This window comes from Gossypium arboreum, chromosome 2, assembly GCF_025698485.1.
Source record: "Gossypium arboreum isolate Shixiya-1 chromosome 2, ASM2569848v2, whole genome shotgun sequence".
Lineage (NCBI taxonomy): Eukaryota > Viridiplantae > Streptophyta > Magnoliopsida > Malvales > Malvaceae > Gossypium > Gossypium arboreum.
This window is the reverse complement of record NC_069071.1, coordinates 106548595-106620683: the sequence shown is the minus strand read 5'-3', so window position 1 is coordinate 106620683 and position 72089 is coordinate 106548595. Positions and strand designations below refer to the sequence as shown.

The 72089-nt window shown below is 34.3% G+C and overlaps 3 protein-coding genes across 3 annotated transcripts; 1 reads left to right on the top strand and 2 right to left on the bottom strand.

Annotated features, from left to right (window-relative positions):
* The first annotated feature begins 17682 nt into the window (after positions 1-17682).
* LOC108466224 (uncharacterized) lies at positions 17683-19023 on the top strand. Its single transcript, XM_017766569.1, has 2 exons — positions 17683-18130; positions 18293-19023. Exons 1-2 carry the CDS (start codon positions 17683-17685, stop codon positions 19021-19023), a joined length of 1179 nt encoding a protein of 392 aa, XP_017622058.1.
* Positions 19024-50297: 31274 nt separating this feature from the next.
* LOC108466223 (uncharacterized) lies at positions 50298-51056 on the bottom strand. The gene has a single exon (XM_017766568.1). It carries the CDS (start codon positions 51054-51056, stop codon positions 50298-50300), a length of 759 nt encoding a protein of 252 aa, XP_017622057.1.
* A 6124-nt stretch (positions 51057-57180) lies between these two features.
* On the bottom strand, positions 57181-58535 carry LOC108466222 (uncharacterized). The gene is made up of 2 exons (XM_053022638.1): positions 57804-58535; positions 57181-57735 (listed from the first exon to the last, which is right to left on the bottom strand). Exons 1-2 carry the CDS (start codon positions 58533-58535, stop codon positions 57181-57183), a joined length of 1287 nt encoding a protein of 428 aa, XP_052878598.1.
* Between the last annotated feature and the right edge of the window lie 13554 nt (positions 58536-72089).

The following is a 72089-nucleotide window of genomic DNA, read 5'->3' as shown; positions in this document are numbered from 1 at the left end:
GGATATTTGTTTAATCATAAATACAACTTTGGATTTAGATGGTAAATTCAGGGTAAGTTTTTCTATTTGATTATGAATACATGTATATGCGTGAATTGCTTTGGTGTTTTTATCCATGCCAAAATTATGAATACATGTGCTTGTTAATTATTTGGTGTCGAGACCATTTTCAAATCGAGTTTTGGAAAATGGGAATCGATTTTAAAAAACGAAAACGGGAGTCTCCACCAATCTTTTTAGGTGTGATTGGATCACCTTTAAAACATTTTGTTTTAAAATCATTAGTTTTGGTCCACGAAATAAAAGAATGGATTCGGGAGTCGGTTACGTACGAGGAAGGATTAGCACCCTCGTAACGCCCAAAAATTGGTACCTAATTGATTATCAAATGTCTTTAATGTCGGAAATTTAAAAAATTTTAAGATATAATCCTCTTTAAAATACTTTGATTTTGAAAATTTGGGTTCACTCGTATCAAAACATTGACACTAAGTTAACCTTTTGGAAATCCCTATCTCGAAACGACAAATCGCCACATCCAATAAGTTAGGACACAACGCTTTGAAATTCCAAGACAGTTGCTCGTATTTTGAAAATCTTAAAAACTTAGAAGGGTACTTGACTATTAGAACTCAACGAGAAAAGTTGCAACCTAATAAGTTAGGGCACTACTTTTCTCGAAGCTTTCAAATACTAAGCATTGCCTTTTTTATTTTTATAAAACTTTTAAATATTGTTTTAAATGACCTTTTAGAGTGACAATTCTATATTACGAAACATAGATATTCAAATAGCGTATATTATAAAGTATTATAACACTTTATATAAATGCAATCACTATATACAGGTAAAATAGAATAATAAAAATAATCATGCTAAGCAAATAGGAATATACCAAAAGAAAGCATAATAAATGCACTAATTATATACAATATATCATAAATAAAACATTAAATAATATAAAAAACATGGTAAATATTAATGTGTAAAATATGTATGAGTAAAATAGATGACATGCATAGCAAATGGATAAATAGAATCTACATAAAATATAAAATATACAATCCAATAATTTAATGTATGCATGAATGGATTAATAAATGAAATGATGCATTTAATACAATATATCAATGTATATAAAAATATGCATTTGAAAGTAAATTATAAAAGTCAAAGATATTACATAACATATGAAATACATGACATAACAATAATACATTAATTCCAAAGTAAAAACAAATATTGTATAATAATAAAAAACATAAGTTTTAAAAATATATGTATAATATAAACAATTGATAAATAGATTGAGCATATAAAAAATGTGATATTTAATAATAAATTTAAAATATAATAAAAATATATTTATAAGAATAATAATTATATAAAAAAATATAAAATATATTGGTTTAGAAAAATAATGTATAAAATATCAAATGTGTAAAATAATTTATATTTATAATGAAATGATTATATAATATATATATATATATGCATAGAAAATATATATTTGAAAATAAACTATATAAAAGGTTAAATATTATGATATATAAAATACATAATCAAATGTACAAAAGATAGGAAAAATATACATATTTGAAAAATGAAGAAATTAAAATAAAAAGAGTTGAAAAACTAAGATAGACGAAGAATAAAATAAGAACAAACCACAGAGAGTAAGAACGCAAGAGGGAGAGAAATTTGAGTGAATGCTCTTCAAGAATTCTTATTGCTTCCCAAAACTCAAGTCCTTTACAATGAAGGGAGAGACCTCTATTTATAGTTGAGCCTCCCCAAATCCAACGGTACAGATCAATTACATCAACGGTTAAGATTAAAGGATATCTACAAATTAAGTCTCCAAGATTACAAAATAATATCTTCTAAGATTGTATATCATATCTAAGATTGCAATCATATCTAAGATTGTATATCATATCTAAGATTGCAATCATATCTAAGATTGTATCATATCTAAGATTGCAATCATATTTAAGATTGTATCATATCTAAGATTGCATATCATTGAAGATTATATTTCCATATGAGTCAAGCTTGTAGATGGACCTTAAATCTTTTCAAGTAATGGGCCATTCCGATCGGGCCAAATTATATTTGTAATTCTGGACTGAACTTGGACTTCGTTTTTTTTTGGGGGTTTATTATTTTAAATACTGAAATCGGCCAGGCAAAATTGAGTGTCTACATTTGGCTTTGAACCACTACATTATTTCTCTTTGGTTTTGATATATATGGTTTTGGAACAAAAAAGAAATAGTTTAAGGTTTTTAGTTTTTTATTGCATTATTAAGATAACCTTATTTGGGGTTATTTCGGAGTTTATAAAGCAATAAAAAAATAGTTTTGACATTTGACTATTCGGAAAATTTTAAATTTGAATATTGATATGTTTATATATATTTTAAAATAACTTAATTGAAGCAAAAAGTCACCAAAATGATTTTTTTGTATAAATTATTTTGTTTTAAAATATAAAAGGTTGTGTGCATGTAACTTAAGTTATGTTAATCTTGATTGATCCAAATGAAAGTTAATTATATTATATGTGCAACTATGGTAATAAACATGTGACAATTATTCAAATTTATATGTGAGCAATAAATTGACCCAAAGGAAGATTTATGGATCGACACATTCTTATTGTCAATGTTTGATTATTACACTAATATATCACTTACAAGTTAATATTTTGTCCAAAGATGAAATATTAATGGAGTGTCCGATATCTTGAGATGAGGTTTACCTTTATTCAAATTATTTTTGTTTAAATTTGAAGTCTTATATGAAGTTGTTTATGGTTTATGATTTATTCAACTATTGTTATATTTGCCAACATTATTGTATGTTGTTTTGGGATAAATATACATATATATACACATTATTATCTTTTAATTTGATTGAAAGATGAAATTAAGAGAAATATTTTGAAACAAATAAATTCAGATTTTAGCTTTAGGTTTTAATTAAGGATGTCTAATATTTTAAATAGATTAGTTGAAACAAAATGCTGCCAAAGTTACCTTTTTTGTGTAGATTAGTTTATTTGAAATATTAAGATGATTATATGTTTTTGTGATTCATGCGTTATTAACTAACCCAAATGTAAGTTAATATTTGGCAGAATTTCAACGACATCTGTGGTGATAAATGTGTGACAATTATAAGGTATTTTATGTGAGCAATAAGTTAGTCTAAAGATTAATTAATTGTTTGACATAATTTGTTGTCAATGTTTGATTGATACAACAAGAGTATCGCTTATTGTTAATATTACTGTCCAAAGACTTGATATTAATATTGTGTTTGATATCTTGAGATGAGATTAGCCATTATCTTGAATTTATTGTTTACTTATGAATATTGATGCGAGCTTATTTTTATTTATTTTTTGTTCTATATTCAGCTAATTCATCTTCTACTGCCACAATATCTGCTAATATAAATTCTATACCAATGCTTAATGGGACTAAATGAATGGAAAAGACACTTACTTATAGTGCTTGGCTGTATGAACATAGACCTTTCACTAAGGGAAGAACAACTTGCACCTCTCACTGCGAAAGCACCCCTATGTTAAAAGGGATTTTGAGAGGTGGGATCGTTCAAATTGCAAGAGTCTAATGATCATGAAACACATCATTTCAGAAGCCTTTAGGGGCACAGAATCTGAAAGATTACTCAGGCCAAGGTTTCTTTGACAAAATTGAGAAACGTTTTGCTAAAAACAATAAGGTTGAAATGACCACTTCTGACTTCTTTGATGTCTATAGAGTTAAGGGTTAAGGCCCTAAGAATGCCCTAAGAATGATTTTGAGATTACAAAAATGCATAAGATTTTTTTACATTTTAGTAGTGGGAAGTCTAATGTATGTTCAGGTTTGTATACATTGGAATACTGTGTACACTGTTTGGATGTTAGGCGGATATTTTAAACAACCCTGGTTTGGACCATTGGATAGCATCCAAGAGGGTTATAATATATTTTCAGAGAACAAAAGATTACATGCTCACATATCGGAGGTCTAATCAGTTAGAGATCATTAGGTAGACAAACTCCGATTTTGATGGAATATGGATACAAGATTTTGTCACTAAGGTGTAAATTGTAAAAACAAATTGCAGTCTTTTATTCTAATAGCAACAGGAGCACATCAAAGTTAAAACACATAGACTTTAAGTTCCTGGTTGTTAAAGTAAAAGTTTAGAGTTGTTAGGTGTCTATAAAGCATATTAGGAAAAACTCCATGATTACGGATCTGCTTACTAAGGGACTACACCCAAGGTTTGTCATGAGCACATTGCTCATATGAGTGTAATATCATTTAAGGATATTCGGTTTTAGTGAGAGTTTGTACTTTTAAATGCTTTTATGTTATAGACACATTTTCAGTTATTTCAGTTTACAGATATTAAGTTTATTTTCTGCATAAATAATTTTTTTTTTTTGGTTTATTCACATTTTGGTTTTGGTAAGATTTGATCTCACTAAGGTTTAAGGAGGACTAGTTGGAAATAGACATGTTTAGATCATATTGCATGTAATTTCGATGTTACACATCCATACTTGATCTATGTCATTTGGTTGTGTTAATATACGTGATCAAGGATGGATTTAGTTACGATATATGTAACGAAAGTCGCCTTGGTTCTATGTTAACATAATTAATAGACGAGATTGTTCGAAATATCTTTTGGATATGATAGTAAAATTTTGAGCTTATAAGGTCATATAATGACATGTAATTATAGAGTAATTAGTATATATATGTGGTCCAAGTGGGAGATTGTTGGAAAATATGGACATCACATATATAATAAAGGTAATTACATGTTATTATTTACTATCATGATAGCTTAGCCTAAATTAAAAGTGATCTAATTTGGTTAAAATTTTATTGGGCTTTAATTATTAAATAAACTATAGGTCAAATATGTGTAGATACTCTAGTAATTGAGTTCTAATCAAATTCTAATTAATGATGGGCAAATTAGGAATTAGAACTAAATGCCAATGTTATAAATATTAGGGTTATGGTCCCCAAATTACAATATATCTTTTCTAATATTCCATCCTTAGCAAAGAGAGAGCAAATATTCTCTGAATTTCTTGTGTGCTAATTTGGAATATCAAATCCCCAAGATCCGTAGATTTTAAGGAATTCATGGATTCAAGTATGCTTCCGCATCTAGTTTTGATCTTAATTTATTCTTGATGATTTGACATGATAAATCCTGGTTTATTAAGTTTTTTTCAGATTTATTTTACAAATCTAACATTTAGGGGTTATAACTTACAATTAATGGCTTAACTGATTGTAAACGAGTTTCATCATTTATTTTGAGGAATGAGGGAAGTAGTTAGCCGTCAGCCTCTGACGTAATGATGAAAGGTGAGCACTAGACTTCATCATGGGTCGTGTTGATCTAAAAAGTTTAGACCCATTTTTAGGTTTTGGTCTGACCGAAAAGATAGGTCTAAAATTCTGCTCAAGGTTGGCTCAAAATGCTAAACCTGAGCTTGACTCAGTCCACCCGTGTTATTAGTTTTAGATTATTTTTATATAAAAATAATTTTTTTAAAAATATAATACATCAAATTAATACACTAAAAATATCAAAATAAATATTTTCCAACAAATTGAAAATATATTAAAAAAATCTTTATACTTAAATAACACTAAAATAATTGCAACTTAGCAAGCAAATTCTCTAAAATAATAATAAAATTAATAATAACAACAAAATAGTAATAATATAATAATGAAATGATAGCAAAACAGTAGCAAAACAACTTATTCGAAAAATTTGGGTTCAAAGCTAAAAATTCTACTCAATGCTTGGCCCATTTAGAAAACATGCTTTATTTTTTTTCAAATCTATTTTTCGAGTCTATATTTTTGCTCAAATATTTCATTTTTTTAAGTGAACCTAAACGAATAAGATCAGGTCTACTGAGCACTAACCTGTCCACCTGCAGGAGTGTTATACATCCTCTGACCGTTGAATGCAAATGGAGATATGAGGTCCCCAGATGCCATTTGAGTCTCTCCTGAAAACTTTCTACTTCTAAATTTCATCTTCATATTTTATGAAAGTTTACAAGTTAATTATTAATAGATACTTAAACTTTATCTAATAAATTTTCTTAAATTTTTATATATAAATTACAAAGTTACTTATTTTATTAATTTATTAGATATAAATTATTGATTTTCCATTCAACAATTTAACGGAACTTATTTATTTATGTTTACCTAATTGAATTAACTTCTCAATCATAAAGTAGAAGATGAAATTTAAACATAAATTTCAAGTGACTTGACAAGGAATGGTATAGGATCAATACTATTGGGCAGAAAATTTGAATGGTACTGTTAACTATAATGAATCATCTCCAAATATCCCCAAAAAAGAGATTAATGCTAACAAAAGTATACAACATTAACTCACGAGAATATGCATGACTGTTATGTGATGAATTGCATAAAATATACCATTTGAATCCAAATTAAACATATACCAGTCTAAGCAACCCGTCATGCTGTGTAGCTCTCTTAACATCCTATCATGGTTTCCACAATGGACATCGGTACCAAAGTCAAATCCAAATTTATTTCTTCCGCGTGTGGAGCCAAGTTCAAGCTATGCCTTTGGGTACCACTTTTGCAACATGCTTCACTGGTGCCAATGCCATAGGCCGGGCCAATGAAATTTCTTTCTTTCTCTTCTTTGATCATACAGTATGATGAGTGGTGTGGTGGTTCATCACCCATGCACATGGTAATGCCACTAGACTTCATTTCAGTCTTGAATTGAGCTTCGCTACTCCCTTCCTCACTCAATTCGATACCAAATACCCAGCACGGTGGTTTGGAAACAACGTGACTAGAGAAAGGGACTGGCGCAGTATCATAAGCTGACTCCAGGAGAGGAGCTCCCTCCTCTTCGATTGGTGCATCGGCGTCCTTAAACAATAGCTTTTTCTCACATTCGAAGTTGGGGACCTTCGTGGGGTATGTGCCACTGCCAGTGGTTCCATTATCAACTCGATGATTCAGAGAAATATCCCTAGATGGCTTGGCTGGTTTCTCCGCTTCAACCTTATAGTAACAAGAGCCCGCTTCATCAATATCATTCACTTTGTACAGCGTGAGTTTTATCTCCAACCCTGAAATTGTTGCAAATAACAAGTTTTCTCCATCCACCGGAGAAAACCCGTTTCTTGTACCCATTTTTGCGGACAAAGCAGACAATCGGCCACGCCTTTGTCCCATACATAAGGTGAAGTTTCATCGCATAGCTTCCATTAAAATCTGGCAAGGCAGGCAAGATTTTTGCCAGGACCGCCAGCCTTTTCTGGTATCAGTGTCAAGGTCTGTTTGGCAATACTTTTGAAAAGTGCTGTGAAAAAGTATTCTTGAGAAGTGCTTTTGAAAATTTGAGTGTTTGGTATTGCTGTCAAAAAGTGCTTTTGAGAAATAAAATGTCCATTTTATACATGATATTATAAAGTAACAAATATGTATTTAAATAATGTTCAAATTAGTTAATATTATGATATTTTAACAATAATATAAAAATAATTTATTATAACTTATTCTTAATATTTTAATATATGATATTAATTTTAAATATTTCTAAGTAATTAATATTAATTATTTATTAAATTTAACTAAAATATATAAACTAAATTTAAATATTTAAATATAATAATTAAATATTTATAATTAGATATTGACCCAATTATATTATTTTAAAAATAATTTTTTCATTTTTAATTAATATTTTTAACACATTTGTATTATTTTATTTTTAAAATATACTTTGAATATATAACTCATATTAAATATTAATATAACATAAAAATATAAACTTAACAAATTAAAATATTACATATATTTGGATTAAAGTTCAAACAAAAGAAAAAAAAAGAGGAAAATGTATTCTAACGTTAGAAAAAATGGGAAAAAAAGAAAAAGAACAAATAAGGCTAAAAAAGTAATATAGCCTTAAAAGTACTTTTGGGCTGAAAAAAGCACTAAAATTTCTTCTTTTTATCTAAGAAAAATGACTTTTATTAAGTTGAAAAGTTTCTACTTTTTACCTCTATTCTTTATTGCTTTTTGTGTAAAAGTATTTTTTTTTAAAAAAATTCATCCCAAAAGCAATGAATAACAAGGTCTTGAACTTGGAGAAGAGTTTTATTGCTTCAGCCATGGTGTGTGAAAATTCCAGTACTTAATATATAGTGGGACGAGATTGTCTGCTCAAGGTCTTGAACTTCCTGGTACAATCAGCTTATATATATACAAGGGGTTCACGAGCTCGAGCCGATAAATCAACAATCAAGGAGATAACGCCAAGTGTACTTCATCCACCAGCCTCCAGTGTCTAGCCCACCGATTCTTAAAGCTCGCCAGGTGTGAATGTGTGTATATGTGGACTTTAAACTTTTTCTAATGTTTTTGGTACGTCATGAGACCATTGGGGATTGGTTGGTGGAGCCAAGGATCGGAGTACGTTCTCATTGGACGTTAAGAAAATGAAGGTAATCCATAAACAGTTCGCCATAAAAATATGCTTTCTATTGCCCATATAAGAATATAACACAAAATCTTACCTTACATTCATTCTTTTCTTCATTTTGCATCTCGTATGAATGATTCTGATTAAGTATTAATTTTTATGCCACCAACTAACAATTAACTCATTAAATCACATACATAACATCAACATATATAATTATATATTAAAATTTATTATTAATGTATCAGAATATATAGTATTTGATATACTTTTATTCAAACCTTCTCACTTTTTGGACAGACCTTTGGGCAGGGCCAAGTGACCCGACCCATGAATAGGTCTAGTTCCACTCAGCTGGCCTGATCTATTTTAGGACTGGACTTGGCTTAAGCTTTTAATGTTAGGTTGCTTTAGACTTACCTATTTTACTATTTAAAATTAATAAAAGATGTAAAAATATATAAAAAAATTATATTAATATTTAAATATTTATAATTAAATTTGAATAAAAATATTTTTAATAATTTTTAAACAATAAAACATATCGGTGGGCTAGACCAACCCAAGCTCGATTCCAATTTTAATTCTTTTTTGAAATTAGATTTCGATCCGATTCATAAATATACTAATAATATCTTAAATAATTTTTCATATACATAATGTAAAATTAATTTAATATAAAACACTTTAACAATTTAAGGATGAGTATCCTACTCTCCCTATTTGATCTTTATATGAATTAGAAATTAGAGGGTTCAATCAGAGCATTTTAGAAATTAAATCATCATGAAAAGAAGTGTTAAGAATGGTAAGGATTAAGATAGGGGTGAGCATTGTAATGGCCTAAATTAAAGGTTATCGGAATAGTAGTTTCGTAACCACAAATCCGATTTAAAGAGAAATTTATTTCAATATTTTTGCATGAAAATTGATATAATAGGAAAATCGTATGAAAATATTAATAAAAAAATTTTACCGATTTAGTGGTTAGTTAGAAAAAGAAATTATTGAAGAAATTGGGTAAAATAAGGTATCGAAACCTCTATCTCGTAAGACCGAATCGAAAATAATTTTATAAATATTTATGAAATGTTAGTAATGTCGTATTAAAATTTCGTTAGGAAATTTTAATGTTTGGATAGTTAATTAAATGAAAAGGACTAAATTGTAAAAGGTGTAAAAGTGGATGAGATGATTAAATAGCTTAAGTGTCTAATGAGAGAGGATTTAAAAGGAAATTAGACCCAAAATTTATTTGGGTTGGACGGCAAGGGCATGAAATCAGCAAGAAAATTGATAATTAAATTTATTTATTTAGATCTAGAAGATTCAAATACGAAGCTAGATCGAGGAAAGGAAAAAGTTCAGGATTAGTAGATTTTTGTACACGAACAAGTATCAATATAAGTTCGTGTAACTTGAATTATATTCTTAAATGCTTGAAATGTATGTTTTTGATATGAATATGATTTGAATGTTCATTATATGAAAATTTATGAAACATTGACATATTTGATAAAAGGGGAAGAAATCCTGGTTGAATGAAAGGAAAATTCGATGGATCTCTAAAAAATAATTGACGGTAAAAAGGATCTAGCCCGGACATGTGATCCTATCCTGATATAGCCCTCCCGAAGAATATGTGGAAAATGGATTTAGTCCAGACGGGTAATCCGAATTAGGGTCTGAATTTAGCCTGGATGGTAATTGATTCAAGCTCATTAGAGTAATTGTCGTTACAAGGATTTAGCTTTGAATCGATAATCCCGAAAATACTCTATGAGTTTATATTATAGGGATTTAGCTTTGGTGGTAATCCCATTTGTAAGGATGAGGTTCATGGATGTGCTCTCTGAAATGGAAATGTGCGCACATGAATATGAATTGACGGACCCGGAAATGCACACTAAAAGTGTACCTCTGAAAATCCATCGAAAATTCCAAAAAATTCAACGGGACAAATATGAAAAAAAAAATAAGGAAATGGAAATCATGGTTGTAATAGCCCAAATCTGCCCGGGCCTTAAAACCAAATAAATAAATAAATAAATAAATAAATGTTTATTTATTTAAACAGTCCATATACAGAGCCTAAATACCTAAACCCACTACCCGTTTACATTTGACCTAACTGCCTACACCCGGTTTTAGCTTAAGCCCAGCAGACCCATTACATTCAGGGCCCAAGAGGCCCAAATGTGTTAACAGATGAGGGGAGACCTAGGGTTTTTTTGGAACCCTAGGCACCGTAAACAGAAAATTCCAGAAGCCAAACCAAACGTCACGCTCCTTCGATTTCTGTCTTTCCAGCTACCCTCCATCAAAGCCACGATTCCAGGCTCCAGGTCACGCCATGATCAATGCCATCGGCAGATCTGCATCCAGCACGATCATCGTCGGATTTTCCTTGCGAATATCTACAAAAGAGAAAGAAACAGTAGCAAACAAACAAAAATGGGAAGAAATAAAAGATTTCTTCCCAAAATATATTGTAAACAGTGGCTATAAAAGCCTGAATCAAATACGATGTAAGGGACCGATTTTTTTTTAGAAAATAAAAACAGTAGAAATACGAATACATTCAGGATTGCAAACAGTTTCTTAAGGTGATTTATATTTCATATTTTGTTAATTATTTTCTGACTGGCATACGAAGCATTTTTTTTAAAAAATAAACTACGGAAATATTAAGAAGAAGAGAGTTACCTGTAATTCGCTTGAAAGGAGGAGGGTTTTTAACCCTTCGATCACTGTGCGTGGTGGTGCTCGCGGTGGCGTGTGGGCGTAGGCGCCTGAGGATAGGGGCCCGACGAGGTTCTGAGGCCGACCCCGAATCCTCCTGCAGAGGATTTCTTTAAGTTTTTTTTTCTAACCGGTGTAAAAATAATTTTCAAGCTTAAAATATGACTTATATAGTCTAAAAGAAACGGTGCCGTTTTGGCTTAAGTCAATAAGCAAAAAAACGACCTCGTTTTAAAACTTGAGGACCCGCGTGTTGACCCGATTACCCGGGAAGAATCTGCGTGTTTTTTATAAAATGGGTTAATTGCCCAATTGGTCCTCTTGCATTTTTTATATTTTTAATTTCATTTTATTTATTTTTTAATTTAGCTTTAATGTTTTAATTCTGTTTCAATTTGGCCCTCACAGTGATTTAAAACCGTATTAGGGGAAACGGTGTCGTTTTGGGATTAGGGCAAATAGCCCAGTGAGTCCCTCTTTTTTAATTCGCATTTCAATCAGGCCCAGAATTTTTATTATTTCGCGAATTAACCACCAAATTTCTTAATTGAATCCAATTTTAGTCCTTTATTTAATAAAAAACGTTAGTTATATTTAATAAAATATTGTTTTATTTGTATTATTTTTAACATTATATATACATTCATAAATTTCATTATATGTTGTATTTTTATTTTATTATTTATTTGTTACATTATTACTATTATTATATATATACCATATTATATTTCATTATAATTATTTATATTTTATTACATACTATATCTTATTATATAACATTCCTTATAATATTTATTTTTCTTATATATTCTTTTATATATATTTTATTATGTATATATATCTTTTTTACTAATTATGCTACCATACTTTTATATGCAAAATACTTATTATATTATTATTATTTTATATTTCCTTATTTTATTATTATATTATTATACATAACTTATTTTAAGCATTTTTTAATTTATATTTTAGGTATATTTTATCAATAATTACTTACCTTATATTACATTTTAATATACATTAATTCTTTCACATATGTTGAACATATCATTTATATATTAAGTCTTGTTTTGTGATTATTATTAAAGGTCATATTTTAGAATTGACATGTATGTTGATATTATTTTAGGAATGTTTATGTTAAGTTGTATGCCATGCATCATCTTTTGTTTAGTAATTTATTAAAATGTATATAGAGTTATTCCAGTATGTTTATATGTTCACTTATGCATTTTTAATGTATGTCATATATTTTTGTATGTATGTTTTACATGTTTTAAATTTGCCATGTTTGTTGTTTAAAATTTGTTTAAATTCATACTTTTACTTACCTATCATGATAATATGCTATCTTGTATGTTATTCTATGATGTTAACATGATTCTTCATGCATTAATCAAAAGGAGATTCCAAAGTTTTCAAATAAAAGGCAATGCTTGGTATTTGGAAGCTTGAGAAAAGTAGTGCCCTAACTTCTTTGGGTTGCAACTTTTCTCGTTGAGTTCAATAGTCAAGCACCCTTCTAAGTTTTTTAAGATTTTCAAAATACGAGCAACTGTCTTGGAATTTCAAAGCGTTGTGTCCTAACTTACTGGATATGGCGTTTTGTTGTTTCGAGATAAAGATTTTCAAAAAGGTTAGCTTAGCTTCAAATGTCTTAAAAATATTGCGTCCTAACTTACTGGATGTGATATTTTGATTCATTTGATACAAGTGAACCCTAATCAAAATATTCTAAAGGGGATTGCACCTTAAAATTTTTAAAATTTCCGACATTAAAGACACTTGATAATCAATTAGGTACCAATTTTTGGGTGTTACAAGGGTGCTAACCCTTCCTCATACGTAACCGACTCCCGAATCCATTTTCTCGACTTTTGTAGACCAAAATTAATGTTTTAAAACAAAACATTTTATAAGGTGATCCAATCACACCTAAAAAGATTAGTGGCGACTCCCGTTTTCGTTTTTCTTAAAGTCGATTTCTATTTTCCAAAACTCGATTTAATAATGGTCTCGATAGCTTGGCGACTCCACTGGGGAAAAATAAGATAGTCAAGCCGTATAATTGATTACCTTTTGTCTTAATGTCGAAAATTTGAAAAATTTTAAAATTCAATCCTCTTTGCATTAAATGTGTTTGTATTATTGCATATGTTATATATTCTGGTACGCATTGCATTTGCATGACCGTTGTGGTCACACCCTTAAGTGGGAGTGAGAAACTACGCCTTCGTGAGGTTTTCGCCTCCGTGCAAGATAGTGGATTACTTTCAGGATACATCCGTACCTATGGTTTCATGAGATTTTCATCTCCGTGTAGCCATAGGGAAATGTATTCCACTGAACTGAACTCGATTCAAATGAGCCTATAATGGGTGAGGATCGAGGAATCTGCTGGTTCGGGTACCTTAAACTTTAGAACTAAAACCTCATATAGAAAAACCGTAAGAGCTCAATTTGGATAGTGGTACTCTAGATTATTACCCTTATAAGTTATTTATCATATGACACTGACAATTTGTTTTTCTTTGTTTTGTTGCATGTCATATTACATCTAAAAGGTATCGATTCACGGTCGGTTTCTAAGTTAAGAAATTTTATTATGGAAAATGGACTTCTTGATAGAGTGGAGGGCAACGCTAACGTCCATAGCTGGTCTGAGCAAACTCAGCTAGGAAAAAAGGGATAGCATAACTGTGGGATATATGTATGAGCTGTCAGACTACACTCGCATCAGTGTCACACAGAATAATCAGCTTAAGGCGATTTGGGATCAGTGGGGCAATGAGATCAAGCAATCATTCTACGGTAAGTACGGAGATTTGCCCTATTTGTTTGATATTCAGGTTGATGAGAACTTGTTTCGAGCTCTCGCTCAGTTCTAGAACCCAGCATACAGTTGTTTTACTTTTGGGGAGGTAGATTTAGTGCCTACTGTGGAGAAGTACATAGCCCTGTTTCGGTGTCCTAGATTTCAGTGTGATAGGATTTATTCTCGAGCTGCTTGTGTCCCAACCTTTGGTAAGAAGCTGATGACCATTACCGGGATGAGCGAGCAGTGGATCATGGCTAGAATTAAGGATAATGGTGAGAGTAAGTGCATTCCGTGGGGAGCTTTGAAAGATCTGATCCAGACACATCCAGACGAGGCGAAGAGGATAGACATTTTTGCTTTAAGCATATACAGATTGATAGTTTTCTCCAGGGCCTTAGGATATGTAGATGAGACGACCATGGATCCCTTCCTCGACTTAGCAAACGGGTCACTTCTGTTCCTGCGATTTTGGTAGAGACATTCAGGTCCCTGAATGCATGTAGGAGGGCCAGTGCAGGCAGGTTTGTTGGTTGTGCTCAGTTACTTTTAGCTTGGTTCTACAGTCACTTCTGATTGATAGATAGGGTGGTTTGTCGGGTCTTCTTTGAGGATTACTCCCCGTTGAAGGACATAGCAGCTTCAACTAGGAGAGTTGATGTTCCAGAAGAGAATTGGATAGCGCTACTTCAGAACCTTCAGTCGAAAGATGTTGAGTGGAGGGCTCCGTGGATAATTTCTGGTGAGATTCTTTACCGATGTGGCAGTTTTGATTGGGTTCCTCTGTTGGGAATTTGAGGTGCCATCGGTTATGCCCCTTTGCTGGTGTTGAGGCAGCATTAATTGAGGCAGTTCGTACCAGCAACTTATGGACTGGCTCAAAGTGAGTTCTTGTATAGAAGAGTTGATTACAAGAAGAAGGTTAGTGAGATCTCTAGTGCTTGGAACCAGATTTGTAGATTGAAAGGAGTAGCCATTAACCCTGCTACGACCCCTGAGTACATTGAGTGGAAGAGTAGAAGGATTAATGACAATATCCCTAGGCCAAGCATGGAAGGAGCTCGACCGATGGAGGAATATTTGCAAGTGATGCCCTCAGAATTAGAGATCATGAAGCAAGAGTTCGAGAGAAAGAACTTGGAGTTCGAGAAAAGGATAGCAAAGCTTGAAAAAGAAAAGATGTACTTGAGCTAGATGTCGACGTTCAAAAGATGGAGGTCGAAAAAGAGAGGAAAGAAAAAAGGAAGATCGAGGAAGACCGAGACGATTTAAAAAAGCACTACAAAAGGGCACAAGTAGCTTTGAAAAGAACAGGGCTAGGAAGGTTTTCAGATCAGGGACAGAAAGAGGTCCAAGAGGAAAAAGCTAAGGCCGAATATTGGGAGAAGAAGTTCCAAGAGATGCAATCACGGAATTTGACCTTAGAAAAATAAAATCAGGGTTTAAAGACTAAAGTAACTGAGCTCGGGCGATCCCTTCATCTGCATCGAAGTCGTGATTCTACGGTAGAAGTAAAGAAATTAAAAGACAAGGTTGAGGAGTTGGAATCAGCATTGCAGGATAGCAGGCTCCTAATCAAGCAGCTTGGGGTACGAGAAGATCACTTGAAGGGGGAGCTTCATCAATCTAGAGGACAGGTCAGAAAAAGGGATCATCTCATTGGAGAAGCTGTAGCCCAGATTCGATAGGTCGCTGAGCACGTGCAAGACTTGGCAATACGAGTTGATGTATTGAGTTTGATGTATGAGTCATCATCGAATAAAGGACGAGAGTTAGCCTTTTTATTAGATAGAGTTAAAACTTTGGGCATTAGGGCGAAAGCGTATTTGTAATCCTCTTATATGTAAGGATATTCTTTTTCTAAATAAAGTTTTCTAAATGAGATTGAATCAGAATCGATGTCTTTTTTTCATTCATGCATTTGCATCTCATAGCATGTCGTCGCATCCTTTACATTCAAAGTTATAAAGAGACCCTAATTAGTTAAAATTACCACAGAAGTAGAAAAGAAAATCTGGAAACCACGCATCAGTACAGAACTCGTGCAAAATCTAGGAATATGGATCAAAGGTTTGAACAGTTACAAAAGGACATGCAAGACCAATTGCAAGAGCAATTGACCAAGATGCAAAATGACATGAGGGAGCAGATGCTAGAGGCTCAGAGGAATATGATGACTGAGATGGCTCAGTTGTTGAGGGCCACTAATAAGGGGAAAGCCCCTATGGTAATCACTAGTGAGGAGGAAGAGGATCATCATCCAGGCTTTACTCCACCTCACGGGCCTACACAAACCGAGGCACTTCCTAGGAGGCCGTCTGTCACTATAAGACCTTAACATGGACCGGTTGATGCTGGGATTCATATGAATTACCCAGCTAGCTCGGGATTTAATTTGGGTGACAACCCTACTAATCCTCTTATTCCTGACTTGGATGTGGCTGAAAAGGAGGATTTGAGAGCCGAAGCAGCAAAACAGTTGGAAGAACGTTGCAGATGGATGGAGGAGAAGTTTAAGGCTTTAGAGAGTGCTGATGGGCATCATAGAGTTGATGCCAAGAATTTGAGTTTGGTCCCAGACTTGGTGCTTCCCCATAAGTTCAAAATGCCGGAGTTTGAAAAGTATAACGGGACTATTTGCCCAGAAGCCCACATTACGATATTCTGTAGGAGAATGATCTCCCGAGTATTGGGTAGCTGTCGTTAAACCGGGCAGAATACTTTATGAAATGAGCGGAGTAGCCGAAAATATAGCCAGAAAGGCTATTTCAATAGCGGCATCAAAAATGCCTATAAAAACTCAATTCATTATTTCAGGATAGGAATATAGAACCAAAGGAAAGAAGTCTTGTCTTGGGAATAAAAAAACAATTGCGAGTTTACCGGATATGTGAACAATGATCAATTTTTGATTCATTGTTTCCAAGATAGCTTAGTGGGAGTAGCAGCCAGGTGGTACAATCAGTTGAGCCGGGCCAGAATAAATTCATGGAGGGATCTTGCACAAGCCTTCATGCAACAGTACAATCATGTGACTGACATGACGCCGGATAGGATCACGGTGCAAAACATGGAGAAAAAGCCTAATGAGAATTTTAGGCAATATGCTCAAAAATGGAGAGAGGTTGCTATGCAAGTTCAGCCACCATTGTTAGGGAAGGAGATCACCATGTTGTTTATCAACACTCTGAAGGCTCCATTCATTACTCACATGATTGGAAGCACCACCAAAAGTTTTGTGGACATAGTCATGGCGGGAGAGATGATTGAGAACGCCATAAGAGGAGGCAAAATTGAGGGGGAGGCGGCCAAAAGATCAGCCTCAAGGAGAAAAGACAATGAGGTAAACAACACGAGTAGCTTCAACTCAAAGGCGATCACAGTTAGTCAACCCAAAGTAGCTATGGATGGGCAACAGGGTTCTCAAAGGCAGGAATGAGGCACAAGGCACGAAAAGATGCAATTCACACCTATCCCTGTAACGTATCGTGAGCTTTATCAAAGTTTATACGATGCACATGCTATTGCTCCTTTCCACTTGAAACCATTACAGCCTCCATATCCTAAATGATATGATGCAAACGTCAGATGCGGAGTACTATGCTGGAATAGCGGGGCATTCAATTGAAAATTGTACTAGATTTAAGAAGGCCGTAGAGAGGTTGATCAAGATGGGGGTTGTGAAATTTGATAGTACCCCAAATACTGAAAACCCTTTGCCAAATCATGACAATCAAGGAGTGAATGCCATTGGCGAAGCTAGTGAAAGAATGATAAAGGAAAATATTGCTGAGGTGGGGATGCCTACGAAGGTGATTTGGGAAAAAATGATGAAGAGAGGGATGATAACTTCTAAGAAAGAAAGAGAGAAAACGGGGAACTACTATGAGTTCCATGGAGAAGAGGGTCATGAGGCCCAAAATTGTGAAGAATTCAGAGCCTTGGTGCAAGGCTTTATAGATAATAAAGAGCTACAAATTTTTGAAGGTAGCTCTTATAAAAGAGAAATAAGTGTGCTGGAAGGTGAACAAAAAGGAACCAGCCGGCCAAGGATCATTATCTCCCTGCCAGGGAATAACAAAGTGGGGATACCAGTAGTGCCCAAGGTCATTATCCATAAACCTACTCCTTTCCCTTACAAGGATAGCAAGAGAGTACCATAGAATTATGATTGTAGTGTGACAGGGCCGGAGGTAGAGAATATAGCCAGCGCATCTAAAGATATTCAAGCGGAAGGTTCTCACACGCGGAGTGGGAAGCATTATGATACGGGGGACGTCAGAGTAGAGCCCACAAAAACAAAAGGTGTTGAGGTGGAGAAGGAGACCGAAGTACCCATCAATGAGCCAGTAAGGGAGGAGGAGGCTAATGAATTTCTAAAGTTCCTTAAGCATAGTGAGTATAGCATGGTCAAGCAGTTGCGTAAGCAGCTAGCTCGCATATCAGTATTGGCTCTACTTTTGAGTTCTGAGGCGCATAGGAAAGCATTGATGAAGGTGCTTAACGAAACATATGTCACTCATGACATATCCATTAATAAGCTAGACCGATTGGTGAACAACATTAGCGCGGATAATTTCATCTACTTAAATGATGATGAAATCCCACCGGGGGGCAGAGGGTCAACTAAGGCCTTGCATATTACTACTCGATGCAAGGGGTACACACTCTCAAGTGTGCTCGTTGATAATGGATCGACTTTGAATGTTCTACCATTGTCTACATTAAACAGATTACCCATCGACGATTCTCACATGAAGGCATGTCAGAATGTGGTAAGAGCCTTCGACGGCACAGAAAGGAAGGTAATGGGAAGAATTGACATTCCCTTGGAAATCGGGCTGAACATGTATGAAGTAGATTTCTTGGTAATGGATATCAAGCTTTCCTATAATTACTTATTAGGCAGGCCATAGATACACTCAACAGGAGCAGTGCCCTCGTCGTTACACTAGAAATTGAAATTAATGACCGATGAACGGTTAATAACCATCAATGTGGAGGAGGACATTATAGCCGCTGTCACTAGTAAGGCCCTTTATGTCAAGACAAACGAAGAATCTATTGAGTGTTCTTTTCGCTCTTCAGAATTCGTAAATACGACTTTCATTTCGGAAGGGAGTGAGCTACCGGTGCCAAGGATAGCAAGAACTACGAGGATGGCTCTACAAATGATGATAGGAAAGGGAGCCTTACCAGGAAGAGGTTTAGGAAAGTATCTGCAAGGAGGGACTCAGATCCCAAAGTTGATTGAGAAGAAAGACCGCTTTGGTTTGGGCTTCAAGCCAGACTATAAGCAAAGAAATAAAGACATCGAGAAGCGCCAATAAAGGAAAAGGGCGCGTTTAGATGGAAGAGAAGTGGGGTGGGAATCAATGACGTTCCTTCTTATATCTAAAACCTTCATATCAAGAGGATTACTTGTAGAAGAGAGTTATCAGATTAATGCTGCATACAATGAAGGATTGGAGCAAAGGAACCTTGAGGGCATTCGCCTTTATGAATCGGGAAGCTCTTTGAATAATTGGACTGTGGAGGAACTTCCTGTAGTCTTTAGGAATTCTTCAGAGTAATTCTCAAAACATTGTTGTTACTCTAGAGCCTAGGAGTAATAGGATTACATTTGTGAAAATGGGCTTACGTTCATTTATTATTATTTAAATAAAACATAACTTTTATAATTTCAACGAGTATTGTTTCATTTTTATTAACTTTTGTTCATAGTACATAAATAATCATTCTTCAATTCATTCATTCTTTGTATATTTTTTATACCTTACAGGTCCCTAGATATCAATGACATGAACATTGATATTACAAATCCTGATTTCTCTCGCGAGCAAGACATGTGTTTAGAGGAATCTCAGGATTTTGAAGATGTCCAAGGTTGTGATGTGTCTCCAGATCTGTTGAGAATGGTAAAACAGGAGGAGAAACAAATTATGCCCCATGAAAAAAAGGCAATAGAAAATGTAACCCTTGAGGAAGGGAAAGAGGTGAAAATTGGGACACTTATTGCCAAGGACACAAGGCAAAAACTGATTGAGTTGCTACGTGAATTCAAGGATATCTTAGCATGGTCTTATCAGGATATGCCAGGATTAAATACCGATATTGTGGTGCATCATCTTTCAATATGACAGGATTCTAAGCAAGTCCAACAGAAGTTGCGGAGAATGAGGCCAGATATTGTTCTGAAAATAAAGGACGAAGTTAAGAAGCAGTTCGATGCGGGTTTCTTACAAGAGGTAAAGTACTTAGAATGGGTAGCTAACATTGTGTCTGTTCCTAAGAAGGATGAGAAGGTACAAATGTGCGTTGACTACAGAGATTTGAACAAAGCTAGCCCAAAAGACAATTTTCCTTTGCCACACATTGACACTCTAGTAGACAACACGACAGGATATTCGTTGTTCTCTTTCATGGATGGTTTCTCAAGGTACAATCAGATAAAGATGCATCCAGAGGACATGGACAAAACTACCTTTATAACCTTGTGAGGTACCTTTTGCTACAAAGTGATGCCGTTTGGGTTGAAGAATGTGGGGGCAATATACCAACGGGTCATGGTGAACTTGTTCCACGACATGATGCATAAGGATATTGAGATGTATGTTGATGCCAAGTTGCGAACAGAAAAATAGCACATTGAGGTCTTGAGAAGATTGTTCTTGAGATTGAGAAAGTTTCAATTGAAGCTCAATCCAGTAAAGTGTACCTTTGGAGTTAGATCGGGGAAGTTATTAGGCTTCGTAGTCAGTGAAAAGGGAATTGAAGTTGACTCAGACAAGGTCAGAGCCATACGAGAATTACCTCTCCCATAAACTCAGAAGGAAGTTCGAGGATTTCTAGGAAGACTGAATTACATTGCTCGGTTTATTTCACAACTAACTGAGAAGTATGATCCCATCTTTCGTCTCCTTAGAAAGCACAATCAGGGTACTTGGGATGAGGAATGCCAGAATGCTTTTGAAAAGGTCAAACAGTACTTGTTGAATGCTCCGGTGTTATCTCCGCCCAGTCCAGATAGACCACTAATACTGTATTTATCAGTATTCAGTAATTCCATGGTATGTGTGCTTGGCCAACATGATGAGTCAGGAAGAAAGAAGAAGGCGATATATTACCTCAGTAAAAAATTCACCGAATGTGAAATGAGATACTCGCCTATTGAAAAATTGTGTTGCGCTCTGATTTGGACAACTAGGAGGTTAAGGCAGTACATGCTATATCATACTACTTGGCTTATTTCGAAATTTGACCCTTTGAAGTATATGATGGAGTCAACGGCGTTGAATGGGAGAATGGCGAGATGACAAATACTACTTTCAAAATTTGATATAGTCTATGTGAGTCAAAAGGCTATAAAATAAAGCGCGATAGCAGAATTCCTCGCTAGCAGAGCACTAGAAGACTACGAGCCATTGAATTTTGAGTTCCTAAATGAGGAGTTGATGTGTGTAACAACTACAGAGGATCATCCTTGGAAGTTGAGCTTTTATGGGGCATCTAATGCAGTGGGAAATAGAATTGGGGCAGTCCTGGAATCCCCGAATGGTGATTGTTATCCATTCACATGCAAGCTAGATTTTGATTGCACAAATAATATGGCTAAGTATGAAGCATGCATCATGGGACTCCGAGCGGCTATAGAACGAGGAATAAGAACCATGGAAGTATATGGAGACTCTGCATTGGTGATTTACCAGCTTAGAGAAGAATAAGAGACAAGGGGTCCTAAATTGATTAATTATCAAAAGGTAGTTCTAGGGTTACTTGAGGAGTTTGATGACATCACTTTCAACTATATCCCACGAGATGAAAACCAAATGGCAGATGCTCTAGCAACTTTGGCTTCAATGATTAAAGTCAATAAAGAGGAAGAAATGATACCCATTCAAATGAGTATTTTTGAGGTTCCAGCTCGCTGTTGTAACATTGAGGAAGAAGAAAAGAATGATAATCCTTGGTATCAGGATATATTGCAATATGTGAGAGATCGTAAATACCCAGCACAAGCAACTGAAAATGATAAATGAACTTTAAGGAGATTAGCTTGCGATTATGTTTTGGACGGGGGCATCTTGTACAAAAGAAGAAAGGACCAAGTACTGTTGAGATGCGTTGACACCGTGGAAGCTAAGTTAATCTTGGAAGAAGTTCACGAGGGTGTTTGTGGGACACACGCTAATGGTTTCACGATGGCTAGACAAATCATGAGGTTTGGATATTATTGGTCGACCATGGAAAGGGATTGTATCAACTACGCTAAGAAATGCCATAAATGTCAGATTTATGGAGACAAGATACATGTACCACATTCACCTCTACATGCTATGACTTCTCCATGGCCCTTTTCCATGTGAGGCATGGATGTCATTGGGCCAATATCACCGAAAGCTTCGAATGTACATCGGTTTATCTTTTTGGTCCTTGACTATTTCACAAAATGGGTAGAGGCCGCTTCTTATGCAAATGTTACTAAGTCGGCTGTGAGTCGATTCTTGAACAAAGAGATCATTTATAGATATGGGATGCCTGAGCATTAAACTTGAACAATAGAACGATAGCAGAAGTTTGTAGTCAGTTCAAAATTAAGCATCATAACTCTTCTCCGTATCGCCCAAAAATGAATGGGGCAGTAGAAGCAGCCAACAAGAACATTAAGAGGATAGTGGGGAAGATGACTGAGACTTATAGAGATTGGCATAAGAAATTACCATTTGCACCCTTAGCTTATCGAACGTCTGTTAGAACTTCTACAGGGGTAACTCCCTTCTCATTGGTTTATGAGATGGAAGCAGTGTTAGTAATTGAAGTAGAGATATCGTCTCTCCAAGTCTTGTCAGAAATAAAGTTAGATGAGGCTGAATGGATACAATCGCGATATGATCAGTTGAACTTGATCGAAGAAAATAAGCTAAGGGCCATTCGTCATGGTCAGATGTATCAGAAGCGAATGATGCGGGCTTATGACAAGAAAGTGCAACCAAGAGAATTTCGTAAGGGGAATCTTGTGTTGAAAAAGATCCTTCCCATTCAGAAGGACTTTAGAGGAAAATGGATGCCGAATTGGGAAGGGTCGTATGTTGTGAAAAAAGCTTTCTCTGGGGGTGCATTGATCTTAGCAGAAATGGATGGGAAGAGTTTGCCCAATTCAGTGAAATTCAGACTCAGTCAAAAATTACTTTGTCTAAAGGAGAATAATTCAGGGTGAAAACCCGCAAAAGGCACTTTGAGTTTTTGAAAAAAAAAAGATGGAGAGGCCAAGGTGAAAACCCGCAAAGGGCGCATTGTGACCAAAGGGGTTTTGAGTTGAAAACCCGAAAGGGCAGCTCAAACTTTGAAGAACACACGGTAATCTTGTTATATCTGATTCAACGAAGAGTGAAACGCATTGCATATCGGGGCATCAACAAAGTACTTTGGATCTTTTAAGCATATGTTGAATTCAAGAAGGACTTTATGGAGCTGGTATATAGACGTTCAGGCGGCGATATCTTGGTCATCTAACATTTGTCCTGTTTGCTATCTTTAGATTCTATTTCTTCTCAAAGATAGGCTTTCAGATTAATTTCTCTTGTATTTTTGACAAATTCATTCAAATTTAGTTATTCTCAAGATTAATTCATTTTCCATTATTCTTAAAGTATGTTGCATTGAAATAATGATAGATGAACTAAATAATTTTCACAAATGAAGTTTTGCGCATTACTCTGAAAATTTCTAGATGATACAAGAAACTAAAACATGACAATTGTTAGAGAAATTCACGTAAGTGAGGGTTGAAAGAACTTGAGGAATTTCTTTCTTCCAGTCCGAAATGATGATTGGACAAATCAAACGATTCGATTTTAAAAAAAATCATCTTATAGATATTCTCAGTGGGTTGTAGCATTTAAAGAATGATACAAGCCTACAGGCTGAGCAGGAATAATACTTTGAGAGAAGTAAAGATAAACGAAGGAATGAGTGGTGACGTCTGGAATAGAAGTCATATTCATAACATTTTGCATCACAACATGTCTAATTAGGAGCATTTGACTCACTTCGATTATAGTATCCTAATCATCAGGCATGAGCACATATGCATTCTACAGGTTATGTAGATCAAAGATGATGCGCCTTAACCCCTAAGCGAAGAGGGTAATGCATCAAAGCATAGCAGATCTGGCCTTCACGTGTTTACACTGAAGCAGATCCAAGATAACAAGATTTGGCTTCTCTATCTTCGACAGAAAGAAAATCAAAGACCATAGCAGATCTGACTTTCGGATGTTCTCACATCAAAGTAGATCCAAGATAACAGATCTGGCATCTTCATTTTGACAGAGAGCAGATACATAGCAGATCTAACCTTCAAATGTTTATACTGAAGCAGATCAAAGATGATTTGGCATTCTTGTGTTTACAAGGAACAAATCGAAGACATAGCAGATTTGACTTTCGGATGTTCTCACACCAAAGCAGATCCAAGATAACAGATCTGGCATCTCCATTTCGACGGAAAGCAGATACATAGCAGATCTAACCTTCATATGTTTATACTGAAGCAGATCCAAGATGATTTGGCATTCTTGTGTTTACAAGGAACAAATCGAAGACATAGCAGATTTGACTTTCGGATGTTCTCACACCAAAGTAGATCCAAGATAACAGATCTGGCATCTCTATTTCGACGAAGAGTAGATACATAGCAGATCTAACCTTCAGATGTTTATACTGAAGCAGATCCAAGATGATTTGGCATTCTTGTGTTTATAAGGAACAAATCGAAGACATAGCAGATTTGACTTTCGGATGTTCTCACACTAAAGCAGATCCAAGATAACAGATCTAGCATCTCCATTTTGACGGAGAGCAGATACATAACATATCTAACCTTCAGATGTTTATACTGAAGCAGATCCAAGATGATTTGGCATTCTTGTGTTTACAAGGAGCAAATCGAAGACATAGCAGATTTGACTTTCGGATGTTCTCACACCAAAGCAGATCCAAGATAACAGATCTGGCATCTCCATTTCGATGGGGAGCAGATACATAGCAGATCTAACCTTCAGATATTTATACTGAAGCAGATCCAAGATGATTTGGCATTCTTGTGTTTACAAGGAACAAATCGAATACATAGCAGATCTAACCTTCAGATGATTTTACTGAAGCAGATCCAAAATGATTTGGCATCCTTGTGTTCACAAGGAGCAAATCGAAAACACAGCAGATTTGGGTTTCACGTGTTTATGCTGAAGCAAATCTAAGATGGTTTGGCATCTTTGCATTGTCAAAGAACAAATCGAAGAAGTGGATTTGGCATCTCTGTGTTCGACGGAGAGTAGATCGAAGAAATCAGCATGACAGTTTTGAGTTTGCAATGAGCAGATTGAAGGCCATGATTCGATAAGGCCGGGCAAATTTGGTCCTTTTATAGTCTTTGCTCGATTTCTATTATATAGCAATGAGCAAAGAGGGGCAGCTGTAATAGCTCAAATCTGTCCGGGCCTTAAAACCAAAAAAAAATAAATAAATAAATAAATGTTTATTTATTTAAACAGTCCATATACACAGCCCAAATACCTAAACCCACTACCCGTTTACATTTGACCTAACTGCCTACACCCGGTTTTAGCTTAAGCCCAGCAGACCCATTACATTCGGGGCCCAAGAGGCCCAAATGTGTTAACAGATGAGGGGAGACCTAGGTTTTTTTTGGAACCCTAGGCGCCGTAAATAGAAAATTCCAGAAGCCAAACCAAACGTCACGCTCCTTCGATTACTGTCTTTCCAGCTACCCTCCATTAAAGCCACGATTCTAGGCTCCAGGTCACGCCGTGATCAACGCCACCGGCAGATCTGTGTCCAGCACGATCATCGTCTGATTTTCCTCACTAATATCTGCAAAAGAGAAAGAAACAGTAGCAAACAAACAAAAATGGGAAGAAATAAAAGATTTCTTCCCAAAATCTATTGTAAACAGTGGCTATAAAAGCCTGAATCAAATACGATGTAAGGGACCGATTTTTTTTTTAGAAAATAAAAACAGCAGACATACAAATATATTCAGGATTGCAAACAGTTTCTTAAGGTGATTTATATTTCATATTTTGTTAATTATTTTCTGACTGGTATACGAAGCATTTTTTTTAAAAAAATAAACTACGAAAATATTAAGAAGAAGAGAGTTACCTGTAATTCGCTTGAAAGGAGGAGGGTTTTTAACCCTTCGATCACCGTTCGTGGTGGTCCGCGCGGTGGCGTGTGGGCATAGGCGCCTGAGGACAGGGGCCCGACGAGGTTCTGAAGCCGACCCCGAATCCTCCTGCAGAGGATTTCTTTAAGTTTTTTTTTTTCTAACCGGTGTAAAAATGATTTCAAGCTTAAAATTTGGCTTATATAGTCTAAAAGAAACGGTGCCGTTTTGGCTTAAGTCAATAAGCAAAAAATGACCTCGTTTTAAAACTTGAGGACCCGCGTGTTGACCCGATTACCCGGGAAGGATCCGCGTGCTTTTTATAAAATGGGTTAATTGCCTAATTGGTCTTCTTGCATTTTTTATATTTTTAATTTCATTTTATTTATTTTTTAATTTAGCTTTAATGTTTTAATTATGTTTCAATTTGGCCCTCACAGTGATTTAAAACCGTATTAGGGGAAACGGTGTCGTTTTGGGATTAGGGCAAATAGCCCAGTGAGTCCCTCTTTTTTAATGCGCATTTCAATCAGGCCCAAAATTTTTATTATTTCGCGAATTAACCACCAAATTTCTTAATTGAATCCAATTTTAGTCCTTTTTAAATAAAAACGTTAGTTATATTTAATAAAATATTGTTTTATTTGTATTATTTTTAACATTATATGTACATTCATAAATTTCATTATATGTTGTATTTTTTATTTTATTATTTATTTGTTACATTATTACTATTATTATATATATACCATATTATATTTCATTATAATTATTTATATTTTGTTACATACTATATCTTATTATATAACATTCCTTATAATATTTATTTTTCTTATATATTCTTTTATATATATTTTATTATGTATATATCCTTTTTACTAATTATGCTACCATACTTTTATATGCAAAATACTTATTATATTATTATTATTATTTTATATTTCCTTATTTTATTCATATTATATAATTATACATAACTTATTTTAAGCATTTTTTAATTTATATTTTAGGTATATTTTATCAATAATTACTTACCTTATATTACATTTTAATATACATTAATTCTTTCACATATATTGAACATATCATTTATATATTAAATATTGTTTTGTGATTATTATTAAAGGTCATATTTTAGAATTGACATGTATGTTGATATTATTTTAGGAATGTTTATGTTAAGTTGTATGCCATGCATCATCTTTTGTCGATTAATTTATTAAAATGTATATAGAGTTATACCGTATATGTTTATATGTTCACTTATGCATTTTAATGTATGTCATATATTTTTGTATATATGTTTTACATGTTTTAAATTTGCCATGTTTGTTGTTTAAAATTTGTTTAAATTCATACTTTTACTTACCTATCATGATAATATGCTATCTTGTATATTATTCTATGATGTTAACATGATTCTTCATGCATTAATCAAAAAGGAGATTCCAAAGTTTTCAAATAAAAGGGAATGCTTGGTATTTGGAAGCTTCGAGAAAAGTAGTGCCCTAACTTACTGGGTTGCAACTTTTCTCGTTGAGTTCGAATAGTCAAGCACCCTTCTAAGTTTTTTTAAGATTTTCAAAATACGAGCAACTGTCTTGGAATTTCAAAGCGTTGTGTCCTAACTTACTGGATATGGCATTTTGTTGTTTTGATATAGAGATTTTCAAAAAGGTTTCCTTAGCTTCGAATGTCTTAAAAATATTGCGTCTTAACTTACTGGATGTGATATTTTGATTCATTTGATACAAGTGAAACCTAATCAAAATATTCTAAAGGGGATTGCACCTTAAAATTTTTAAAATTTCCGACATTAAAGACACTTGATAATCAATTAGGTAGCAATTTTTGGGCGTTATGAGGGTGCTAACCCTTCCTCGTACGTAACCGACTCCCGAATCCATTTTCTCGACTTTTGTAGACCAAAATTAATGTTTTAAAACAAAACATTTTATAAGGTGATCCAATCACACCTAAAAAGATTGGTGGCGACTCCCTTTTTGGTTTTTCTTAAAGTCGATTCCCATTTTCCAAAACTTGATTTAATAATGGTCTCGACAGCGGTATTGATGAGCTCATCAATCATAGTATATATTATTGGTACATAGAAATTATTGTACTAACTTGAATGTTGAGTTTGTGCATGTTAGGGTAATAATGCATTGAATGGATATATGGATGTTTATTGTATTGTATTGAAAATATTAGGTAAGTATAATTCTTGTTACATGAGCTTACTAAGCACAAAGTGCTTACCCTGTTTCCTTTTCCCCTGTTTTGTAGTGTTAAGAGCTCGGAGGTCGGATTTGGTCAGAGACACATCACAATATCAACCTCAGGATTTCGGTATATAAAGAAATTTTATTTTGGAAATCAATGGCATGTATAAGCTAATAAAGTAAATGTTAATGTGAAATGAATGTAAAGTAAGCCATTAGTATGGTTAACAAACCTGGTTATGGGTATGTGATGATGTTATCTTATAAATATGCATGAATTTATCTTGAAAATATGTTGAATTGGTTTGGTTGATGTGGATTGGTCTCGATTTAATATTGCAGGGAAGGTTAGATATTTATAAAGGGGCTATATTGAATATAAAAAAAATCGTAAACTCCGGTAATACCTCGTACCCTATTCCGGCAATGAATACGGGTAGTAGGTATTACATTTGGTGGTATCAGAGCTACGGTTTAACCGGTTCTAGGACCGATGTAGCAAATACGGGATTAGCTATACATGCCATTTAAATTATTATTGATAGTGTGATATCTCCTGACCATTTAAATGTGTTTTTCTTATAGTAAATGTCTACCCACCGAGCTCAATCCGAAGAAGCCGGGAGTCATGCTCCGGCTCCAGAACGGGCACAGAGGGAAGCCGAAGTTATTAGTAGTACAAGGCCCGTATCTGAGGGTCAAGAGGAGGAGGCAAAACGAGCCTTCTTTCAAATGATGAATGAATGGTTTAATCAATACTTAAGAACTAACCCTGTAGTGCAGTAAGTTCAAGCTCCCCCTCCTGCTCCTCCATCGGTTCCCGAGATCCCACAGGGTACAGGTACTGAATCTTTCAGAAAAGGAAAAGCTCTAGTAGATAAAATTCAAAAAATATGGGGCCGAAGAATTTCGAGCAGCAGTTGATGATGATTCCGAACGGGTTGAATTCTGGTTAGAAAACACTACTCAGGTTTTGGAGGAATTATCTTTTACATCAGAAGAATGTTTGAAATGTGCCGTCTCATTGCTAAAAGACATAGCTTACCATTGGTGGAATACTAAAGCTTCAGTTGTTTCAAAAGAAGAAATTACATAGGAATTCTTTCAGACCGAGTTCAGAAAGAAATATATTAGCTAGAGGTTTCTTGATCAGAAGAGAAAAGAATTTCTTGAGCTGAAACAGGGTAACAGATCAGTATCTGAGTATGAAAGAGAATTTGTTCGATTGAGTAAATATGCTCGAGAATGGGTACAGTTAGAAGCTGAAATGTGCAAACGATTTGAAGAAGGGTTGAATGAAGACATTAAGCTACTGATCGGAATTCTTGAAACTCGAGAGTTTGCTACATTGGCAGAGAGAGCTTAAAAACCAGAAGAATTGAGCAAAGAAAAGAAACAGGTTGAGAGAGAAGCTCGAATTTTTAGTAAAAGACTGATGGAAAAATCCCAGTTTTCTGCTCCAAAGAAATTGAAGAAGTACCAGGATCATTCTACCTCAGCCACTGGGTATTCGGGTAGAGAGCGAGATTCTCAAAACATTAATCTAAGACCTTCTATTCCATTAGTTACCAGTGTTAGCAGTGTTGGTATCCCTAAGCCGAGATGTCAGTACTATAATAAAATCTATTTTGGTGAATGCCGATTTAAGAGTGGGGTTTGTTACCGATGTGGTTCTTTCGACCATTTCCTTAGAGATTGTCCAAAAAGAGGTGAAAAAGAAGTTGAGCAGATATCAAAGCTAAGTAATCCAGTTTCGAGGGGCAGACCACCTTGACCATCTGGTAATGTCAGTGGTAGCCGAGGAGATACGAAAGATATTGCAGGCAGGTCTAAAGCACGAGCACCTGCTAGGACATATGCCATCAGTGCCAGAGAAGATGCCTGAGCACCCGATGTTATTACTGGTACATTTCTTTACTTGATACTGATATTACTACATCGATTGATCCTGGTTCTGCGCATTCATATATATGTGTTAAACTTGCAATTGTTAAAAATTTATCTGTTGAACTTACTGAATTTGTGGTTAAAGTCTTGAACCCCCTGGGTTAATCTGTTTTTGTGGATAAAATTTGTAAAAATTGTCCACTGATGGTAAAAGGTTATTGTTTCCCGGCTGATTTGATGTTATTACCATTTGATAAATTTGACGTGATATTGTGCATGGATTGGTTAACCCAGCATGATGCAGTAGTAAATTGTAGACAGAAATATATTGTGCTAAAATGTCAGAATGGTGAGTTGCTCCGAGTTAAATCGATCGACGGAGGGTTATCGATGTGATTTCGAGAATGACATGAGGTATATCAAAAAAGGGTATGATGCTTGCTTGACTTATGTACTCGAAACCAAGGTATCTGAGTCAAGGATACAGGCAGTGCCAATAGTATGTGAATTTTCTTATGTGTTTCCAGAGGAATTACCAGGGTTGCCACCAGAAAGAGAAGTGGAATTTTCTATAGATTTGATTCCGGGAACTACTCCAATCTTCATAGCTCTGTACCGGATGGCTCCTACAGAATTAAAGGAGTTAAAGACACAGTTGCAAGAACTTGTTAACAGAGGTTTTGTCCGACTGAGTCATTCACCTTGGGGTGCTCCAGTTCTGTTTGTGAAAAAGAAAGACGGGTCTTTGAGATTGTGTATCGACTACCGGCAGCTTAATAAAGTAACCATAAAGAAAAAGTACTCGTTACCCCAGATTGATGATTTATTTGATCAGCTAAAAGGTGCTACTATATTTTCAAAGATTGATCTTCGATCAGGTTATTATCAGTTACGGGTAAAGGAGTCAGACGTGCCAAAAACAACCTTCAGAACTAGGTACGGGCATTATGAGTTTTTGGTTATGCCATTTGGCCTAACTAATGCACCTACAGTATTCATGAATTTGATGAACCAGATATTCAGACCGTACTTAGGCAGATTTGTAGTAGTATTCATTGATGATATTTTGGTTTATTCTCGGGATGAAGAAGAACATGCAGAACATTTGAGAATTGTGTTGCAAATTCTGCGAGAGAAGCAGTTATATCCTAAATTCAGTAAATGTGAATTTTAGCTTCGAGAAGTGGGTTTTCTAGGACATATTATATCTGCCGAAGGCATCAGGGTAGATCCAAGTAAAATCTCAGCTATTGTTAATTGGAGTCCACAGAAAAATGTATCCGAAGTTAGAAGTTTCTTGGGTTTAGCTGGTTATTATCGGAGATTTGTACAGGGATTCTCTATGATAGCTTCTCCAATAACTCGATTATTGCAGAAAGATGTAAAGTTCAAGTGGGCTGATGATAGTCAGCAAAGTTTCAACCGATTGAAAGATCTACTAACGAAAGCACCTGTATTAGTGCAGCCTGAACCGTGTAAGGAATTTGTTATTTATAGTGATGCCTCATTAAATGGTTTAGGTTGTTTCTTGATGCAAGAAGTTAAAGTAATAGCCTATGCTTCGAGACAACTTAAACCACATGAAAGAAATTACCCAGTACATGATCTTGAATTAGCTGCTATTGTATTTGCACTGAAGATATGGCGGCATTACTTGTACAATGAGAAATGTCATATTTATACTGATCATAAAAGCTTGAAATATTTGATGACACAGAAAGATTTGAATTTGAGACAGCGCAGGTGGCTTGAACTGATAAAGGACTATGATTTGATTATTGATTACCATTCGGGTAAAGTTAATGTTGTAGCTGATGCTTTGAGCCGGAAATATCTGTTTGTTTTACGAGCTATGAATACCCGGTTGTCACTGACTGATGATGGTTCAATCATAGCTGAATTGAGAGCTAAACTGACATTTTTATAGCAAATATGTGAAACTCAGAAGAATGATGAGAAGTTACAGGTTAAACAGGCACAGTGTGAGTTAGATAATGATTCTGAATTTCAGATTGATTCTGATGGTTGTTTATTATTCAAAGGTAGGGTATGTGTACCTCAGAATTCAGAGCTCATACAGAAGATTCTACGTGAGGTTCACAGCGGTACTATGTTTGTAAATCCGGGGAGTAATAAAATGTATAATGATCTGAAAAAGATGTACTGGTGGTCGGGAATGAAACATGATATCTCTGAGTTTGTATCAAGGTGTTTAATATGTCAGCAACTTAAAGCTAAACATCAGGTACCTTCGGGGTTACTTCAGCCAATTACTATACCGGAATAGAAACGGGAAAGAATCACTATAGATTTTGTATCGGGGTTACCTTTGTCTCCGAGGAAAAAAGATGCTATTTGGGTGATTGTTGACCGATTGACAAAGTTAGCGCACTTTATTCCGGTACGTATGGATTATTCTTTAGATAAACTAGCTGAACTATATATATCTGAGATTGTCAGGCTACATGGAATGCCTGTCCCCATTATATCAGATAGAGTTCCCCGATTTATGTCTCATTTCTAGGACAAATTGCAAGAAGCTTTAGGTACTCAGTAGTATTTCAGCACTGCATTTCATCCTCATACAGATCTGAGCGTGTAATTCAAGTATTGGAAGATATGCTTCGATGTTGTATACTAGAGTTTGAAGGTAATAGGGAGAGGTATCTACCTTTGATTGAATTTGCTTACAATAATAGTTATCAGTCCAGCATTAAAATGACTCCGTATGAAGCTTTGTATGGTAGAAAATATAGAACACCACTATATTGGACAGAACTCGGTGAAAGAAAGATACATGGGGTTGATTTGATCCGGGAAACAGAAAAAAAAGTAAAGGTTATTTGGGATAGTCTAAAAGCAGCTTTCGATCTTCAAAAATCATATGCCGACCTTAAACGAAAAAAGATTGAATTTCAAGTAGGTGACAAGGTATTCCTGAAAGTGTCTCCTTGGAAGAAAGTTCTTCGATTCGGTCGAAAGGGTAAACTGAGTCCAAGATTTATCGGGCCATATGAAATCATAGAAAGAATTGGACCGTTCGCTTATCGATTGGCATTACCATCGGAACTTGGTAGAATCCATAATGTTTTTCATGTATCTATGTTACGACGATATCGATCAGATCCTTCACATGTTATTTCTCCGACAGAAGTGGAGATTCAACCGGATATGACTTACAGTGAAGAACTGGTCAAGATATTGGCACGGGAGACAAAAGAGCTTAGAAATAAAAAGATAAATTTGGTGAAAGTATTGTGGAAAAAGCACGGGATTGAGGAAGCGACATGGGAACCGGAGGAGCCAATGAGGAAATAATACCCAAACCTCTTTACTGGTAAGATTTTCGATGACGAAAATCCTAAAAGGGGGGAGAGTTGTAATGCCTAAATTCAATGTTATTGGAATAGTGGTTTCGTAACCACAAATTCGATTTAAAGAGAAATTTATTTCAATATTTTTGCATGAAAATTGATATGATAGGAAAATCGTATGAAAATATTGATAAAAAAATTTTACCGATTTAGTGGTTAGTTAGAAAAAGAAATTATTGAAGAAATTGGGTAAAATAAGGTATCGGGACCTCTATCTCGTAAGACCAAGTCAAAAATAATTTTATAAATATTTATGAAATGTTAGTAATGTGGTATTAAAATTTCGTTATGAAATTTTAATGTTTGGATAGTTAATTAAATAAAAAGGACTAAATTGTAAAAGGTGTAAAAGTGGATGGATGATTAAATAGCTTAAGTGTCTAATGAGAGAGGATTTAAAAGGGAATTAGACCCAAAATTTATTTGGGCTGGACGGCAATGGCATGAAATTAGCAAGAAAATTGATAAATTAAGGGTAAAATTAGAATATTGTAAAATTAACTAAATAAAGCTAGGACTAAATAGGAAATATCTAGATTTCTCTTCATTTCTCTTCAATTCCAGTAGCTAAAAATGCCATAAGAGGGTTTTCTAAGCTGGTATTCCATAATTTTGGCACCAAGTGAGTTAATCCTTGCCTTTTTCTTGTAATTTTTGTGTTTCTAAGACTTTTACAACTAGGTCCTACTATTAAATTCATTAGTTTTTAATTTCATGGATGAAATTGAAAGTCACCATGGTTGAGTCCTGTAAGCTTATGATGAAATAGAATGAAATTAAAGCTTTAATTTGTTTATGATATGATTTTATTAGGTAATTTCAATAGAAATTTATTTTTAGGACCTAATTATGAAAATGTTTGGAATTAAATCCTATTGCTGAAATTTTGATTCCTAAAGGTTGTAAACTAGTTTAAGGTGATAGAATAAAGTGTTCATTGAGAAAAATCAGCTCAATTGAGAGGCTAATTAAGTAGGGACGAAATTGTTATTTATTAAAAGCTTAAGGGAAAAATGGTAATAAACAGTTTGCACTAAAACAATATTGGATAGTAGCAATAGACTAAATATGAAAAATCACCATAAATTGTAGGAATCGAATTAGAAGATGAAAAAAATATAAAATTAAAGCTTATTGAGTCTAGTTCTCATAGAAGAAACAGGGTAAGAAATGGATTTGTAAATCATGAGATATAATGAATTTTGTGAGACAAGGTCAGAATAAATTCGAGTTCCCCTGTTCTGACTTTGAAAAATCATAAAAAATTGAATAAAAATAATTATGGAATTAAATTTATATGTATAGAATTATGAATGAGTCTATTTTCAAGAGAAACAAACGGACACATCATTCGAATTCTGTATGAATAGATAATTAATTTTTAGTAAAGAAGGGTCAGAACTGTAAGACAGAAGAACAGGGGTGACTTTAAAGAATAAAATGTACTTATTGGCTAAACCAAGAATTCTGCAAATTTTATGGTAAGAAGATATACGAGTCTAGTTTTAGGGAAAATTAACGGATCTTAATTTGAAGTTCCGTAGCTTGAGTTATAAATAATTTAGTGACTATGACTCAAATAGACAACTTTGAATAAACTATAAATAATAATAATGAAATTATAGAAATTGTTGCATATGAACATGAAATGTATTAAATTGATAATTAAATTTATTTATTTAGATCCAGAAGATTCAAATACGAAGCTAAATCGAGGAAAGGAAAAAGTTCAAGATTAGTAGATTTTTGTACACGAACAAGTATCAAGGTAAGTTCGTGTAACTTGAATTATATTCTTAAATGCTTGAAATGTATGTTTTTGATATGAATATGATTTGAATGTTCATTATATGAAAATTTATGAAACATTGACATATTTGATAAAAGGGAAGAAATCCGGTTGAATGAAAGGAAAATTCGATGGATCTCGAAAAGGAATTGACGGTAAAAGGATCTAGCTTGACGGTGATCCTATCCGATATAGCCCTCCGAAGAATATGTGGAAAATGGATTTAGCCTGGACGGATAATCCGAATTAGGGTCTGAATTTAGCCTGGACTGGTAATTCAGATCAAAGCTCATTAGAGTAATTGTCGTTGCAGGGGATTTAGCCTGGACTGGTAATCCCGACAATACTCTATGAGTTTATATTACAGGGGATTTAGCATGGACTGGTAATCCCGCTGTAAGGATGAGGTTCGCGGGAGTGTGCTCTCTGAAATGGAAATGTGTGCACATGAATATGAATTGACGGACCCGGAAATGTACACTAAAAGTGTACCTCTGAAAATCCATCAAAAATTTCAAGAAATTCAACGGGACAAATATGAAAAAAAAATATAAGGAAATGGAAATCATGGTATTGATAAGCTCATCAATCATAGTATATATTATTGGTACATGGAAATTATTGTACTAACTTGAATGTTGAGTTTGTGCATGTTAGGGTAATAATGCATTGAATGGATATATGAATGTTTATTGTATTGTATTGAAAATATTAGGTAAGTATAATTCTTGTTACATGAGCTTACTAAGCACAAAGTGCTTACCCTGTTTCCTTTTCCCCTGTTTTGTAGTGTTAAGAGCTCGGAGGTCGGATTTGGTTGGACACACATCACACTATCAAACTCAGGATTTCGGTATATAAAGAAACTTTATTTTGGAAATCAATGGCATGTATAAGCTAATAAAGTAAATGTTAACGTGAAATGAATGTAAAGTTAGCCATTAGTATGGTTAACAAACCTGGTTATGGGTATGTGATGACGTTATCTTATAAATATGCATGAAATTATCTTGAAAATATGTTGAATTGGTTTGGTTGATGTGGATTGGTCTCGATTTAATATTGCAGGGAAGGTTAGATATTTATAAAGGGGCTATATTGAATATAAAAAAAATCGTAAACTCCGGTAATACCTCGTACCCTATTCCTGCAATGAATACGGGTAGGGGGTATTACAAGTATTCGATCAAATCAAATGAAATTTTTTTGAGTTAATTAAGTTGACGAATCTGATTTTATAATTCTAACTTGATTTGAAATTTTCTCAAATTGAGTTGAGTGAGATGGAATTCGAATCGAATATATTTGTTCGAGTTAAATTTAAAAAAATTACTTTGGGTCCTTATAACCACTGTCACCCACCATAATCAAATTTGCCCATTGTAATCAAATTTGCTATTAATTTTCATCGCCTCATAATTTATTTATTAATTTTTTATATATGGGTCAGCTTTTTTGTTTGCTTAGTTGCTTCAATTATCTTTTGATTTTTGTCACTATGTATTTTGAAATTAAAAATAAATTAAATGAAACAAAATGTGATTTTTAATAAAAGTTATTTTAAAATAAAATGTGAAATTGATACCAACATAAAATTTTAACATGATATTTTATGACATCATCAATAATTCAATTTTAACAGAAATTTATAAATATTCAATAGGATTAAAACAATTCAATAATATAAATAGTACAAAATGTGAAATTAAATTTAATACTATAAATAGTAATAAATAAAATTATTATTATTTGGGTTTAGGGATTTTCTTTGGAATGATTTTTATTTTTGATTTGGGGTAAAGGGTGAGAAGTAAAAGTTTAGGGGGAAAATAAAATTTTTTTGGGATTTTGGGAGAGTAAAATTTTGGTAAGAAAGTAAATGGAGGAGTAAAATTTTAGGGAGAAAATATTCAAAAAAATTGAGGGGAAAATGAATTTAGAGTAGATTTGAGGAAAAGTGGGAAGAAGTAAAAGTTTTGGAAGAAAGTAAAAATGTTTCAGCATTTGAGGTAAAAATGTAAAATATTATAATTTGATATTAAGTTTATTCGAGTTATTCGAATTCAAAAACTCAATTCAATTCAAACTCGAAATTCGAAAAATTCAAGTTGGCTTGAATAACTCAATTAGTTTAACTTAAAAATTAAATTTTTTCTAATTTTTTTGAATCGAATCAAATTTTGTTTACCGTAAATTAAGATAAGATGTTAATCCTTAACGAGCATAAACTTAAAAAGGAGATAATAATAAGTAAATAGTTCTACTAAATATGACTACATATAGAAATAGTCCTCTAAAACAAAAGAAGAAGTAAACTAAAGAAAAGATTGATACGTTTTTATGTATTGTAGATTTTTCAAAAAATATTTTTCCAAAATCATAAAAAGCAAATATTTTTAAAGAGTAACTTTATTCTTGATTTTTATAATAAAAAAACAAAATGTTCATTATTTCTAAGGATGACAAAAAAATCGATAAATTCTAATCTACTAAACTACCTAAAGATGATATTTAAAAATTAAAATAAATTAAATTTCAGTATAAGTCGATTTTTTATAAAAATTTGAGTTAAATTAAGTAAATTTAAGTCTTATCTAACCTATCCCTTCTTTTTTCTTCCTAATTTGAAAATTATATTTCATAATTTTATGATTATGTAAATATATTTAATAAAATTTAAAAATGAATAAAATAGATCAGAAAATCAATTTCAATATCGGAGGTAAAAGTCAAGTGGTAATGTATAAGATAAGATTAGAGACAGGTGGGCGGCAAAATAATAGTAACAATAAAATTAAATATTATGATAAAATTATAATATAAAATAAAAAATAAAATAAACGCATTGTATCCCACTTAATTGTCCACTCAAATATCACCTCATATACCGATTAAAAATAGAGAAGAAAAAAATCGGAAAAAAAAAGTGGGTTGATTATGTTAGTAACATATAGATATTACAGATATAAAAAATTTATGTATGATGAAACCGAATTTTCTTCTAATCTCTTTTTTCTCCATTGATTTAACAATTCTCTTCACCACCCTAAGCTTTGATGCCATCTCCTTCATTATTACCCTTTTCCCTGAATACTCAATCACTGATCTTAGAGTTAATGCTAGTTCCACGCTTTTAGCTTTCACAAGCCTCCACCTTCTCCTCATCATCAATGAACGTATTGCACCTGATATTTTCTTTTTATATGATTTCCAATAACCCTGGAGTTGGATATTTACTCTCCCTCACAATACATTCGCTCTCTAACTTTAACTTCAAACCTCGTACCAAATCGACAACTGCTTTACCCTGTTCTGTAATAAACCGTTTAATGCCTCACGAGTTTTCTAATTCTTGGTGCTTGTCTGCTTTGTTGGATTGTAGTTTGCATATGGCCTGGGACACCAATTGTTTTAACTCAGGGTGTTGGGCCATGACTGTCGGAGCTGTTGTTTGAAGAGCTGTCAATGCTCCTTTTATCAAAACATTGCTATTGCTGTCGTGGTTTGCAAGATAGCAGATGAGAGTTAATCTATGGCACTGTTAACTTTTTATCACCATCGTAAAGTAATAGCTTGATTAACAATGGTACGCCGTTCGATTCAATTATAGACTTCGAATGCTCGCAAAAGAGAATAATCTAAAAATACTAACACGGATGGACTGAGTCAAGCTCGGGTTTAGCATTTTAATTTGAGCCAAACTTGAACAAAATTTTAGATCTATTTTTTGGGCCAGACCAAAATCTAAAAATGGGTCTAAACTTTTTAGATCAACACAACCCATGATGAAATTTAGTTCTCACCTTTCATCATTATGTCAGAGGCTAACGGCTAACTACTTCCCTCATTCCTCAAAATCAATGATGAAACTCATTTACAATCAGTTAAGCCATTAATTATAAGTTATAACTCTAAAGCCCTACATAAGTTAATTAATAAACAACGGAATTCACATTCAAAATGCAATTGATAACCCCATCAACCAACATATATAGTTAATTTAAATATTGGTTGCCCAAGCTCAAATTCAAATTAACATCACTCTCATATATAGATTGACTGAGATTCAAATGCTCATGTACTATGGCAGCTCTCTTTTCTTTATCCCAATCACTTCTAATGCTAGCTTGATCGTTACTATCAACAAGTCTGCCATTGCCGCCGTCAGATAAGTCAAAGTGCTTGAAATACTTATGGTCTCCTGTATGATGATCAATAGCAACAATGGCACCAAACTGCTTATTCAATACTTGTCTCTCTCGTTCCTTACTATATTTTGATTTACTTTTGCAAGGAGTAGTGCTCGTGGATTACAGTGCCATAGATTAACTCTCATCTGCTATCTTGCAAACCATGACAGCAATAGCAATATATTGATAAAAGGAGGAGCATTGGCAGCTCTTCAAACAACAGCTCCGACAGTCATACTACGCACGCAGGGAAGAAATTTTTTTAAAATGAACCTGTAAATTGCTGAATAACCATTACATGAGTTTACCACTGAATAACCATTTAATGTTTTCAACGAATAGAAAGGGAATGAAGATTACGTATCCTATGGGATGATTTGAACCAAACAATGGAATGGTGGTCCCGCAATAATTTGGATGAACCAAACAGTGTAAATTGGTAACTCGATAGAGAGTGACACTAACTCAATAAAATACTTATAATATTATAATTCATATATATATATATATATATATATATATAAGTATAGATTTACAACTGATGAAGTTAATAGAGTGCATAATAAATAAAAAAAATGTATAAAAATATTAAAGTAATGCTTTAGTTGAGTGGTAAATTAAAGATTTTACTAATGCAATCGATGTGGTTTTTATTGTTTTTCTTTTAAATGAAAAATACTTGATGGGCGTCGAAACCACCAAAAATAATTCCTACAAAATAACTTTAATTAGTAGTAAGAGTGGTAGTAGGGTCGAGTCCACGGGGATTGGATGCTTTAGTCAACTTCCGTGTATAGCTTATGATCAGAGTGTTTGTCGTATTGAAGGTCGTGGCAACAGTCGTGCCCACGATGCCAATTGTACCTGCAGAAAATAAAAATAAAAGTAAATTGGGGGATTTCGAAATGTCTAGAAATTAAATAATTGAAAAAACATAAATAACTAATTAAATAAATTAGAAAATAAATTCAAAATTTTTGCAATCAGATAAAATAAGCCTTAGCCTTAGACTCGGTAATTTCGTATCAAGAATCGATCCTCGAAAATTAATCTTCTCCTCCAATCGATAAGCTGGTTATAGCAGCTAAGAACATCCTAACCACCAATTCTTCCTCTCATAGTTGGTTCTGGTACGACCTGCAAACCAACCCTTACCAATTATCTAACCGGGATACACGTGTTCCCAATTCAAGATTCCGGCAGCCTTGCATTTTGAAGAACCCAATTCGAATTAACGGCCTCAACCGCGTGGGTCGTTTAAATCCAATCACTTCTTTCTCGATTTGTTCTCGGAGATCCGAATACAACACGACCGGCTCATTTCTTCAACTATCAGCTAACACGACTCCAACACAACGTGCACTTTTTGACTTGTAATCGAGTTAACTATAGGAATGGTATAGGATCAATACTATTGGGCAGAAAATTGGAATGGTACTGTTAACTATAATGAATCATCTCCAAATATCCCCAAAAAAGAGATTAATGCTAACAAAAGTATACAACATTAACTCAGGAGTATATGCATGACAGTTATGTGATGAATTGCATAAAATATACCATTTGAATCCAAATTAAAACTCCAAAAGAGATTCAAGTACCTGAAATTGAATATTAAAATAATGAAAATAAGAAATCTTGATAAGTTATCGAGAAAATGTCGAACCGATAATAAAAGTGGTCGACAATGGTTTTGCATGCAATATTATTGTTGAAATAATGAAATAAAAGGAGAACCTTAAATAAATCTATTGAGAAAAATAGATATGGAATACAATGTTCAAAATAGAAAGATACAACTCACGTGCAATTAAATTTGTGGAGTGTTTGGATCAGTAGTCCAAATATCTAAAGGTATAAAGCTAGTAGAGATGCAAATAAAGTAATTTTGCAAAGGCGGAATAAAATATGAAGTCATTCGTTAAGCCCTGACATTGATTATGAATTTTTTTTTTTGTGGATATAGTAACCTTTAAATATATAATTAAACTGACAGTTCATAAAAAAATTAACTTGCGTCTAATGGTTATCGTTACAACTTTTTATGAATCATTATATAGTAAAGTTGATGTTAAAATCCTTAAAGGATTTAGAATGCTAGAAGCATATTAAAATTTTCGGGAAATTGTTCATTTTTCCTATTTGTGTTTTTATAGAAGAATCATGATTAAAGTTTGTTACAATTATTGTTGAAACTCTTGAAGAGATCAAAATATATTTTCCCAAATTTTCCCTTACTCATGACTTTAAAAAGAATAGTAATATAAATGCTTAGCAAATACATTCAAATGGTCATTTGAAAAACTAATATTCAAGATTGAACACGTAGAATATGAGAAAGTATGTGATGTTTTCATGGGGAGTAAATACGTGTTGTACTCTTTCTCTCTTAATCGAGGTTTTGTCCTATTGGATTTTTCTGGTAAGATTTTTAATGAGGCAACATATTATGCGTATTATAGATACGTGTACTCTTTTTCCTTTACTAGAAATTATTTTCCACAGGGTTTTTATTTTAGTAAGACTTTAATGAGACACATTATCTACAAATGAACATCTAATGAGAGTTTTATGAATATTTTATTAAGTGGATGTAACATCTTGAATTAGGGCCTAGTTGGAATAGTGATTTCGAGACCACAAATAAAAAGTAGAAATATTTATTTTATGATTATTATAAGGTCTATGATATGATTGCATGGTTGTGTGAAAATTCCATGAAGAAATTTCATGTGAAAGGTGTTCAATTTTACTTTAGGGACTAAATTGAATAAGTTACAAAACTTGTGTTCTAGAAGATTTGAGCATGAAATTGTCATGGATTTTTAATTAGAGGTCCTTAAATAGCAATTTGACTAAGTTCTAAAATTTTGGACAAAAATAGACATGTATGGTAAAATTTGAAAGAAATGTTAAAAGAGCAATTTGGTCATTTGGTCATTAAATGGACTAAAAGACAAAATAAAAGCCAAAATTTGTCCATCTTCTACCTCATGTCCATTTGAACCAAGGAGGACACCATGGCTAGGGTTTTCAAGCTTCTAAGCTCAATAGTAAGTGCATCTAAGCCTCTTTTTTTATGTTCTTTGCATTTTTTAAGTCATTGTAGCATGATCTATCCATTTCTACCCATATTTTGAAGTAGGGTTCATGTTTAAAATTTGAATCATGCATGAAATGCTTGTGTTTTGATAATTAATGGAAGAATATGAAAGTTTGATGTGTGTTTAACAACTTTTACTAAATGATTTTTTAGTGAAAATGGCTAAAAAGGACTTAGTTGTAAATGTTGTAAAATGAGTAGTAAAAGTGTGAATAAATGGAAATGTGGGCTGCTATAAGCATGATTATGATTTGACTAGGCTTGGGTAACAAAGAAATTGAATACATTTCATTTTACGAGCTTAAGGACTAAAGTGTAAATATGAGAAAGTTTAGGGGTAAAATGGTAATTTTACCAAAGTATGATTTTGGATCGCTTTGAATAACGTGAGTGTTAAATAAGTTATATTTGATTTGTTAGACCAAGAAAAATGAAATTCGGGCTTAGATCGGGAAAGAACGAGGTTATGGACTAAATAAAAATAAATAGCCATTTTAGGGATTCGAGGTAAGTTCGTATGATAATAATAATGCAATGTTATGTTTGAATTGTAATGCATATTTATTATTACATAAATTGCATGATTGGTTATACGGATGTACTTGACGAGGATTCGACAAGTAAGTTCCTACGAAAATGTCATCATTGTTTGTGATTGAAACCTAAATTGGTAAGTTAATTCGATTGTGATGAATTATACGTTTATGATGTTATGTGCGTGATAGTGGCATATATCATGAAATATTTGATATTCCAAATATCGAATATATGTTACATAATGATTGAATATGTTTATATTAGAAAGTTAATGAATCATGGTGTTTTTATTAAATTGCGTGAATTATGAAAAAGTGGAATGAAATGAAAACTTATACTGTGATGGGTTTTATGGGTTGTAATAGCTACCCTTCGAGCAAGTTCGATAAGGATGTGATGATTAAGGAAATCTAGTTTGAACCTTATGAATAGTTTAGGATATAAGTGACATGTCACTAGGAACTGTGTGATCTGAGCCCATGAGTTGTGGTCTGAGTTCATGATATATGTGACACATGTGATGGCGTTCCGGGTGCTGGTCTTATATATTCTACCGGTGGCTAGGTAGTCTGGCATGTGTTACGGATATCTGTCAGCTTGTGTGAGCAGCCTGTGTAGTTACATCCTGACCGATAGCTTGTGTGAACAGACCTGTGAGTAGCTCAAAAACGAGTAACATGTGCTATGTGATATTAGGTAGCGTTGACTACATATAGGGCACTTAGGTACGAGATCCCATGTAAGACCATATTTGAGATATGGCATTGAGATAAGACTTTTCTGTGTATCCAATAATATTCCAAGTGTTCAACGGGAAATTCAACGAGCAATTCAAAGAGTAAGTCATTGAGTATGCCAAAGACAATAATGTAAGTGATATGTTATAGAATAGTACAGGTATGTATTCCAAACTCATGAGAAATGAACTCTGTATATGATGAATATGTGGTAAAAATGTTACAAAGAAGTTGTACTTACGAGAAGGATTGTTATGATAACCATGTAAGTATAAATTTATATTCATGAGGAATGATTATGTGATTCGTTGAATAATGACAAGCTATATGACTTGAGAAACATGAATACATGTAAGTAATATGCATTTGTAGTACATATGTTGAGAGGTATATTTACGAAGGGATTATGATTGCTTGACTAATATCTAAGCACGATGAGCTATGATTTATAGTTTTAAAAAGATGAGCTTTATAACTGAATAATAGTAATTAGAAGATCATGTTGAAGAAGTTGATAAATGCATGTTAACAAAATGCTTATTATTTTCATACGGGTTTACTAAGCTTTAATGCTTACTCCCTCCTTTCCATTTCTTTTAGTGTTGTCAGGTTGGCTCAGGGTTGGAGATCGTCGGAGGCAGCATCACACTATCAAATTATTCAAATTGGGGTATCGAAAGTCTTAAATGTTTTCGAGTGAGTGGCATGTATAGGGGCTTAGTTATTATGATATGTGTTCTTATGCTTTGGCCAAAAATATTGGCTTATATTTGGTTATGGATATGTAAGCCTATTTATCCACGCACAATATGTTAATATCTTGAGATGTGGTTATATGCTTGCACGTCTCAAGATTTTATGTGTTATGATTATGTTTGTTTGTCACGAATGATAGTGCTATGGTACATATGTTTGACGAATGCTTGATGATTAAGTTAAGATTAATTGGTATAGAAATAATTATGGTATAAAGATATGAGTAATAGTCATAATGATAAGGTCTAACGAATGTGAAATGGTGTGTTTAGACTTGGTATAACATGAATATGTGAAACACATGTATGATGACATGCAAATGTCATGTTGTGTCTAAATTTGAGGATGTTTAATCCTTAAATGGGTGCCATGTTATGTGCCTTTGATGTTGTATGAGTGGTGATAGAGTAAGGGTGACAAAAGGCTTGGAAAATAGCCTCAAAGTTGTCTACACGGGTAGACACACGGGCATGTGTCTAGGCCGTGTGTGACACACAGTTTGCCCCATGGGCGTGTGATCCAGCCGTGTGTACCTTGCACCTTAATTAATGCAAAATAGAATGCCCAGTAGTAAACACACGGGAAGAGACACAGCCGTGTGTCTCAGCTATGTGAAGGACACTGCCTCAGGACATAGGCGTGTGCCCAGGCAGTGTGAAGTCTGTACCTAATTTTGGAATTTAATTCGCCACATGGCATAAGGACACGAGCGTGTGTCTTGGCCGTGTGACCACATTTTATGCATGACATCATTAACAGAGAGCTCCACGGGTTAGGGACATGGGCGTGTGAGACCACATGGCCTACCCACACGGACGTGTCCCAAACCATATGGGCGTGTGGCCCTGTTTCATGTTGAAATTTTCTAAGTTACCCAAAAAGTTTCAAAAATTCTCGGTTTAGTACCAAACCACCCTCAATGTATGTTTTGGGCTTCGTAGGCCCATAATAAGGACGAAGTGTATGTGTATGAATGGTTTTTAATTTGGGCGAAATTTTATGGCCTGGTTTTGTATGAATGTTTATGTTTAAGTTCGGTAACGCCTCAAACCCTGTCCCGACATCGGATACGGGTAAGGGGTGTTACAGTGGATGTCCATCAAGATCAATATAAGTTTTGATGTACTTTAAATTCTAATAGTAATTGGAAGTAAATAATTATTTTATTTATACTTATTATGCCTATAAATAAAGACTTTGAAAAATTTTTATAATTATTTCAATTGATTAATAAAATACGCTTGTTGTGAAATAATAAAGAAAGAATAAACTAAAATGTGATAGAAGAAAGAGTGTATCTTCTTTTTTATATATTTCATGAGTACATGAGCCCCATATATATAGGGGTTAAAAGTAACTCTCTAATTATTATAGGGCATGTAAAGGGTCATGACCTTTTATCTCCCATATTAATGGGGTATAGGAAAAGTCTCATAACTTATGGGGTATATGAAGAGTTTTATAACTTATGGGGTTGATAATGACATCCACATAAATATTTCATAACACTCCCCCTTGGATGTTCATTATCTAATTATGCCTCGTTAAAACCTTACTAAGAAAAACCCAGTAGGACAAAACTTAGTGAAGGAAAAAGAGTACATAATTATACGCTTGATATGTTGCCTCATTAAAAACCTTACCTGGAAAACCCAGTGGGATCAAACCAAGGTTAAGGGAAAAAAAAGTACAGCGCGTATTAACTCCCCCTAATGGCTACATCACTTGAGATCTCGAAGGTGAATCATTCCAATGTAGTAAACAAGCTTCTAAAACACTGATGTAGGAAGCGCCTTAGTGAATAAATCTGCTAAATTCTCACTTGAACTGATCTATTTAACTTTTATCTCCTTAATCTTCTGGAGGTCATGAGTGAAGAAGAATTTTGGTGTAATGTGTTTTGTTCTGTCACCTTTGATGTATCCACTATCGAGCTGATCAATGCATGTTGTGTTGTCTTCAAACAAGACAGTTGTAGCTTCCTTTCCAGATGATAAACCACAATTATTCCTTATATGCTGGATCATAGATCTTAGCCATACACATTCACGGCTTGCTTCATGGATTGCTAAGATTTTTGCATGATTAGACGAGGTTGCTGCAATTGTTTGCTTCATTGAGCGTTAAGAGATTGCAGTACCTCCATATGTAAAAACATATCCAGTTTGTGATTTTCCATTATGAGGATCTGACATAAATCCTGCATCTGCAAAACCAATCAACTCTGTCTTTGATTTATTAGGGAAAAATAGACCCATATTCTTTGTGCCTTGGAGATAACGAAATATCTGTTTTACTCTAGTCCAATGTCTCCAAGTTGGGCATGAGCTAAATCTTACTAGCAAATTTATAGAAAAAGATATATCAGGTCAGGTATGGCTAGCAAGATACATTAATGCCCCAATTGCACTGAGGTATGACACTTCAGGACCAAGAAAATCTTCACTATCTTCCCGAGGACGGAAAAGGGTCTTTACTTGGATCAAGTGATCTTACAACCATCGGGGTAGTTATTGGATCATTCTTGTATCCTTCTTTTAACGAATACTCGCGTAGGCGATTATACTACATGCGTCCGGATTGTTTCAATCCATAAAAGGGATTTGTGCAATTTGATCGAATAATGTTCTCTAGAACCTGAACTCACTGCTTCAGGCAGTTTAAATCCTTCAAGGTGTTTCATATAAATGTTAGTATCCAATGGGTCATACAAATAAGCTGTTACTACATCCATTAGGCATAAATCAAGCCCTTCTTTTATAGCCAGACTTATCAAAAATCTAAATGTAGTTGCATCCACCACAGGAGAATATGTCTCATCATAATCAATTCTAGGTCTTTGTGAGAATCCTTGTGCAACTAAACGTGCTTTATACCTTACAATTTCACTCTTTTTTTTTTCTTTTACGCACAAAAACCCATTTATATCCCACTGGTTTCACACCTGTAGGTGTACGGACTACAGGTCCAAACACTTCTCTTTTCGCTAGCGATTTCAATTCATTTTCAATTGCTTCTTTCCATTTTGGCCAATCATCTCTTTGTTTACATTCCTCAATCGATTTTGGTTCATAATCCTCTTTATTATTTATAACATCTAGTGCTACATTGCATGCAAAAATATCATTGACGTCGATTTGATTTCGGTTCCATTTTATACGGACATGACATAATCAATACGAGATCTCTTCATTGTCGTGTACGATTTTCTTCTGAAACTATTCTTCCAGTCATATCTATAGTCTCTTCAGGAGATCCCGGTATAATCATTTTTTCTTTGATTTTGCCATCATTAATCTTTGCTCCTTTCTTTTTCGAGGATTCTTATCTTTGGAACCAATTGGTCTACCACGCTTCAGGCGTGTATTAGACTTAGTAGCAACTAAATTTTGTCCTTCTGGGACATCAAGTTTTATTGGAGAATTCACAGTTGGTATATGCAACTTAGTCACTTTCTTTGGGTCAGAAAATGCGTCTGGCAATTCATTAGCTAAACTTTGTAAATGAATAATCTTTTGAACTTCTAAATCACATTGCTTAGTTTAAGGATCAAGATGAGCTAATGACAACTCTTTCCAACTAATTTTCTTAACCAACTGTTTGATTTCTCCCCCTAATGTTGGAAAAATTGACTCGTCAAAATGACAATCTGCAAAACGAGCCGTAAATAGATTCCCTGTAGATGGTTCTAGATATTTAATTATGGATAGGGATTCAAATCCAACATATATACCCAACCTTCTTTGAGGTTCCATCTTAGTTCTATGTGGTGGAGCAATTGGAACATATACGGCACATCCAAATGTTCTTAGATGGGAAATATTTGGTTCCTGAATATGAACTTTTTGTAAGGGGGAGACTTTATGATAACTTGTTGGCCTGATGTGAATTAATGCAGCTGCATGTAAAATTGCATGCCCCCAAGCAGTGATTGGGAGTTTTGACTTCATAAGTAATGGCCTTGCTATCAATTGAAGTCGTTTTATTAAAGATTCTGCTAGACCATTTTGTGTGTGAACATGAGCTACAGGATGTTCAACACTTATTCCAATAGACATGCAATAGTTATTAAAAGACCGAGAAGTAAATTCACCAACATTATCAAGACGGGTGGTCTTAATAGGAAAATCTAGGAAATGGGCTCGTAATTGAATCAATTGAGCAAGCAATCTTGCAAATGCCAGGTTGCGAGTTGATAACAAAGATACATGAGACCATCTACTCGATGCATCGATTAAAACCATAAAGTACCTAAATGGTCCACATGGGGGTTGTATAGGCCCACATATATCCCTTTGAATTCGCTCAAGAAAAGTAAGTGGTTCGTTATTTATCTTAGCTGGTGATGGTCGGATTATTAATTTCCTCAGTGAACATGCAGCACATGTAATGTTTTGAAGAATCTGCTGGCTCTTCAATGAATTTTCAATTATTTTTCGCATCATTATTGAGCCGGGATGGCCTAACCGGTCATGCCAAAGAACAAAGTCATTAGTAAACTTCTGGTTTACTATAGCATGTGTTTCTATAGAACTGATCTTTGTGTAGTACAAACCAGTAAAGAATGTAGGCAATTTCTCAACAATTTGTTTATTGCCTTGAGCAATACTCGTAATTTGAAGGAATTCAAAATTTCCTTCGTTTAAAGTCTCAATATGATATCCATTTTGGCGAATATCTTTAAAACTCAATAAATTTCTTTGAGACTTAGGGGAGTATAATGCATTAATAATTTCAATTTTTGTTCCCCTTGGTAATAAAATAATTGCTCTTCTGGAGGCTTCTATAATAGTTGTACTACCAGATATAGTCCTCACACTTTATTCTTTCATTATTAAATGAGAAAAACATCTCTTGTCTTTCAATATGGTGTGAGTAGTTGCACTGTCTGCTAGACATATATTTTCACCATTCATAGCTGATTGCCTTTGTGAGATAATGTTCTTCAAAGAAACAAAATAACCACAAAATGTCACACAAAATGGTGAAAATAGGTATTCAAAGTTAAAATTACTAAAAGGTCTATAAAACAAAATTATCACATAAAACATAGCACTAGTAAAGGTCATAACATCATTATTAAAGTTGCTAAATGAAACATAGAGTAGTAGAGGTTTATTTTATTATTTATCGAAATTTGTGGCCTTAATAATTTCCTTCAGGGGTAGAAAGAAAATCAGCCACTTCTAAGTGGGTTGCATTGCCATCATCAAAATCACTTTCGCATCTTTATACACAAGATTGGTTTCTACTTTCTTTCCCTTCTGTTTTATGGACTGTTGATAAAGATCAACTAGATGCTTTTGTGTGCGACACACACGAGACCAATGTCCTTTTCCTCCACAACGATAGCATACATTAGTCACATTTTCACCTTTTTCTTTCTCTTCCCTGTTACCATTTTTTCATTCCCACTTCTGGTAGGAATGTGAATTTTTAAAACGACCACCTCGACCATATCCATATCTATGTCCGCGGCCATGCCCTCGGCCAAGACCACGGCCACGCACAATACTATTTGCATGGCGTGTTTCTTTTAATTCTTGCCGATTGTGTAAACTCACATTCGCTTCAGGGAATGGAGCAGAGCCAGTTGGGCGTAATTCATGGTTTTTCATTAGCAGCTCGTTGTTTTGCTCCTCCACTAGGAGACAAGGAATTAATTCAGAATATTTCTGGAAGCCTTTTTCATGATATTGTGTGTGCAGGACAACATTATTTGCATGGAAAGTTGAGTATGTTTTTTCTAACATTTCTGCATCAGTAATCTTCTCTCCACATAAATTCAATTGTGAAGTGATTCTGAACATGGCCGGGTTATAATCACTAACAAACTTAAAGTCTTGCAATCTTAAATTTAGCCACTCATAACGAGCTTTAGGCAAAATCACAGTTTTCTGGTGGTCATATCTTTCCTTTAGATTGGCCCAAAGAATTTGAGGGTCCTTAACAGTCAAATATTCGGTCTTTAGACCTTCATGGAGGTGATGGCGAAGGAAAATCATGGCCTTGGCCTTATCTTGTATACTTTCTTCATTTCCCTCCTTAATAGTCTCACCAAGACCCTTTGCATTTAAGCGAATTTCAGCATCTAGTACCCATGATAAATAGTTATTTCCAGTGATGTCCAGAGCTACAACTTCGAGTTTTGTAAGATTTGACATTATAAACTATAAAACAAAATATACAAGTCAATAATGTAAAATAAAGCATGTTAATATGCAAATGAAATAACACATATGCAAATGAAATAGATCAACTTGTTACCCTTACTTCACCTAAGCGTCCTTCGACAATCTTTAAGGAAAAATTTGTTGGCCTTGATTTCTTGTATTAGAGACTCGTGCTGATAACGTGTTGTGAAATAATAATGAAAGAATAAATTAAAATGTGATAGAAGAAAGAGTGTATTTTCTTTTTTATATATTTCATGAGTACATGAGCCCCATATATATAGGGGTTAAAAGTAACTCTCTAGTTATTATAGGGCAAGTAAAGGGTCATGACCTTTTATCTCCCATATTAATGGGGTATAGGAAAAGTCTCATAACTTATAGGGCATAGGAAGAGTTTTATAACTTATGAGGTTGATAATTACATCCACATAAATATTTCATAACAACGCTGTCTTTTTTACTGTTCAATTTTCTTTTTTTTTTTTACTCTATATCTTCTATTTTATAACGTGGCTATATTTGATTTTGAGGAATGAGGTAGTTAGCCGCCAGCCTTGGCATAATAATAATGGTGAGCAGTGAGCTGTCCACCCGCTCGAGCGTTATACATCCCTTGACCAAATGGAGATATGGGTCCCCAAATGCCATTTGAGTCTTTCCCAAAACTTTCTACTTCTAAGTTTTATCTTCATATTTTATGAAATTTTACAATTTAATTAAATTGTTAATTGATACTTTGGTTTAATATTTGGGATTATTCAATTAAATTAATTTTTCAGTGTTCATAAAGTAGAAGATAAAATCTACTTTATAAAGAACCAAGAATTAATAGCAAAATAAAAAGCTAAAAAGTTTAAACACACAATTTCTATAAAGAACACGCAGGCTAGCTGATTAGGATGAAATAACATGACAGTTATTTAGCTCTATTTACGGGTTGTTGAAAGGGCCGACGAACTGGTATTAGAGTTGGATCCACCGGAGGATAAAGAAAACAAAGTCGACGACCTGGAAAGTCTTGGGTATTATGAGGCTTTTTTAGTGCTGACACCCAATGAACTATAATGAATCACCTCCAATCCAAATTAAAATATTTTAAAAATTAAACATATACCAGTCTAAGCAACCCGTCATGCTGCTGTGCTCTCTTAACATCCTACCATGGTTTCCACAATGGACATCGGTGCCAAAGTCAAATCCAAATTCATTTCTTCCGCATGTGGAGCCAAGTTCAGCTATGCCTTTGGGTACCACTTCTGCAACATGCTTCACTGGTGCTAATGCCATAGGCCGGGCCAATGAAATTTTTTTCTTTCTCTTCTTTGATCATATAGTATGAAGAGTGGAGTGGTGGTTCACCACCCAGGCACATGGTAATGCCACTGGACTTCATTTCAGTCTTGAATTGAGCTTCGCTACTCCCTTCCTCACTCAAGTCGATACCAAATACCCTGCACGGTGGTTTGGAAACAACGTGACTAGCGAAAGGGACTGGCGCAGCATCATAAGCTGGCTCCATGAAAGGAGCTCCCTCCTTGATTGGTGCATCAGCGTCCTTAAACAATAGCTTTTTCTCACATTCGAAGTTGGGGATGGGGACCTTCGTGGGGTATGTGCCACTGCCAGTGGTTCCATTATCAACTCGATGATTCAGAGAAATATCCCCAGATGGCTTGGCTGGTTTCTCCACTTCAACCTTATAGTAAGAAGATCCCGCTTCATCAATATCATTCACTTTGTACAGCGTGAGTTTATCTCCAACCCTGAAATTGTTGCAAATAACAAATTTTCTCCATCCACCGGAGAAAACCGGTTTCTTGCACCCATTTTTGCGGACAGAGCAGACAATCGGCCACGCCTTTGTCCCATACATAAGGTGAAGTTTCACCGCATAGCTTCCATTAAAATCTGGCAAGGCAGGCAAGATTTTTGCCGGGCCCGCCAGCCTTTTTCGGGTATCAGTGTCAGTCAGTAACTTGGAGAAGAGCTTTATAGCTTCAGCCATGGTGTGTGAAAATTCCAGTACTTAATATATAATGGGACGAGATTGTCTGCTCAAGGTCTTGAACTTCCCGGTACGATCAGCTTATATATACAAGGGGTTCACTATCTCGAGCCGATAAATCAACAATCAAGGAGATAACGCCAAGTGTACTTTCATCCACCGGCCTCTAGTCTCTAGCCCACCGATTCTTAAAGCTCGCCAGGTGAGAATCTGTGGTATATGTGGACTTTAAACTTTTTCTCATGTTGTTCGTACGTCATGAGACACTGGGGATTAGTCGGTGGGGCCAAGGATCGGAGTACGTTCACATTGGACGTTAAGAAAATGAAGGTAATCCATAAACAGTTCGCCATAAAAATATGCTTTCTATTGCCCATATAGGAATATAACACAAAATCTTACCTTACATTCATTGTTTTCTTCCTTTTGCGACTCGTATGAATGATTCTGATTTAGTATTAATTTTTATGCCACCAACTAACAATTAACTCATTAAATCACATACATAACATCAACATATATAATTATATATTAAAATTTACCATATTATATAATATTTAATATACTTTTAGCCAAAAGTTTTGACATATAAAATGTCACATATTTTATTTTTAAATATTTTACTAGCAGTTAAATATGTTCATATGTTAAGTATTTCTTTCAACTTTGAAGTGTTTATGGGTCGAGCCGGACTGGGTTCGGGTCAAGTTCAATAAAAAATTTTGGTCTGTTTACTAGGCCTGACTCAACCTAGCAGTATTAATTTTTAAATATATATAATACATCAAAAATACTAAAAATATTAAAATAAATATTTCACAACAAATTAAAAATAAAATTTTAAAAATATGTATATTTAATTAACACTAAGATAGCTGCAACTTAACAAGCAAATGCCTCTAAAATAATAACAAAATTAATAATAAAACAAGTGTTATACTAGACCTATCCATGTGGCCCGGCTCAAATACCAACTCTAAAAGTGAGAGGGTTTGGGTAAAAATATAGACCCGAAAAATGAGTTTAGACAAAAAAAATAAGACCCATTTAGAAAATGGGTAGGGCATCGGGTAAGGCTTTTTAGGCTCGAGCTCGGCCCGATCTGGCCCGATATGAAAACAAAAGAAAAAACCTATTTTTTATTTTTTTATTATTTTCTTGCTATTTTCTTGTTGTTTTTCAATATTTTGTTACCATTTCAAAATTATGTTGCTTCTATTTTGTTGTTATTATTTGGATATTGTATAACTCTTATTTTATTGTTAATTTTGTTACTATTTTTCACATTTGCTTGTTAAGTTAAATTTATATTAGTGTTATTTAAGTATACATTTTTAAATTTATTTTCAATTTGTTAGGAACATTTATTTTAATGCTTTTAGTATTTTTGATGTATTATATATGTATTTAAAAATTATATTAAAATAATATTAAAAAAATATTAATCTGAAAGGTAGGGCTCAGTTTTAGTGTTTTTATCTGGTTTGAGCTTGGGTAAAATTGTAAGTCTATTTTTCAGGACGAGCCTAGAAAACGGGCCTAAATTTTTTGTTAGGCCCGACTTGGCCCATGGACACCTCTATGTTATACAATATCTAAACAATAACAACAAAATAATAGCAACATAATAGTGAAATGGTAGCAAAATAGGGAGAAAACAACAAGAAAATAACATTAAAAAAATAAAAAAATAAAAAAAAAATTTCCTTTAGTGAATTCGGGTCGGGTCTAAGCTAAAAATGCCTTACCCGAGGCTCAACCCTTTTTTTAAATGGACCTTATTTTTTTTGCCTAAATCCATTTTTTGAGCCTATATTTTTATCTAAACTCTCTCACTTTTCGAGTGGGATTTCAGATCGGGTTGGTTGCCCCAAATCATGAACAGCGACTCAGTTGACCTGATCTATTTTTTTACTGGACTTAGACTTAAGCTTTTAATGTTAGGTTGCTTTAGTCTTACCTATTTCACTATTCAAAATTAATAAAAAAATTAAATATATAATTATATTAATATTTAAATATTTATAATTAAATTTGAATAAAAATAATTCTAATAATTTTAAATAATATAACATATCATTTGGGTGAGCTAGACCAACCTAAGTTCGATTTCAGGTTTAATTTTTTAAAATCAAATTTCAATCCAATCCATAAATATCTCTATTATTAATATTTTAAATAATTTTTATATACATAATGTAAAATTAATTTAATAGAAAGCTTTAACAATTTAATGATGAGTATCTTGTTATCCCTACTTGATCTTCATATGAATTAGAAATTAGAGGTTTCAATCAGAGCATTTTAGAAATTAAATCATCATAAAAGGAAGTGTTAAAAATGGCAAGGATTAAGATAGGGGTGATCGTTCGATCGAATCGAATGAAAATATGTTGAGTTAATTGAATTAGTGAATCTTATTTATTATCCTAACTCAATTTGAAATTTTCTCGAGTCTAGTCGAGTGAGATAGAGTTTGAATCGAATCAAATCAAATCAAATCAAATATATTTGTTCAAGTTAAATTAAAAAAATGACATTGGGTCCTTGTAACCACTATCATCTGCCGTAATCAAATTTACCCACCATAATCAAACTTGTTATTAACTTTCATCCACTCATAATTTATTTATTAATTTTTATATAAGGGTTAGCTTCTTTACTTGCTTAGTTGTTTCAATTATCTTTTGGTTCTTATCACTATATATTTTGAAATTAAAAATATATTAAATATAAAAAATGTATTTTTAATAAAATTTATTTTAAAGGTAACATGTGAAATTGATATCAACATAAAATTTTAACATGAACATTTTATGACATCATCAATGATTCAATTTTAATATAAATTTATGAAGATTCATCTGATTAAAGCAATTCAATAATACAAATAGTGCAAAATATGAAATTTAATTTAATAATATAAATAGTAGATATAAATAAAATTATTATTATTTATGTTTAGGGATTTGTTTTGGATAATTTTGATTTTTGATATGGGGTAAAGAGTAAGAAGTAAAAGTTTAAGGGGAAAATAAATATTTTTGGGGGGGTTTTGAAAGAGTGAAATTTTAGTGGGAAAGTAAATGGAAGGAGTAAAGTTTTGGGAGAAAATGAAAGGGAGTAAAAATTTTTGGGAAAAGTAAAAAAGTTTGAGGTAAAAATGTAAAGCATTATAATTTGGTATTCACTTTACTCGAAATTAGAAAAAAAGAATTCGAGTTGATTGAATAACTCAATTTGTTTAACTTGAAATTTGAATTTTTTATTTTATATTTTATTGAATCGAATCAAGTTTATTCCTTTTGGCATTTTTCATTTTTCTTTACAGGTTTAGTTTGGATTGGTGAGATTTTTAGTTATTGTTAGTATAAAAATAGTGGTGATGATAAGATTAGATATTGTGACAATACTATAAAAAAAATAGAGAAAAAAATAAAAGGAAAAGATTGGAAAAAAAAAAGTGAGTTGTTTATGTTAATGAGTAACGTATAGATATTACAGATATAAAAATTTTATGTATGATGAAACCAAATTTTCTTCTAATCTCTTTTTTATCCTTTGATTTAACAATTCTCTTCACCACCCTAAGCTTTGATACCATCTCCTTCATTATTACCCTTTTCCCTGAGTACTCAATCACTGATCTTAGAGTTAATGCCAGTTCCACGCTTTTAGCTTTCACAAGCCTCCACCTTCTCCTCATCCTCAATGAACGTATTGCACCTGAAATTTTCTTTTTATATGATTTCCAATAACCCTGGAGTTGGATCTTTACTCTCCCTCCAACACATTCGCTCTCTAACTTTAACTTCAAACCTCGTACCAAATCGACAACCGCTTTACCCTCGCTCGTAATAAACCGTTTAATGCCTCATGAGTTTTCTAATTCTTGGTGCTTGTCGCTTTGTTGGATTGTAGTTTGCATATGGCTGGGATACCAATTGTTTTAACTCGTGGTGTTGGGCCATGATTTTGAGTTGTTGTTTGAAGAGTCATCAATGCTCTTTTATCAAAATATTGCTATTCTTTGTCGTGGTTTGCAAGATAGCAGATGAGAGTTAATCTATGGCACTGTAACTTTTTATCACCATCGTCAAGTAATAGCTAGATTAACAATGGTACGCCGTTCGATTCAATTATAGACTCTGAATGCTCGCAAAAGAGGTAATTATTTGGGCAGATAAACTTTTGCAAAGCAATAGAAGCTTCCATTGCAACTTCCCTGTCCATATCGCCTAGTCGGGCCACCAGTGGACTAATTACTTGGCACTCTTTCATTGAAAAAGACCTTGCCAATGAACCGACTGACTTGATTACCGGAATTCTTAGTTTCATGTTGTCGAATTCTTTGATTACCTTCAATAGCTCATCGACAACTGCCTTTGCAGCCGGAGAAGAACTCTTAAAGGTGGAATGTCTAAATTCATTATTTGATTCAGCAATGGCTGTGATTTCTCTTATAATCATTAAGCAATTGTATTGTAATTCATCTTTTTCCGTTTTCATCAACTTAGCCAAGCATAGCATTCCTTTTGTCTCCGTCAATGTCTTACAATTTGAAATGCTCCCTTGAACAAGCATCCATAAAGCCCTAGAACAACTAAGTTTCAATTTCAGATTCGATTTAGTACCATCTGCAGGTGACAGCAACGTAACCAGCTGCCATATCACATTCTCTCTAATTAAAGAGTAACCAAATTGGCTGCTTGAATTTGATCAGACATCACCGATGTTCTTGATGAACGACTTAAGATTGTAGAAATCATTTCCTTCAGAATAACCCTTTTCCTCTCCTTCTCGTTAGCTAAAAGGCAAAGTGTTTTGACACCCATGATTTGAGCATCCAAAGATATCTTCTCCTTTAAAAGCTTTTGTAAAGACGGTACCCCGTTTTCTTCATAAATAATGTTCTTATACTCATCGTTTTGCTCAGCAAGTGATGCCAGTTGTTTCAACGCCAGGACGCGATCTTCCAATGCACGCCCCATTTTGACGGTGGCGATGCAAGACCACACCTTAACCTTAACTGGTTTCTCGTACGTCAGCGTCGAGCAACTTTGGGGCATGTAGATGGAAAGCAGCCATTTCATATCGCTGATAGAAGCATTTAAACAGTTGAAGAGCTCCACAAATTGGGTTGCATTGCTGCAGGTGGTGAAGAGTTTCCAAAATAGGTTTCTGCGTTTGCATTTGTGGATAATAGAGAGGGCGTGCTCAAAGCCAACCTTAACCTCGGCGACTATGCAATGAAGTGGGCGCAAGTAAAGGGAATTATGCATTGAAGTAACGAAACAAAGCAGGGTTTTCAGCATTTGCGATAGTCGATTAACTAACGACTCCAATTCGGAGACTTCCTTCTTGAACGACTTAGCCTTGTTAGCCGATATGCAAACATCATCCCCTAAAGATATCAAATCCCAGAGTTGTTGAATCTGTGTTCTTGCCTCCCAACTCAACATTGTTTCAGTTCACATTGCTGACAAACTTTTTTTTTTCGACATGCTGGTTCTCTTTGTTACCGTTTCTTTTAAATTTAAGCGCCTAAGGTTAAAATCAAGCAATAATGTTGCTTGATATTTTTGCCACCAGTCAATGCCATAGCTAGTCGGAGACGATCGCTCAACAGCGTTCGAGAAAATTAAAGAAACAACAAAAACCCACTTTTGTTTTTTCTGGTGAAGTGAAAAAGGGCCCACTTGACATGTCTCCATATGATTTTGTCACATTACAGTCTTGGTATATGCCTTCTGGAAAGTCTGATGTTTGATTGCGCGATTGTTAGGCTGCGAGATTGCTAAGGTTGCGCAGTATAGCTAAATGTTTAATTTAAAAAAGTTGCAGGACTCGAAAACAAAATTTTTGGATCAGCCGTTCATTCCGATTAGATAGCGCCTTTTTTTTTTGTGTGTGTGTTTATTAACAAAATACTAGTGTCATGGGTTGCGCATGGGAGCCCGCAACCATGACACATCTGTGCGATCCATCAAGAAGGAAGGAGGTCATTTAGCCCAATCGGACTAACCCGTTGCTTGAAGAGATTGAAGGCCCATCTACAAGTTAGACAAATATGGAAACATGATCTTAAAAGATATGATTTTATAATCTTAGAGATTTTAGATATGATATGTAATCTTATAAGATATTATTTTATAAGATTACATATCTTAGATAAGATAGGTAATCTTAGAAGATATGATTTTATATTCTTAGAGATTTGATTGTAGATACCCTTTAATCATAGCCGTTGATGTACTTGATTTTGTACCGTTGGATTTGGAGAGGCTCAACTATAAATAGAGGCCTCTTCCCTCATTGTAAAGCACTTGAGTTGTGTTTTGGGAAGAATTCTGTTGAATCTTTCTTTTGTGGAAGTTAGGCTGACTTAGGCATTTTTGGAGTAAGAAACTGCCTAAGGCCGCACGGATTGTGAGGCAAGAATCCTAAGTCCGTGACAGTTGGCACCTGAGTGGGTTCGAAAGCACTTTTGAGAAATGTCGAAAGAAGTTGTTGATCAGAATGAGCCAATGGAGACCAGTGGGAGGGCTAGAAAGGCTAGTCGATCGAGGGATATGCTGTCGAGCTTGGAAATTCGAGTGGTTAATCTCGAGGGTCCGTTGGTGACATGAAAGAGACACTCGAAGTGGTCTTGACCCGTATGGAGGAACTGAAGGAAGATAGCAAGGAGTTTGTGCTGGACTCCCTCAGATCCACTTCAGACAAACTGACAGGGAGGGACGAAGCTCTTGAGGCCCTACTGACTGCCATGAAGGAAGAGATTGCTGAGCTTAAGGGGGAGCTCAGAATCTGTAAGGCTGCCCTGGGAAGTGGGTTGTTGGCTTCAGGATCGAAGCAACGTCATGTGGATGTTCTAAAACCCGAGAAGTTCAAGGGGATTAAGTTCGCAAGAGAAGTGGACAACTTCCTGTGGGAATTGGAGTAATATTTTCGAGCAATTGGCATTGAGGATGATGCCACCAAGGTAAACACCGCTTCAATTTACTTTTCTGATGTTGCTCTCTTGTGGTGGAGACGTAGGTCCACGGATGAGAAACGTGGAAGAACGACCATTGGAACCTGGGAGGAGTTCCAAAGAGAGTTGAAGAAGCAGTTTTATCCGCAACATGCTAAAAAGGAGGCTCGTGCTAAGTTGCATCGGCTTACCCAACAAGGCACTGTTCGAGATTATGTTCGGGAATTCAGCGAGTTGATGCTTCAGATCTCAGACTTGAACGAGAAAGAAGCATTCTATTGGTTCGAGGATGGTTTAAAAATGTGGGCCAAGCAAGAGTTGCGTCGCCTAGATATCACCGAATTGACCGAAGCTATGGCCAAGGCAGAAAATTTCTATGATATTGGGGGAAGAAAGTTTGATAATAATGATTCTTCCAAACCCAAGTCGAAACCCAAAGACAATGGTGGGGGAAACAAGGATCAAAGGGAAAAGAATGACGAAGGCCCAAAGTCTAGTCAAGGTAAGCCTTGGGATAGAAAAGGACCAATGAAGTGCTTTCTTTACCAAGGCCCACATAGAATGAGTGTCTGTCCAAAGAAAGCCGCTTTTCATGCCATGGAGGCACGCGAGGAAGCCGAAGATGACACCAAAAGCCTCAATTTGATATTAGGAGGTATCGAAGAGAAGTCAAGCAATGGGTTGATGTTTGTGGACATCATCGTAGCTGGCAGAAGATTGAATGCACTTGTTGATACTGGTGCGTCTGATTTATTTATGTCTAAAGAAATGGCAAAGGAACTTGGCCTTAGAATCGAGAAAGATTCGGACGAATCAAAACGGTGAATTCAGAAAGCATTTCCATAACGGGTGTGGCAAAAGGGGTGGAACTCAAACTTGGCGAGTGGACGGGCAAAGTGACCATTAAGGTAATCCCACTTGATGATTACGATTTTGTAGTTGGATTAAGTTTACTTGATAGACTTAATGTGAATATTCATCCTTCTGAGAATTATATGACAATCTCCAATGCAAATCAACGATATATGGTGAGAATGAAAAGGAAGGGAAGCATGGAGGGAAAAACCTTGTCGGCAATTCAATTTGCCAAAGGAGTCCGTCGAAATGAAGTCTCCTACCTAGCTACCTTGAGAGACAATATGGATGATAAATTCGAGGGAGGAATTCCAAATGAAGTGGAACGGTTGCTAAAGTCATTTCAAGATGTAATGCCCATGGAGTTGCCAAAAAGATTACCACCTAAGAGGGAGGTGGACCACAAGATTGAGCTGTTGCCCAATGCTGAACCACCAGCAAGGGCACCATATTGGATGGCTCCACCGGAACTAGAGGAATTGCGAAAGCAGCTGATAGAGCTTTTAGATGCCGGGTTTATTAGACCATCTAAAGCCCTGTTCGGTGCACCTATGTTATTTCAAAAGAAGCATGATGGATCTTTGAGAATGTGCATCGACTACAGGGCCTTAAACAAAATCACTATAAAAAACAGGTATCCCATTCCTCTTATTGCAGATTTGTTCGATCAACTTGGTAGCGCGAGATGGTTTATTAAGTTGGAATTGCGATCGGGGTACCACCAAGTGAGAATAGCCGAAGGGGATGAGCCCAAGACAGCCTGTATAACTAGGTGTGGGTTCTTTGAGTTCTTGGTGATGCCATTCGGGTTGACAAATGCTCCGGCCACATTTTGTACCCTAATGAATAAGGTATTACAACCTTTCTTGGATCGTTTTGTGGTTGTTTATCTTGACGATATTGTGGTGTATAGTAAGACGCTCGAAGAGCATATGGGACACTTGGGGGAGGTGTTCCAAACTCTACGAGAAAATGAGCTATATGTCAAAAAGGAGAAATGCTCATTTGGCCAACGAGAAGTGCCATTTCTAGGCCATATTGTGGGAGGTGGCACGATTCGAATGGATGAAAGTAAAGTTCGAGCAATTACCGATTGGGAATCACCAACCAAGGTGACAGAGTTGCGGTCTTTCCTTGGATTAGCAAATTACTACCGTCGCTTCATTGAAGGCTATTCCAAGATCATTGCACCCTTGACGAACCTGTTGAAAAAGGGTAAAGTGTGGGATTGGGACCTTCAGTGTGAGAAAGCCTTCATCCAAGTGAAGTAAGCGATGACGAGCGAACCTGTACTCGCATTGCCAAATTTTTCAAAGGCGTATGAGGTACGCACAGATGCTTCAGAGTATGCGATTGGAGGGTGTTGATGCAAGATGGGCATCCGATTGCTTTCGAGAGTCGAAAGCTTAATGAGACGGAACGGAGATACACGGTTCAAGAAAAAGAGATGACGGTAGTGGTGCATTGTTTGTGCACATGGAGACACTATTTGCTGGGTTCCAGGTTTGTGGTATTCACTGATAATGTTACAAATAGCTATTTCTTAACCCAGAAAAAGTTGTCCCCCAAGCAGGCTCGTTGGCAGGTTTACCTAGCAGAGTTTGATTTTAGCATGAAATACAAGCCGGGGAGTGCCAACATTGTGGCCGATGCACTTAGCCGAAAAATGGAATTTGCAACGATAAGCCAACCTGAGAGTCCTTTATTAGAGCGCATTCAAGAAGGACTGTCCCATGATCCCACGGCCAAAAATCTGATGGAGCTTGCTAGAGATGGAAAGACGAGGCAATTTTGGCTCGAGGGAGAATTGCTATATACTCATGGGCAACGTCTATATGTGCCTCAACATGGGAATTTACGAAGGGAAATCATAAAGGAATGTCATGATTCAAAATGGGCTGGCCATCCAGGAATACACCGTACCTTGGCTCTATTGGAGGATCGATTTTATTGGCCTCACATGGGTGATGATGTGGAGGCCTATGTGAAAACTTGTTTAATATGCCAACAAGATAAGGTTGAGTTGAAAGCCCCTGCTGGTTTGTTACAACCGTTGCCCATTCCGGAGTGCCCATGGGAAAGCTTGTCCATGGACTTTATCACAGGCTTGCCTAAATCTGATGGATTTGCAAGTATTTTTGTTGTGGTGGACAGGTTTTCGAAGTATACAACTTTCATCCCTGCAACCAAGGAGTGTCCCGCTGAGGAGGCAGCTCGCTTATTCCTTAAGCATGTCGTGACGTATTGGGGAGTACCACAGTCTATCATCAGTGATCGAGATGGGCGATTTACGGGTCGGTTTTGGACAGAGTTGTTCAAGTTAATGGGCTCAGACTTAAACTTTTCCACTAGCATGCATCTCCAAACTGATGGGTAAACCGAACGAGTGAATGCATTGTTGGAGACGTATCTTCGGCACTATGTAAGTGTGACATAAAAGGATTGGACAAAGTTGTTAGACGTGGCCCAGTTTTCATACAACTTACAATGAAGTAGGGCAACGAACCAGAGTCCGTTTGAGATAGTGACGGGGCAACAACCGCTTACACCCAATGTGGTTGCAACTCATTATATGGGACCGAATCCAGCAGCTTATCGATTTGCGAGGGATTGGTAAGAGCAAAACGATCTAGCTAGAGCTTGTCTACATAAGGCAAGTAAGCGCAACAAGAAGTGGGCGGATCGAAATCGAAGGGACGTGCAATTTCAGGTTGGTAACCCAGTTCTTGCCAAACTACACCTAATTTTGAGACATGATGGGTTACACAAATGACTCGTTCGGCGGTATGAGGGGCCATTTCGAATTGTGAAAAAGGTAGGCAAGGTGGCCTACAAGCTTGAGTTGCCTGAGAAGCTCAAAGTTCATCCAGTATTCCATGTGAGTATGCTTAAGCCATTCCATGAAGATGGAGAAGACCCAAATCGGAGCAAGTCTGAACGAGCACCAATGGGGGTAAAAGTCGCCTATGATCGAGAGGTCGAGAACATTGAAGCTGATCGTGTGGTCAGACGTAAGTACTACCGACCGCGGCGTGAATACTTGGTCCAATGGAAGGGATTCCCGGATAGTGAGATGAGTTGGGAACCTGCTGAAGCCTTGTGGCAATTCCAAGACAAGATAGATCGATACCATGCGGAGGACGCGACGAGGCCGTCGCTAGATTCGGTGGGGGAGAATGTCATAGGTTGCGCATGGGAGCCCGCAACCATGACACATCTGTGCGATCCATCAAGAAGGAAGGAGGTCATTGGGCCCAATCGGACTGACCCGTTGCTTGAAGAGATTGAAGGCCCATCTACAAGTTAGACAAATATGGAAACATGATCTTGAAATATATGATTTTATAATCTTAGAGATCTTAGATATGATATGTAATCTTATAAGATATTATTTTATAAGATTACATATCTTAGATAAGATAGGTAATCTTAGAAGATATGATTTTATATTCTTAGAGATTTGATTGTAGATACCCTTTAATCATAGCCGTTGATGTACTTGATTTTGTACCGTTGGATTTGGAGAGGCTCAACTATAAATAGAGGCCTCTTCCCTCATTGTAAAGCACTTGAGTTGTGTTTTGGAAAGAATTCTGTTGAATCCTTCTTTTGTGGAAGTTAGGCTGACTTAGGCGTTTTTGGAGTAAGAAACTGCCTAAGGCCGCACGGATTGTGAGGCAAGAATCCTAAGTCCGTGACACTAGTACGTTTATTTGTCGTCATGGGAACGAGCATTATCAATGTAATTGTCGGGGAAAAAGAAGACGGAGACTAAAGAAATCGCGCGCACTCGTGCGGTACCCTTATCGCATCGCAAAGGCACACAACAATGGACAATTAAAGAACCATTAAGGCAAGCATTAGAAACAAAAGTGAATCATAGCAAACAAATCCAAACACCACTAACTTTGAAATTAAGTTGTACTATTTTATAAATGTTGCTTATTTTAATAAAGTTTAAAGGTGAAATTTTTAATTTTTTAATTAAGTTTTTATTTAATTGGGTACTTGAACTTTTAAAATGTATAAAAAATATTTTTAAACTCTTTTAAAAAACAATTAAACTCTTTTTTTTTTTTTGCATTGAATAAGGTATTTGAATTGCTAATATGCATAAAAAAAGCCCTTATATTTAAAAAAAAAACAATTAATCTCATGTCTTTTTTGCACTCAATTACCAAAATGCATCAAAAAGGCCTTTTGACTGTTAACTTTAACAGTCAACCATTAAAGCTAACCGCTCTTAATTTTTTCAGTTAAAGTCACCACGTGTCATAATCACAACATGACATGTGGCAAAAAATGATAAAAATAAAAATCAATAAAAGTTATAAAAAATGTAAATTTAAAATATTAAAATTTTATTAAAATTAGAAAAAATATAAAATTGTAAATTTTATAAAGTCGTAAGAAAATTATAATAAATTTAAAGAAATATAAAATTCATAAAAAATTATAAAAATTATCGTACCAAGAGAAGCATTTTATAATTTTTCTATAACTTTTATTAATTTTTATTTTTGATCATTTTTCGTCATATACCACGCAGTGTTGCGACACATGATGACTTTAACTGGAAAAAAACTAGGGTCATTTACTTTAATGGTCAACGGTTAAAATTAATAGTTAAAGGGCCTTTTTGATGCATTTTATAAGTTTTTATAAGTTTTTATAAATTTTACAATTTTTTATATTTTTCCTAATTTTTAATATTTTTATTAAAGTTTAATAAATTTTATAAATCTTATTGATTTTATTTTTTATAATTTTTTGCCACATGTCATGCTATGGTTGTTACACGGGATGACTTTAACTGAAAAAAAATAGAGGCAATTAACTTTAACTGTCAACTGTTAAAGTTTGTGGTTAAAGGGCATTTTTTATGTATTTTGGCAATTGAGTGCAAAAAAATAGGGGTTTAATTGTTTTTTTTTAAAGTTTGAGGGTCTTTTTGATGCATTTTAAAAGTTCAAATATCCAATTGAATGAAACAAAAATAGTAGCTTAATTGCTTTTTTTGAAAAAAGTTTGAGGGCTTTTTATACCCTTAAGCCTTTTAATAACTTCTATATTTATAATTTTTTAAAAGATTAAATCAAAATTTTATTTTTTAAAAGAACAAAGTGTAATTTTATCATTTATTAATTTAAAACTTTATAAGTTTTGAATGGTGAAAATCTAAATTTCTAATTTTAAAGGAGGTAGAAGCTCCTGCCAGTTCCCTACTACCGCCCTTGCATTGAAACGTGGAGGCATGCTCACCAAACCTGTATTTGCTATGTTGACAGCAAAAATAACCCCTACTCCACCCTCGAGTAAAAAGGGTATCAAGTTTGATAGCATCGACATCATCTATCACGATAAAAGGTTGGTCCTTTTAAGTGTGTAATTTATACATGACATAATTTCATTAACAGATAGTGAACCATAACTCAAATAAAAAGTTAGCGGTATCCTCTTAAAAGGTATTGACAAGGTCACAGGTTATTTTATATAGAACAGCATTTAATCATTGATGGTATAAGATTTTTATTATTAAAAATACAATACAACCTTGAGATAAAAGTGATAAAGCTAAATAAACCGATATAGATGTAGTCTATATCTAAGTAACTATAATTGGGCGTTTAGTAGTTTTTAGGTGTGGCCAACTAAGAGAGAAAATAAAAAAACTTTTAGTTCAATGTTTCAATTTGGAGCCTGCTTTCCAAACCTGAAAGTGTTCTAGATTAATAGAGAAGAATACTCGAATAAAAGTTCTGTCTAGTTAAACATCAATTCAAATTAATTGGAAAGTCCTAAGACTTTTTCATGCAATTCTTACGCTATCTTCTATCTCTCTATGTTCTCATCAAATTTAGTACTTGTATTTTCGAACTAGGGAAATTTATCGAAATTTAGATCTAGTGACTAAACTTTTTTGACTTTTGACTGAATGACATTTTCCACCATTCTCCATGATGACCAAAATAAAAGACTGTAGCCACAAAATTTGAATTATAGTTGCCAAAGAAATTACAATTATAATCTCACAAATTAGTATTTTGGGTACTTACGAAAAATAGAATTTATTCGAATCTAAGTAAATTCTCACTAAATTTCAGTAAAGTATCTTTGTCACAATATTCTATATTTTCGACTAACCCATCCTTCTATAGAATAGAAAATCACAAGAGTTTTGCTAGAATAGAAAGATAAAAAAAAACAATATTTTAATAGAAAACTTAGAGAGTTCCACTAAAGTTCTAGTGTGACAAGTTTCACACACATTAGAATTTTCAACTATAAGTCATTTGATTAAGATTTGAAGCCTATATTTCAAATAGATACCATATATAAATCTTACCCAAATTTAATTTGATCTGGTTCACACTTATACTTGGTATATCTTTTTCTTTGTACATCGATAGATTTGACAAATCTATTTGCTTTTTGTTTCTTGCAAACAACATCATTTAATTTGTTTAGCAACTTTGAAGCACTTGAATATATTTGACAGAGACGAGTAACATTCGCCATTTGTGTAGATAGCTTAATGAAAGCACCAATAAAGTGTTTTCTGCCATTAAAACATGAGAAGATTAATAAAGCTCAAACAATCCAAAGATAGAACTGTATTACTCAAATTCATAGAATTAAGGAAAAATATAGAAAAGGTGAAGAAAAATAAGAGAGAATTTGAAGATGAGAAAATAGAAATGATGTCACAGAATAAGCATAACCAACTATTAGTCTTCTTTCTCTATAATTTTTTATACAATACAAGTTCAAACTCATATATCCATACACTATACTATCACACAGGCCAACTTGAGGATGGAAACCTGATCTCATGTATGAATGAACTATTACTTCCATGCTAATGTGGCTTCGGTTTGTTGGCTCGTATGCTTCTTATTGGCTCAACACGTTCATCATCTATTTTCACATGTATCGCTTGGGTCCCTTTAGAATGATTCACTACAAACTTAAAGATTGATGGGTCTGAAAAGGGTAATATTCCTATTGATATGCTTATGTAAAATTCTTTTGACAATACCTGCTTCTTGTTTTCTCCAACCCCATTAGTCTGCAACTGCATACAAAAGCTTTTCACCAAAAAAATCATACAAATTTGTTGATCTTCCAATTCTAAACGCACGTCGCACAATATGGGTTCTTTTTTGGCAAACATCGCACGAATACATTGCTAGATCTCTAAGAACACCACCAAGTCTCGCCGGACAGGACAAGGTAGGTCCCAAGTTTGGAAGACAAGTTTCTAGTAATATTTTAATCATTCAACCATTAAATTTATTAATATAATTATACTTGTCATTTATGTAAAATTTTAAATTGATTCACTATATGAATTAATATTTATTGAACAACCGAAAGCTTTTTACATAAAATAAATAATTAGAAAATTTAAATTTATATCAAATTTGATATGTGTTGAGTAATTTTTTCTCGTATTTTATTAATAAAAACATTCAGGTATTTATACATATTGTTACTGTACACGACATGATCCCACTGTTCATGACTTGACCTTGTTATTCCTAGAACTGACATTTTAAGTAGACTTCAGGCATGTTGGACACGTGTTTCACTTTGGGATGCCTGCTAGACCACATGGTCTTCCTTCTACGAGCTCCTTAAGTATATCCGAACTGAGACCGAGACTTTCTCTTGGTTCGTGCGAACTCTCCTTGCGAGCTGGGTCCGTGAGCTTCCATCGTTATCATCTTATGGTTTGTCTCACACTCAATCGTCTGGTGATTCCGCGACCCGTATTCTATCTGTGATTCGGGTTGAGGACCACTTATGAATAATAATATGCACGATTTATATAAATAAAATATGAAATATAACGGTTGAATCGTTAAAATATTAACTGAAAAAAAATATATGAAATGATATAAAATTATTTTAATATTAATTTTACATAGAAAAGAATATTCACTTTATTTAATCTATTAAATATAACTTTGCACATTAAGATATTGACTTTTGAATATAAAGGATAAACGCGAGTCACAATAAAAAGAAAATTGTAGCAATATCGCGCTACCTATCGCCATTCGCCAACTGACAAATATTTCCACCCTTTTTTCTACTACTTTATAATTAAATAAACCTCTGATCCTGGACGAAATATAATGCAAATCGCGCGGTTGGGCAGGAAAATCGAGCGCCCGGGTACCCACAGGAGGAAACTAGGCATTTTTTTTTTCTCTATATTAAGCCTCATCGTTCCTTCTCGCTGAAGTGAAAAAAGGTTGAGGTTATTCATCAATGGCAACCATCGTCAAAAAGCGTCTTAGGAAGACTGATATTGAGAAGCGAATGACGATCCCAAGCAAGTCCCTTAACTGTTTCCCTGCTTTAAGTGGGAGTGAGCATATGGTGGATTTTGATGTGAGAGACGAGTGTGGGCGTGTTTGGAAGTTCCGAATTTACACTCGTAAAAGCAGCAATAAGTATCGGAAGCCAGTTCTTACCAAGGGATGGCGAGAGTTCGTTTGCAGGAAAGAGCTTAGTATTGATGATAAAGTTGCGTTTTACATGGATAAACAACAAGCTGACGGTAGTGTTGAGTATCGTGTCACTGTGCAGAAAGCTGTTAAAGTATTTGGTGCCGTTTTTGCTCATAAACCATTTCCCGGCGAGGCTTCAAATGATATTGTATAATCTCTTGGTTAAAAATGTTTTGTAAGTACGCTGATTAGTTAACCTTTTCACCACTGATTTTGTAGCATTTCATAAGTTTGTGATTGCGTTTAGCTTCACTGCCTTTTCGCCCATTGTTGATCAAACTCATCATCCCACACAAACAATCCAGAGCTTTTATATTCAGGGCCTATAAGGTAAAATGAAACCAGAGCAAAACAGAGCACCACCATCTTGTGTTGGGTTAATTTACTCTTAAATTATTATGATAAAAATTTCCTAAAAAGTTAAAATTTATCAATTTATGAAAAAATATTGAAAAATTACAAAACGTTCTTTTAAAATTATTTTTATATTATTATATTTGGAAATTATAAAAATATAAGTTTAAAATGTGCTTCAAGTTATTATATTTGAAGAATTTAGCTTTCTATGTATCGATTTAAAAATGAAAATCCAATTGTTAACATTATTAAATTTCTTTTATTAAATTCAAGTTCATTATAATATATTTTTTGTTACATAGTTATCAAGTGAGTATTTTTTTATTTCGAATATCATACCATTAAATTTAAAAGAATAATTTTAATATTGTTAATGATTAAAATTGAATTTTGAAGTATGAGAAATCCAGAATTACATTCTTGAGAATAAAAGTAAAATGATTAAATTCCAAATTTACAAAGAGTATATGAACTTAGAGCATATTTTAATCAAAATATAAAATTACTAAAATTACATGTTTAGAATCAACCTAGATAAGTAACTATCCAAATTCTTATGCATTTGGACTTACATCTATCTGAGTTTCCTAAAATTTTAAAATATTTAAACTCATGTCACTATTTCATTAATTGAACCTAAATTTTCAACCTAATACATAATAAAAGTAACTAAATGCACGTTACCAAATTCAAGAGTTATAAAGTTTAAGAAATGGATAAATATGAAAACTATACATAAACTATGGTTTAATGTGTAATTGTATATATGAACATTGATTATGTGCAATTTTATACATTAAAATTTGATTTGATCCAATTCTTGTAAATTATTAACACAATTATTGATATAATATCATTTTATGTTTATATATTGCATACATAAATAATTATATTTATCCAATATAAAAATAAATTGATGAATTTGTTTCTTTAAATGTGTTAGATTAAATCAAAATTAAAATTTCAAGTATATATTTAAACGACAATTAAAATTTCACCTATAATTACATTAAATTAAAATTTATGTATATAATTGTACATTAAATCAAAATTCGAAACCACCTACACTTTCCTTGCACTTGTAGCTTCTAGAATGCACGTCGACATATGTTATGTCGAAACCATCCCTTTTTCAAATATTTTAAAATTTTAAAATTTTAAATTTAATGAAAATACGGGGGGTTGACTTTTGGAAAAACAAAACATGGAGTCGCCACCGATCCTTTGTCTTGGTGTGATCGGGTCACCTAAGGATTTGCTTATTTCAATAAAACATTTTGGTTTACTAAAACAACGATCCTGGTCTACGAAAATACGAGAAAACGGGCTCGGTAGTCAGTTACGTATGAGGAAGGATTAGCACCGTCACTACGCCCAAAATTGGTACCAAATCGATTAGATATTGTCCTTATGTCTAAAATAAAAGAGTTTTTGAAATGTGGTTCTTTTTAATAACATGCGAGTAACCTGAGTTGGTTACCAAAAACCTTCTTGTTTCGACGTCTGAAAGTTTAAGATTTGAAAATTACAAAAGGATGCCCAGCTATTTGATCCAACGAAAAATCGAAACCCAACACAGTAGGGCACGATTCATCGAGTTTCCAAACATTGGACATTGCCTCGCCTTAGAAAATATGAGTGAAATTCCGAAGAGATATTCGATTATTTTGAACAAACGAGAGATTGCAATCCAGCACGATAGGGCACTATTCCCCGAATTGCCAAATATCGAACATTTCTTTCGTTTTTAAGAGTCTTTAAAAAATGTGAGTGAAATTCTAAAGGGATCTTCAATTGTTTCGAACTAATGAAAAAGTGCAACATAGCGCGATAGGGCACGATTCTCAAATCGCCAAACATTGAACATCGTCTTCATTTTAAAGTATTTTTAATAAACATGAGTGAGAATATAAAGGAATATTTGATTGTTTTGAGCAAACGAGAGATCACAACCCAACACGATAGGCCATGATTCTCGAATTGTCAAACGCCGAATATTGCCTTCGTTTTAAAAAAAAAATTAGAAGACATGAATGAAATTTTGAAGGAATATTTGATTATTTTAAGCAACCGAGAAATTGCAACCCAGCACGTTAGGGCACGATTCTGCGAATTGCTAAATATCGCACGTCACCTTCGTTTTAAAGAATTTTTAAAAGGCATGAGTGAAATCTTGAAGGGATATTCGATTATTTTGAGCAAACGCGAAATTGCAACCCAACACGTTAGGGCACTATTCCGCGAATTGCCAAATATCGGATTTCGCCTTCGTTTTAAAGAATTTTTAAATGGATACTTATAAAACTAGCTTA

Excerpts from the sequence above, each read along its gene's own strand:
- LOC108466224 (XM_017766569.1), top strand. The coding sequence starts at position 17,683 with ATGCAAACGTCAGATGCGGAGTACTATGCTGGAATAGCGGGGCATTCA. Across the intron at positions 18,131-18,292 it reads AGAAATAAGTGTGCTGGAAG|GGCCGGAGGTAGAGAATATA; the intron begins GTGAACAAAAAG and ends GTAGTGTGACAG.
- LOC108466223 (XM_017766568.1), bottom strand. The coding sequence starts at position 51,056 with ATGTCAAATCTTACAAAACTCGAAGTTGTAGCTCTGGACATCACTGGA.
- LOC108466222 (XM_053022638.1), bottom strand. The coding sequence starts at position 58,535 with ATGTTGAGTTGGGAGGCAAGAACACAGATTCAACAACTCTGGGATTTG. Across the intron at positions 57,736-57,803 it reads GTCGTTCATCAAGAACATCG|CTGGTTACGTTGCTGTCACC; the intron begins GTGATGTCTGAT and ends GTGATATGGCAG.